The 72,089-nt window shown below is 32.7% G+C and overlaps 6 protein-coding genes, 3 long non-coding RNA genes and 1 other non-coding gene across 10 annotated transcripts; 7 read left to right on the top strand and 3 right to left on the bottom strand.

Moving 5' to 3' along the window:
• The first annotated feature begins 7,525 nt into the window (after positions 1 to 7,525).
• Positions 7,526 to 8,421, top strand: LOC25497786 (protein FAR1-RELATED SEQUENCE 11). The gene is made up of 3 exons (XM_024770806.1): positions 7,526 to 7,706; positions 7,769 to 7,852; positions 7,904 to 8,421. Exons 1-3 carry the CDS (start codon positions 7,526 to 7,528, stop codon positions 8,419 to 8,421), a joined length of 783 nt encoding a protein of 260 aa, XP_024626574.1.
• A 23,890-nt stretch (positions 8,422 to 32,311) lies between these two features.
• On the top strand, positions 32,312 to 33,250 carry LOC25497783 (uncharacterized). Its single transcript, XM_024770231.2, has one exon. The coding sequence runs from the start codon at positions 32,348 to 32,350 to the stop codon at positions 32,555 to 32,557; it is 210 nt and encodes a 69-aa protein (XP_024625999.1). The 5' UTR covers positions 32,312 to 32,347; the 3' UTR covers positions 32,558 to 33,250.
• A 3,919-nt stretch (positions 33,251 to 37,169) lies between these two features.
• Positions 37,170 to 37,784, top strand: LOC112416389 (uncharacterized). Its single transcript, XM_024770087.2, has one exon. It carries the CDS (start codon positions 37,307 to 37,309, stop codon positions 37,514 to 37,516), a length of 210 nt encoding a protein of 69 aa, XP_024625855.1. The 5' UTR covers positions 37,170 to 37,306; the 3' UTR covers positions 37,517 to 37,784.
• A 520-nt stretch (positions 37,785 to 38,304) lies between these two features.
• On the bottom strand, positions 38,305 to 39,794 carry LOC25497781 (uncharacterized). The gene is made up of 2 exons (XM_013592502.3): positions 39,286 to 39,794; positions 38,305 to 38,631 (listed from the first exon to the last, which is right to left on the bottom strand). The coding sequence occupies exons 1-2, from the start codon at positions 39,765 to 39,767 to the stop codon at positions 38,628 to 38,630; spliced, it is 486 nt and encodes a 161-aa protein (XP_013447956.2). The 5' UTR covers positions 39,768 to 39,794; the 3' UTR covers positions 38,305 to 38,627.
• Positions 39,795 to 43,299: 3,505 nt separating this feature from the next.
• On the top strand, positions 43,300 to 44,378 carry LOC25497780 (uncharacterized). Its single transcript, XR_005642884.1, has 3 exons — positions 43,300 to 43,430; positions 43,535 to 43,670; positions 43,955 to 44,378. It is a non-coding gene; the product is annotated as an uncharacterized lncRNA (long non-coding RNA).
• A 27-nt stretch (positions 44,379 to 44,405) lies between these two features.
• LOC120576812 (uncharacterized) lies at positions 44,406 to 45,834 on the top strand. The gene has a single exon (XM_039827315.1). The coding sequence runs from the start codon at positions 45,490 to 45,492 to the stop codon at positions 45,697 to 45,699; it is 210 nt and encodes a 69-aa protein (XP_039683249.1). The 5' UTR covers positions 44,406 to 45,489; the 3' UTR covers positions 45,700 to 45,834.
• Positions 45,835 to 46,495: 661 nt separating this feature from the next.
• On the bottom strand, positions 46,496 to 47,964 carry LOC120576811 (uncharacterized). Its single transcript, XM_039827314.1, has 2 exons — positions 47,460 to 47,964; positions 46,496 to 46,814 (listed from the first exon to the last, which is right to left on the bottom strand). The coding sequence occupies exons 1-2, from the start codon at positions 47,939 to 47,941 to the stop codon at positions 46,811 to 46,813; spliced, it is 486 nt and encodes a 161-aa protein (XP_039683248.1). The 5' UTR covers positions 47,942 to 47,964; the 3' UTR covers positions 46,496 to 46,810.
• Positions 47,965 to 51,486: 3,522 nt separating this feature from the next.
• On the top strand, positions 51,487 to 53,135 carry LOC25497779 (uncharacterized). The gene is made up of 2 exons (XR_005642883.1): positions 51,487 to 51,621; positions 51,726 to 53,135. It is a non-coding gene; the product is annotated as an uncharacterized lncRNA (long non-coding RNA).
• Positions 53,136 to 55,753: 2,618 nt separating this feature from the next.
• LOC112416368 (uncharacterized) lies at positions 55,754 to 56,808 on the top strand. The gene is made up of 2 exons (XR_005642882.1): positions 55,754 to 55,906; positions 56,009 to 56,808. It is a non-coding gene; the product is annotated as an uncharacterized lncRNA (long non-coding RNA).
• Positions 56,809 to 62,655: 5,847 nt separating this feature from the next.
• TRNAK-CUU (transfer RNA lysine (anticodon CUU)) lies at positions 62,656 to 62,728 on the bottom strand. Its single transcript has one exon. It is a non-coding gene; the product is annotated as a tRNA-Lys (tRNA).
• Positions 62,729 to 72,089: the final 9,361 nt, after the last annotated feature.

Raw genomic sequence — 72,089 nt, 5'->3', positions numbered from 1 at the left:
TATAGCATTTTTTTTAACAAAAAAAAAATATATATTAACCAACGAGGCGCTTCAATAACACAAGATTTGCTAAAGAAGATGTCTAAAGTTTACAATCGCAACCTGCTCAAAAAGAAAACAAAAGATAAGATTAACCAATGCTTAAACAAACAAGCGGGTAAGACCATCAACGTTGATGACCAAAAACAAAAGTGACATTAGCTGTTTTTTAACTACCGGAAGACGATATATAACATTGTTTCTAAAATATTATGATTTCTTTATAAAAATGAAATTTGATTTTCAGTACAAAATAATTTTATGTTAAATTTATTTAATATATTAAATTCAATCAACATGTTCTATAACTTTTGTTTAATTCAATTTATGTTCATCTAAAAAAAATATATCTTGAATTCAACCAAAATTTTCAGGGAGTTATTTTTTTTAACAAGGTAAAAAATGATATATATTAATTAACAATGAAACACCCCGTACAAGGTGTGCAAAAGGCGAATCAACCAAAAGTATTTACAAGAGAAAGAGCCAAAACAACATAAGCACTAACAAAAAACAAAAAGCTAGTGAACACCCATACACAACAGAGGTTGTTTCCACCAGTCATGATAACTGTGACTGAAAGGTGCTTGTTTTGACTTTAACCAAAAGAATGAATTTAGCTTAACTCTTTATAGGAGAGTAGAATGGCTAGAGATCGTATTGTTGAATACGCGGTTATTTCGTTCCTTCCAAATCACCCAAACAGAAGAAAACCAAATTACCCTTGAGTAAAGATGAGTAAATTTAGGCAAACCAACCATATGAATGAATATGCGGTTTTTTTATTTTATTTTTTTAATTTAATTTATGTTCATCTAAAAAAATTATATCGTGAATTCAATCCATATTTTTGGGGAGCGTTTTTTTTTAACAAGCAAAAATGATATATATTAATCAACAATGAAACACCCCGCACAAGGTGAATAAGCCAAAAGTATTTACAAGAGAAAGAGCCAAAACAACATAAGCACTAACAAAAAGCAAAAAGCTAGTGAACACTCATACACAACAGAGGTTGTTTCCACCAGTCATGATAACTGTAACTAAAAGCTGCCTGTTTTGACAATAACCATAAGAATGAATTTAGCTTAACTCTTTCTAGAAGAGTAGAAGGGCTAGAGACCGCATTGTTGAATACGCGGCTATTTCGTTCATTCCAGAGTACCCAAACAGAAGAAAACCAAATTACCCTTAAGTAAAGATGAGTAAATCTAGGCAAACCATCCATATGAATGAATACGCGATTCTATAACTTCTTTTTAATTCAATTTATGTTCATCTAAAAAAATTTATCATGAATTCAATCCATATTTTCGGGGAGTTTTTTTTTTTTTTTTTTTTTTAACAAGCTAAAATGATATATATTAATCAACAATGAAACACCCCGCACAAGGTGTGCAAAAGGTGAATCAGCCAAAAGTATTTACAAGAGAAAGAGCCAAAACAACAGAAGCACTAACAAAAAAACAAAAAGCTAGTGAACACCCATACACAACAAAGGTTGTTTCCATCAGTCGTGATAACTGTAACTGAAAGCTGTCTGTTTTGACTTTAACCATATGAATGAATTTAGTTTAACTCTTTCTAGGAGAGTAGAAGGGCTAGAGAACCCATTGTTGAATACGCGGTTATTTTGTTCCTTCCAAATCACCCAAATAGAAGAAAACCAAATTACCCTAAAGTAAAGATGAGTAAATCTAGGCAAACCAGCCATATGAATGAACTGCAAAAAATGATGTCTAATATCACCAAGCATACCTAATGAAATACCTATCCACTGTAACACAAGTGACCAGATAGAACTAAGAATGTCACAACTCGAAAACAGATGTTTCGTTGTATCCAAATTACCACAAGTTGTCGAACATGACGTGTCAGTTGCTTGAATGACCTACCGCCTTGCCAAATTGTCTTTAGTAGGCAATCTGTCACGAAGAAGACGCCACACGAATAAGGACACCTTTGAAGGAATAATCTTGTGCCAAACGTCATCGACATAATGTCTGTCAATAGCCGCCCCTGGAGTAGTAATAAAGTGGTATGCTCCACGGATCGAGTAACCATGTATAGGATCAAGTAACCACCGCCAAGTATTATGAACTGTGACCTGCAAAACAACATTATGTAACATGGTAGATTACTCCCCCACACACTCCTCCTCCCATGCCAGCAGACGGCGTCTCCCCTCCCAACCCCTCCCCCCAACTTCCCATCCTAACCTTCCCATCTCCTCCACCGAGCAATCTTTATTCACAACCAAGTCAAATAAGCAAGGAAAATTAAATCTCAAAGGACTATCCCCCACCCAATTGTCATGCCAGAATAAAGTATCCCGACCATCACCCACCACCTGCCTCACATTCTCATCAAACCAGTTTCCAACACCCTCACCAACCCCCTCACCAACCCTGCATAGTGTCCGCCACCAAACCGAACACTTACCCCTCCCCACCTCCTACAACCGCCCCCTATCTCACCATATCTAGCTTTCAAAACTCTATACCACAACCCCGCCTATCAGTCAACATCCTCCAACACAACTTGCCCAATAAAGAAATATTAAAAGCTCCCACCCTTCTTACCCCTAAACCACCATCCTTCATTGGCTAATCAATCCAGGCTATTTTCCTATTATTCTCACCCCCCCCCCCCATAGAAGAAATTATACTCGCAGGGGCTTTGAAAAAGGAAAGAAAGTAAATCGAAAGAGAGGAGATGACAACCTTCAGAAGAACTAAACGACCACCAAAGGAAAGGATCTTGTTATTCCACGACGACAGGCGAGTAACAATACGATCGATAATAGGTTTCCAAAAAGACAATTTAGTAAAGTCGCCACGAATAGAATGACCCAAATATACAAAAGGAATGACCCCCCGACGACAATTCATGACCGAAGCGGCCTCCAACAACCAAGAATCAGAGATGTTCACACCTGTCAGCATGCTCTTATGGAAATTCACCTTCAACCCCGACACCTCCTCAAACACAAGTAACACCGAACGCATAGTACGCACGTTTAACCAACTCTTTTCACCAATGATCAAGGTATCATCCGCAAACTGAAGATGGGTCAGCCAAACATCATTACCCGGCCCCACCCCATAACCCTTAAACAGTTGCTCCTCCACCACAGCAGACATTAACACATTAAACCCTTTGGCCGCCAACAAGAAAAGAAAATGTGAGAGAGGGTCACCCTGATGAAGGCCCCTCTCTATGGGGAATTCATTTGTTGGACACCCTTTAACTAAGACTGAAATCGTCGCCGTTCTAACACATTCAGATATCCACTTACGCCAAATTGTTTGAAAATTCATCTTGGTCATCACCGAATCAAGGTACTATAAATCAACTGAGTCGTACGCCTTTTCAAAATCAACCTTAAATAATAGTAACTCCTTATTCAAACGTCGTGCCTCATCTACTGCTTCATTAGCAATTAGAATACCATCCATAATTTGTTTACCTTTGACAAAAGAAGATTGTGAGTCAGAAACAACACTACTGACAACTTGGTGCAACCTATTAGCAAGAACCTTCGCAAGCACCTTATACATACAACCCACTAAAGAAATGGGCCGGAAATCATTAAGTCTTTGTGGGCTAGTCACCTTTGAAATTAAAGCAATAAATATAGAATTTACACCTTTTGTCTCGGGGAGCTTCTAAGATGCACTTATAAATTAAATTGTATTGATATATTTTCTTTCTAAATCAATCGATTATTTATGGATTTATTTTTAGGGAAGATCATTTTATAAGAAAATAATATTCTTTCCTTGTTCTTTTTTTGGGTGAATTAAAATAAAACAAAAGAAAAAGAATAGAATAGATACAGTGACACCCGTAGTGGGAGAATTTTCATATTTTGCCAACCAATCAACATTGAGATTAGCTTCTCAGTATATATGATGCAAGACTAAATCACGGGCATGGTCGATCAAACTATATTCATGAAACTCTAACTCATTTCTTAGAGTCAACAACTGAATAGCCTCTAGGTTATCTGATTCTATGATTGCTCTTGAATGCCCATGCTGATGCAGAAGAGTGATACCATGATAAATTGAAAAATGATCAGCAAAGAACACATCACCTTGCCCATCATTGGAGGAGACCCAACAAGCCAATTGCCTTTATCGTCCCGAATAAGAACACCAGTAACAATCCTTCCACGAGAGTTGTAACTTCCATCAACATTCAATTTCACAAGACCTGGTTATGGAGGTTCCTATCAGATAATGATCTATATCCTCATGCAAAGTATGAATGTATCTAAGCACATCATACTTCTTCCATTGGTTGTCACCTAGGATCCTATGATTTCTCCATCTCCACACCCACCACAAAGCAGACAAAAAGACTTGAGGAGGTTGAGATTGAAGACCTTCCTTGATCCAATCTTTCATTGTTTAAACGATATTCACTATTATGAGTAATGCAAATTTCGAATAAATAAATAAATTTTTTAAATGATATAAATAGTTTTTTTTACAAACAAAATTATTTAATTTTTAATTTAAAGACCAAATATATCGATTTTCATATCGAACGAACAAACGTACATAGAAATTCTTTATTTTCTCTACAAACATATTTTATGCTACCATAAAAAATGTGCCAAATAATTCAGCCACAATAAAATAAAATAAAATAAAAGATTGCATATAATTCAGCAGCCAACCAAATTCATTACAATTCTTAATACTAAAGCATATATATCACAAAAATTCTCAAACTAAATCAGGCTCTGATATCCCATGTCAAAGTAAATATGAATTTCATCCTTGTTGCAATTGGCACTGAGACACTTATCTATGATGTCTTGGTTTAACAACTCAACGAACTCCCCCTCATCAGGATCACACCACCATATACTCTCAATGCTGAAATATTTTTGGCATTTCTCAAGTGTTGTTTCAAGTATAGAGTTGTTAAGATAATCAATGTGAATATTCTCCCAAACACAAAACTCACCTTTGAAATACTCCAATATATTCATACCCATTCTAAACTAAAATAAGATTAATACCCGTTAGCAAAAAAAGAAAAAAATCAATATTCAAACTATATTTAATTGTAAACCCTAAATAAACAAAAGGAAAAAAAAAAACACTAAACATTCACACATTGATATCAAAGTAAAAGAAAATGAATGTCTAGCATGAATCTACTTTAGATGTGGTATTACTGCTGCAAACACACAAATACGTGAAGGTCTAAGTTCGAATATGGAATTATGTAGTTCTCACTACTTAAGGCATATGAGTCTAATCATTAAACTACTTAAAAAATATAGTGTAAACTAGTAAAACAACACTTTACACAACAAAAAGTAAATAAATTAACAAGAAGAAAAGGTTGTATAGTGTATTTACACTTTCTGAACGATAAAAGAAAGAAGTCTAACAAAATTACATTCTATTAAAACGAAAAAGAGCATTGTTTCAAATATTCTACGAAGGCAATAGCAAAACAAATAAAAGGATATAACAGTTATTATAAACTCAGTACATGAAAAGCAATTAGATAAAAAAATCAAAACAACATCTAATAAAAGCAGTTAGATTGTAAACTAGTGCGTACCAATTTTGTGAGCTTTTTATGTCTCCTTTTTTCTCAGTTTCTCCTCGTTGTCCTTCAATTGTTCTGAAACCTATCATTTATAATGACAACTTGGGTATAATTTGTAGAAAATAATCACTCAGATCATTACTTATTAGGATATATAAAAAAGATATAATATTTTTTAAAAAATATATCATATTAAAAGGTATAATTTGTAGAAAACAATCACTCAAATCATTGCTTAGAAGGGTAAATAAAAATGATATGATATTTTTAAAAATATACCCGATTAAAAGGTATAATTTGTAGAAAATAAATCACTCACAACATATTACTTATTAAGATAAATAAAAAAGATATGATATTTTTTTAAGATATACACTAATAAAAGGTATAAATTTGTAGAAAATAATCACTCAAATCATTACTTATAAGGATAAATAAAAATGATATGATTTTTTTTTTTTTAAATATACCCTAAGGGGCCGCTATTAGGATAAATAAATAACGATATGTTATTTTTCAAAAAGGGGCCGCTAACTTACACCTACCTAAAAACACTAAGGTGCAAGTTAGAAAGCTACACCCCAACTAAAATTATTAAGATGCAAGTTAATACCTACACCTACTTGATTATTTACACTCATTTTTTAAATATTATTAAGGTGCAAGTTAGCAACCTTCACTAATTTACACCCACTTTCATCATTCCAAATATTGTTTGCTTAAAAGTTTGTCTTTATTACATGTTTTGTACCTTAAGCATGTCATTGTCTTTTTTGTTTCTTTTTTTAAAGATTTTTTTAAGCTAGTTACAAAATTGCCCATTTAAAATTAATTAGAATATAAACAAAAGGGTGTTTTAGTAAATTATAAGTAGGTGCAGCTTGCTGACTTGCACCTTAGTGTTTTTAGGTGGGTGTAAGTTATAACAGCCCCTTTCAAAAAAATACATATAAAAAAGATATGTTTTTCTTCTTCTTATATCCATTATAAAAAATCAAATCAATCTATCATTTAATGAAAAAGATTCAAATCAGCATATAAAAAAAAAAAAACAAATATCCTTTTCCTATATATATTTTCGTTTTATATTTTAAATAAAAATTACTTATTCTGGATTATTTCTTAAGGAAAATTCTATTGTGAAGTTCAGAGATTGACTTCTCCGGTGAAGTAACCCTACAACTAATAGGAACCCACCATGTTTGTTAGTGATGCCATGTCATACTAGAAGATGCATGGTATGTACTGTGTTCCTTTAGGAAAATTTAATTGTACTTTATCCCTTAAACTAATTATAATTGCACTATTTTCTTTTTGTTTTGAACAGATCAATTTAAATCATAGGTTAGCAATTAAGTTAAAAAATTAAAATTAAGATCAAAAATAGACTTTCAACCTTCCCCTATTCTTTCAGAAAAACCTACCCATGTTCATCTTGTTCTTTCTCCTCTCCTACCATATAGTAGAAGGATTCCGCCTCCAATCTCCACCCTTTCCTAATCGTTGCCCTTCCGTCTTCTACAATTCACTCAGACTTTGCATTTCATCGCCGCCCTTGCATTCGTATTTCAAGTGTGAAGCGCTAATTGTATCTTGTATCTAGAGTTAGAGAAGAATCCGATTAAAACTCTGAGATAAGTTATACTACACCTATTTTTTTTTTCTACATGTAATATTATCGGGATTGATTAGGTCATGCGAAATCAATTATGGAAATAGTTTTTTGATTTGCTGATTAGGGTTAGGGAAATTAGTGATTTAGTAGATTCGCTGGTTCAATAGTGTATAGAACTTAGGATTGAGTAGTTTTGTTGGTTTATTAGTGTTCAGTGATTATGGTTTAGTTCTTCATTTGGTTTGATCAGTGATTAAGGTTTATTTCATTTTGGTTTTAAATTTTGTATAGCAGATGGAAAACAAGAACAATGATTTTACAGATTTTGGTCCAGCGGAATATGATTACGGTTCTACGGATGTGGATTTGAATGATGATAAAACCTATCCGGTGATTGTTGGTAGTCAAGGTAAATCTACTGAGAATGTTGAACATAATGTAGACGATGATAGTTATAATAATGATGGGAGTCATGGTAATTTTACTTAGAATTTTCAAGGGAATGTAGGTGCTAATAGTTTTATCATGAAAGTGGAGACAATGCAAGTGATGATGATGGTTGTTCTGGTGATTATAGTGAAGATGATAAAGGTGAAGATGATGAAAGTGAAGGTGACGAAGGTAAAGATGATAAAGGTGAATATGATTAAAGTGAAGGTCATGAAAGTGAAGGGGATAATAATTTAGATGAAGATGATGTTGTAGTTGTTGGTGAGGAAATGGTAAGGATAAATTCATTAACTGCTGATGGAATAAGGGCAATGGAATTTGCGGGTGTTGTTGAAGCTGACGATTTTTATTTTAAGTACGGTAAATGTAAAGGTTTTTATGTTAGGAAGAGTGATATTAGGTGCAATGTCAACGATGAGATTGTAATGAGGCAGTATGTATGCAACAAGCAGGGGTTAAGAGAGAAGAAGCATTTATCAAGGTCAGATAGGCAAAGAGATCACCGACGTCTCACTCGTACAAAGTGTCCATCTAGGCTCCGTGTTCACTACAGACCCAAAAAGGGTAGATATGTTGTGTCTATTTCTGAAGAGGGTCACAACCATGAACTTACTCCATCCAGTGTTGTGCATTTACACCCTGTTTATCGGAAAATATCCGAGACAGATAAAGCACAGATTGATGGTCTTCAGTCACACGAAATAAGAACTTGTCATATAATGGGATACATGGTGGCTTAGAAGGGTGGATATTCTGGTGTTGGGTTCACTAAGAAAGATTTGTATAATTATTTTGACAAAAAAAAAAAGCGTATTGTTATTAAGTATGGTGATGTCAGGTGCTTTAAACTATCTTAATGTTAAGTCCTCAACTGATCCACATTCCTTTTGTCAATATTCTGCCACTAATGATAGACGTTTGAAATGTCTATTTTGGGCATATGGCACAAGCATATCAAATTATTTATGTTTTGGCGATGCAGTTGCATTTGACACAACGTATAACAAGAACAAATACAACTATTCGTTGGTGATTTTGTCTGGTTGCAACCACCACTCACAAATAGTTATATTTGGTGCTGCATTGGTGATGGATGAAACAATAAAACTTATATGTGGGTGTTGACCAGGAGTTTGTGATGAGTTTTATTCAAAATCATATTCTTTATAGATTTGGAATTCCAGAGACTATCACTACGGATGAAGGTTTAATCTTTATTGGTCAAAAGATGGTTGGTTTTGCCAACCAAACAGGTTTCAAGCTGCTCACCTCGACACCATATTATGCAGAAGAAAATGGTCAACTTGAAGTTGCCAACAAAATTGTCATTACTTTGATCAAGAAACATGTACATGATAGACCAAAAAATTGGCATAAAAATTTAAACTGAATCCTTTGATTTTGTTGAACATCTCCAAAAGAGTCAACAAACTCTACACCATTTTGTTTGGCTTTTGGCATGGTGCAATTTTACCTGTGGAAATTTATGTACAATCAGACAGAGTACAAAGGCAAATGGAAATTCCAAAAGATCAATATTGGGATATGATGTCGGATGTGTTGGTCGATGTGGGCGAAGAAAGACTGATGGCATTGGAAGTGCTTTTGAGGAAAAAAGAACACGTCGCAAAAGCCTATATAAAAATCTTTTTAACATTGGAGATTCTGTTTGGAAAGTACATCTGCCTATGGACAAAATAGATAGAGTCTTAGGCAAATGGTCAACAAATTGGGAAGGACCATTTAAAGTTATACAAGTATTTTTAAATGGTGCGTATGAGATAGAAGAATTAGCTTCCAACAATAGAATATTCAGAATAAATGGCAAGTTTTTGAAAAAATATATGTCTATATTGCAGGAAGTTAAAATAACACAAGAGTAGTTTCGACAAGAAACAGAAAACTTGGCATTAAAATTAAATCAAAATTAACGACAAGAAGCAATTATTCTAATCATGGATATTGTCGAATATTGCACAGAAAGCATAGGAAAATAGAAATGGCACTTTGATTAAATCGAAAGCCAACTGATAGGCCAAACTACATCAATGTCGAAATATGGATAAAACCGTTAAGATTAATTCGACACCCTAGTTACAAAAAGCTATTTATTAACCTTAAATACAAAAATCTAAAATCTTTCGTCCTCTAAGAAACGGAAATGAATGAGGAACCATGCAATTTCCACATCAAGACGACAGAAAAGGCAGAGGTCTATTATCGAATATTCATCATCAATCCCCGGGAGTGGCGAAAAGATGTTGGGCCTCCTCCCATGACCTTTACAAGTCCCATTTGAGGTGCAAGTAAACCTATACTCCAAATCTGGGAGTAAAGGCCTCGTCCAGTAAAACCCCGAGAAGGAATGAGGACCCTCGGCATTCATGATGGCCCTTCCGCATTTAGCTAGTTGTTTTCGATTGAAAAGGTCCCTGAATACAGGAAGAACCTCATCCATCGAGAAACCATCTTTGGCCAGCACTTTCAACATGAGCTCGAAGTACTTAGCCCCATCAGACCCATGAGATGCCGCCTCCCTGAGGATAAGCTTTATCTCTTCCAAGTCGGGACGGTCTCCTTGAAGCATTTTGGCTGCCAACACCACACTGTATGCTTCATGCCCACTGCGAGAAAACTGCCGCATGAACTTTCGATTTCCCTCACAGGGCAAGTAGTCAGGAATGCACCATAAGAAGTCTCTTGGTAGAGCCCTAAGCACTGCTTTCTCGCAGGAAAGCTTCTGATGGTAGGTAGAAGTAACTCCAAACCTGAGGAGATCCTGAGTTCCAGAGGCTGCTACTTTCTTGACAATGATAAGCAAGACGTCTTCTGGAAGGCGTTCCATTGTTGCAGATGATAAACCTCCTATAACACCTTAGAAATATAAAGATAAAAAGAAATAAGAACAAAAGAGAAGGGAGACATGGATCAAAACCTTCTCAAACAAAAAAAAAATAACAAGAAAATAAAAGATTAAATATATTGAAATACATATCGAATTAACAAACGTACGTAGAAATTTTCTATTTTTTCTACAAACATATTTTATGTTGCCATATTTTATGTGCCAAATAATTCAGCCACGCTAAAAAAAAAGATTGCACAAAATTATGCATATTATTCAGCAGCCAATTAAATTTATTACAATTCTTAACACTAAAGCATATCACAAAAATTCTCAAGCTAAATTGGGCACTGATATCCCATGTTCAAAGTAAATATGAATTTCATGCTTGTTGCAACTTGCAATGAGACACTTATCTATGATCTCTTGGCATTTCCCAAGTGTAGTTTCATGTATAGACTTGTCAAGATAACCAATGTGAATATGGAATTAAAGCTGCAAAGAAACTGATATGTGAAGTTCTAAGTTCGAATATGGAATTCTTTGATTCTCAGTACTTTTTTTTTTTTGAGGGGATTCTCAGTACTTTATAAGGCGCATCAATCTAATCTTAAAACTAATTAACAAAGAATGGATTTTTTATTTTTTTTTTGGTTTTAAAGGGCTGAAAGAATGGATTTGTAAACCAGTAACATTACACTTATACAAAAGATAAATAAATAAACAAGATCTAAGTTCAAATCTCGGATTCTCTGGTTCTCACTAGTTAAGGCACATGAATCTAATCATTAAACTACTTAAAAAATAGATTGTAAACTAGTATGTACCATTACACTTTACACAAAAAATGTAAATAAATTAACAGGAACAAAAGGTTCTATAGTATATTACACTTTCTGATTGATAAATGAAAGAAGTCTAACAAAATTACATTTTATTAAAACGAAAAAAAACATTGTTTCAAATATTATAGGAAGGCAATAGCAAAACAAATAAAAGGATATAACAGTTATTATGAACTCAGTAAATGAAAAGCAATTAGATAAAAAAATCAAAACAACACCTCAATATATAATTTTTTGTAGAAAATTGCGTACCAATTTTGTGAGCTTTTTATGTCTCCTTTTTTCTCAGTTTCTCCTCGTCGTCCTTCAATTGTTCTGAAACCTATCATTTATAATGACAACTTGGGTATAATTTGTAGAAAATAATCACTCAGATCATTACTTATTAGGACAAATAAAAAATATATGATATTTTTTTAAAAATATACACTAATAAAAGGTATAAATTTGTAGAAAATAATTTCTCAAATCATTGCTTATAAGAATAAATAAAAAAGATGATATTTTTTAAAACTATACCCTTTTAAATGTATAAATTTGTAGAAAATAATCACTCACATCATTGCTTATAAGGAGAAATAAAAAAGATATGATATTTTTTAAAAATATACCCTATTAAAAGGTACAAATTTTTAGAAAATAATCACTCACGTCATTACTTATTAGGATAAATAGAAAAGATATGATATTTTTTTTTAATGTACGCTAATAATTTTAAAAATGAAAATTTTAAATATTTTCTTAACCCAGATATATATACCACGTTTATTTTTTGTTACAAAAGATTAATGATTTTAAGAACAAATATGAATACATACCAAATAATGAACACCACATGGGATGGATCTTTGAACTTTTAAATATTGGAAAAAGATTAGTAAACACTCAAAACATCTTTTTTTTTTTTAATTTTTTTTTTTTAATGTAGTGTAGAGACATGAAATTCTAAGGGTGAATAAACAAGAAATTTAAAAATTGAACTATGTTTACAGGGACCTCAAAACAACCATAAATATCTTAAGAGAGATAGAGGAAGAAAAAGAGAAAATAATCGTTTTGGTTCTTGGATGTGCAAGTTGTTGTTATAATGATCCATGACTCAGAAAAAAATACAAAAAATTCATGACTCTATGTTGAACTGACTTTTTTTTATTTTTTTATTTGCTGATTATCTTGTATAGCTTCTGACATTGAATCCCCTCAAGTTTAAGAGCTGCACCATGTTTGCACCACAACGTCTAAATTCAGCAACCCACGCTTTTTCATGTGCTCACCATGTTTTCATTGAAATCTTAAGCACTTTGCCACTAAACTAAAGGAACACATGTGATATATATATATTTCGGTTGACTATTTTTTTGTAAAGCCAAATAGGGAATATAATAAATAAAAAGGAAGATATACAAAGATTGGGGGCATAGGACCTGACATAGAAACAACCCAAACGGGGATACAACATGATAAATCAGTCCAGGAGGATCAACTCTAAATTATCCTAACATAAGTTCACTAAACACGAGCGCAACCCAACGAACCTATGTACGGGTGCGAAACTAGATTACAAAAAAAAGAATGAAAAGTGAAAATCCGCACAGGACATCTAGAGTATAGATATGACGAATGGATCGACCACCAACACGGTAACAAAATCCAAGTGTCAATAGCTCCCTGATCAATCAGCAAGCACAAAATGCTCTTTCGAGCATAACAACGCGTAAGAAATGTAATGACTCTAATATTCATATTCATATCATTGTATAAAAGCAACTTTAAAGTTGATCATGAGTTAACTATTTTCTGTCGAGCCGTTTCTTTGGACAAAAATACCTTTAGAATCTGATTCTTTTTTAAATTGAAATTGAAATTCATACCTAAACTATACAAAATTTAGAAACTAAATATGTTTACTTAAATATTTTTTTTGTTTACATAATATCGTTCGTTAGTTTGATCAGGCTTCATTTTTATTATTTGCAAAGTCACCCAAACATACATAGGTTCGTTTTGATTAACTTATGATCTGTCTAGTGAAGATCAGAGAGTTGCAGTGGTGAATTTCCGGGAAATGCAATTGCTATGGTAGTGGCTCACGGTGCTTCGGGGTGGAGGGGAGCAAGCTTTCCAACGCTCAAATTAGTGTATAAAAAATGTGGTTTATGTACGCGAAAGTTGTTTTAATGAAAGTGTACTTGAGCGTGATGTTGAGTCAAGCTTATATCAATGAGGAGAGCGTTAACCGTCTCTAGGTTTCCTATCGTGAATCCAAGAGGCCGTTAAAGATGTTATGAACAAGAAGGATAGATCTGAATGCGCTCATGTGTGGTGACGCGTACGAAGCTTTACATTCACCTTCACGGTGCTTCCTCGAGAAGGATGTGAATTTGTCTTTATTGGGCTTCTATGTATTGGGCTTTATATGCATGTGATTATGAGGACGCCTTGGATTTGAGTCGTGCACAATCAGTGCCTTCGTGATCTTAGATCACTTTGTGTCGCACATATTGGATTTGTGCAGCGATTCAAGGCGACAAATGTTGGGTGAGTGAGGGCGATTGGCATTTATTGTCATGTGATTCGAAAGGATTTGATATGATGTCCTTTTAATTTTTTACCCGCCACCCGCCATATGCGTGTCAAGTAGGTGCCTTGATGTTGATGATCACAAATGCCCAGTACTCAAGTGTTTTTGAATTTTGAGGGCGCTCCCAACCGCAGGATCACCTTGATTTAAATTTCCCAAAGCCTATAAAAGGGGAAATATTCCTCCCATTTACTCTTTTAGAATATTTTTCTTTTTCCTGTTACGCTCTGAAAACCTTTCCTCTTATTCTCTCAGTTCTTGAGATTTCTTTCCGTATTTTCTGATACCTTTTTCATATTTCACTGACGTTTCAAGGATTTTCGCAGAAACTTGCTGGTTACTTATAGCAATTCAACTTTCCTCTCTGTTTTGTTTGATTTCCTTTCTCATTTTGTGAAGAAATGGAGATAAATGCTATCCTTCAAAACCCAAAAAGCTTTAACGATTGTTGCTTCGGTTCCTTATTTGAGTGTGCAAGTGAGATGGTAAGAAACGTTGGACTGGGAAAGGGAAAAAACTTTTGTTTCATTGAACCCCAATGTGAGCCCTTATCTGGAGTTGGAGAACCTTTCCTCTCTCCACACTCGCTAAGATAAATGGGGTGTGGATATTGACCACTCATTTGTTGAGATCAAGATAGTAGACTGTAGACCTTTTAGAAGCCCTTAGGTATTCTCACTTTCTTTATGTGGATAAAGGTGAGGATGTTGGGGATTATAGCTGGGTGAGTGTAGATGTCCAAGGAGTGCGCTCCTCTTATGTTAACCGGTTGTGTAGTTTCCTCCCAAGACCGTTATAGTCTTCATTTTTTTCCCATCTCAAACTGTGCTCGAACGTACACTTTTATGACACCTAACATCTCAAACTGTGCTCCAAAAATGTAAACCCCCTGCATAGATGTAGTGTTTAATTGTTAGATTTTGTTGAGTAGCAGCGGAAAATATAGACTTCTAATAATAATATGAACTATGTACTCATTAAAGTTGAACACGAATGTAGCTAGAACAATAAATTTGTATGAAAAATGTCTAAGAAGAAAGGTGAACTTCTAATTAATAAATTCACTTTGTTACACTCTACTTGTTTTGTTGTGATATCTAAATTACAAAACTCCTTAACATTTTATATAACATACATGCTAAAAATTGAGTGAACAATACTTCAAACAATTATAAACCTCTCATGTACTCTCCATCCTATTATTACTCCTATCCTAGAGTAAACATTCATTTACATTATTCTTTGCACTTTCCATCTTTAAATTATTCCATATTTACTAAACACTAAATATTTCACTTATTCTCACAATTCTCCACCTCGTTCATAATTTGAAAAGAAACTTCAAATTTTGGACAAACAAATTGCGTCTTATTATGCCTCCACACGAATCAACATGTTAGAATATTGAGCAAGTCCAGACAATGTTGGAACTTCTCACCTGACACAATGATAATGTCTCATTAGTTAGTATTTTTACAGTCAATTTTAAGTAGTTTTCAGTTTAGTTGAATTAATTCAGAATGCTTTTATAGTCAAACTGAGCAAAAAAGATGATTTTAAAAATATCCAACTGTGTTAGTCATTCTTGTTCTAATTCTCTCTAACCTAACAAATTCTTGGAGTTTTTGGTCTCTATCTATTTTTATAGGCTGAGTTGAAGAAGTGAACCTATACAAGGGAATAAGCTACATAGATTAATTCAAGCAATCCAATGTTTGAAGAAGCATGAGACCTAGGCATAAAGGAGGTGTATTTCATTGCTTTCCAACATAAAAGTCCAACACGTTAATAACGTGAGACTTCTCTCTTGAAGTGCATTGTTATTGGTTGATGTATTACTTTTTTATCATTGGACCATCACATAATTATTGCCAAATATCCAACGCACCACAAACAATTCCATGAGTTGACGTGTATATCCCCACACACGTTGGATTGGCAGAAGGGTCGCGGATTAACATTAACATGCTATATAAGATGAAACAAAAGAAGAATAAAAGGGGTTACGAAGTGGAAACCGAGAGGAGAACGAAAAATACAAGGGTTACGGCTGCACCATTGGGAGACCAATTGGAGGGTGATTCAACTGGCTTTGATCATCAATCAACGGTGATTTTATGTGTAATTCTCAATTCTCTTTTAACTTTTGACAAACATCATGAGTAGCTAGATTCTCAATTGTTAGGGATGAGATTATCTAGATGACAACTTTTGTCATATTACTTTATTTTGATTATTGATGAAGTTTATTGAATCATTTTTCTTATCTCTTTTCTTAATGTTTTTATTGCTTGGCCGCCTTTAAATTGATTTACGGTTTATATTGTGATACGGAAGTTGAATTTATAAACGCTTTGAGATAAGAAATTCTTGCCTTTGTAATCTAGGAATAGATGCAAACCCTTGAAACCAATTACGAATTCTTGTTCAATCATGCTTAATTCTAATCTTAAGTTCACTAAGGAATTAGGGGTTATTTTAGGATTAATGATTTTGTCACTAAGGAATTAGGGCAAGAATAAATTAGAGAATTCGGTAATGATTTGATAAGTGGATTCAATTGTCATATTCAAGTTGATAGCTTAAGATAGTCATCTAGTGAAACTCATCCCTGACAACTTTATTATTATAAAGTTCAAACCAATTTACTTTACTTAATTTTCATTATTGCAATCAAACAAATTGAGTACCTTTTTGTTCAATTAAGTTATAAATATCATTCGACAGTATAACGCGATCCTCGAGTTCGACACTCGGTCTTACCGTTTTAATTTTACTACTTGCACGATTTCGTACACTTGCGAAAATCGCTATCACACAACCTTGGTAATATGTCAGCTGGGTTCTCATCAGTATGTACCTTTGTAAGAGAAATACGACCTACCTCTATGAAATCCCGTACAAAATGATACCTTACATCGATATGCTTGGTCTGAGCATGATGAACCTGATTCTTAGCCAAGTGAATCACACTTTGACTATCACACATCAGACTCACACGTTCTTGTGTAGCACCCAAATCACCTAGAAGACCTCTCTCAGCCACAATGTTTCCTTTACTCCTTCTGCTACGGCCATATATTCGGCCTCCGTAGTAGATAGTGCCACTGTAGACTATAACATTGATCGCCAACTTACTGGAGCACCGTGTATTTTGAACACATAACCAGTAGTACACCGTCGTCTATCTAGATTACCAGCATAATCCGAATCAACAAAGCCACTTAATTGACATGATCTCCACCAAAACACAAACCAGTGTTAATGGTACCTTTTAAGTACCTCAAAATCCATTTCACTGCTTCCAAGTGTGCCTTTCCTAGATTTGCCATGAATCTACTAACAACACTTACCACTTGTGAAATGTGTGGACGTGTACACACCATAGCATACATTAAACTACCAACTGCACTAGCATAAGGTACATTTTTCATGTTTTCCTTATCTTCTGCTGTAGTGGGAGACTAATTACCAAAAAGTCTAAAATGTGGAGCTAATGGAGTAACCACCGACTTAGAACCTTTCATTCCAAACCTTTCGAAAACCCGCTCTAAATAGCCTTTTTGACTCAAGAATAGTTTCTGGTTTGTCCTCTCTCTACTAATCTCCATACCCAGTATTTTCTTAGCAGCGCCCAAATTCTTCGTCTCAAACTCTTTACCAAGTTTAGACTTCAACTTATCTATCTCCACCTTGCCTTTTGAAGCAATAAGCATGTCATCGACATACAATAATAGATAGATATAATCACCTCCATGAAGCTTCTGCATATAGACACAACTGTCATAACTACTTCTAGAGATACCTTGTTTTATCATTAAAGAATCAAATCGCTTGTACCACTGTCTAGGAGATTGTTTAAACCCATAAAGTGATTTTCTCAAGAGACATACCTGACTCTCTTTACCCTCAACCTTGTAGCCCTCAGGTTGATACATATATATTTCCTCGTCTAAGTCTCCATGCTAGAAGGCTGTCTTCACATCTAGTTGTTCCAGCTAAAGATCATCATAAGCTACTAAACTTAATAGCACCCGGATAGAAGTATGTTTCACTACCGGAGAAAATATCTCATTGTAATCAACTCCTTCCTTTTGTGCAAACCCTTTAGCCACTAGTCTAGCCTTATATCTTGTACCACACGACTTAGTATGATCTTCTTTTCTTTTATACACCCATTTACAACCAATAGAAGACTTTCCTACAGGTAATGGGACTACCTCCCATGTCTTGTTCTTGTGAAGAGATTGCATCTCTTCCTCCATTGTAACCAACCAACTCTCTTTATGCTTGTCTTTGACATCTTGTTTGAAGGTGACCGGCTCATCATCTTCAACCGAGAGTGCATATTCCACCAAGTTTACCTGCCCATAATGCCTTAGAGGTTTGTCTGACCCCAACTTTTGAACTGTTTTATAATTTCTCTTTGGCCTATTGGTATCCAAAGATTCCTGCAGCTGTTGTTGCAATACATGTGTATTTTCCTGTTGAACCTCATTATCAAGTTCATGCTCATCATCATCTTGAGTGACACTAGGATGTTCCACCTAAACATGACTAAAATCTGGTTCGTCTTTAGATTCTATGTTAACTATTTGATTTAATACTTTAACATCACCATAGTTAGGCACCATAGGTTTCTCATCAAAGGTAACATCCCTGCTAATCAAAAATTTAGAATCTTCTTGACACCAAAGACGATAGCCTTTGACCCCTTTTGCATATCCTACTAAGATAGCTTTCTTGGCTCTATTATCAAGTTTGTTATCCTTGATGTGATAATATGACGTGCATCTAAAAATTTTGAGTTTGTCATAGTCCGCATATTCACCTGACCACACCTTGTAGGGTGTGTCTCCACCTAAACTAGAATGCGGGGATCTGTTTACTACATAACCAGCTGTAGCAACCGACTCTACCCACCATTCTCGACCTAACCCAGAATTAGGGCGCATACACCTTGCTTTCTCAAGAAGTGTACAGATCAGTCTTTCCGCGACTCCATTCTGTTGTGGTGTGCCTCTTACCGTCCAGTGTCTAACAATGCCTTCCTGGTCACAAAACCTCTTGAAAGCTCCATCTGTATATTCTGTACCATTATCTGATCGTAGAGTTTTCAGCTTTCTACCCGTTCTGTTCTCAACCATTGCTTTCCAACACTTGAAAATATCAAATACCTCATTCTTATGCTTAAGAAAATAAATCCAAGCCTACCTCGAATAATCATCAACATAGGTAACAAAGTACCTGGAACGACCCTTAAAATAAAGGCCATTAGAGAAACAAGCTGAATAATGGCACATGCGCCTTGGGCATATGTCAGAAAAGGGTCTATCATTACTTGGTGAGAAAGGTTTTCTGAAGAACATGAAAAAGCCATGCATGGAATTTTGTGAACATTGTGTGTATGGAAAAGCACATCGCTTGAAGTTTTCTACAAGCAAACGCAAAAGCAGAGGATTGTTAGACTACGTGCATATTGATGTTTGGGGTCCGGCTTCTATTACTTCTAAGGGTGGTTCCAGGTACTTTGTTACGTATGTTGATGATTATTCGAGGTATGCTTCGATTTATTTTCTTAAGCATAAGAATGAGGTATTTGATATTTTCAAGTGTTGGAAAGCAATGGTTGAGAACAGAACGGGTAGAAAGCTGAAAACTCTGCAATCAGATAATAGTTTAGAGTATACATATGGAGCTTTCAAGAGGTTTTGTGACCAGGAAGGCATTGTTAGACACTGGACGGTAAGGGGCACACCACAACAGAATGGAGTCGCGGAAAGATTGAACCATACACTTCTTGAGAAAGCAAGGTGTATGCGCTCTAATTCTGGGTTAGGTCGAGAATGGTGGGCAGAGTAGGTTGCTACAACTGGTTATGTAGTAAAAAGATCCCCACATTCTAGTTTAGGTGGAGACACACCCTACAAGGTGTGGTCAGGTGAATATGCGGACTATGACAAACTCAAGTTGAACACGAATGTAGTTAGAACAATAAATTTGTATGAAAAATGTCTAAGAAGAAAGATGAACTTCTAATTAATAAATTCACTATGTTACACTCTACTTGTTTTGTTGTGATATCTAAATTACAAAACTTCTCAACATTTTATAGTAACGTCCATGCTAAAAATTGAGTGAACCATACTTCAAACAATTATAAACCTCTCATGTACTCTCCATCCTATTATTACTCTTATCCTAGAGTAAACATTCCTTTACATTATTCTTTGCACTTTCCATCTTTAGATTATTCCATATTTAATAAACACTAAATATTTCACTTATTCTCACAGATTTCATTATTTATTAACTAATTTCTTATCCTTAGATTATATTTTTGTAGAGTGAATCAACCTTCTTATTTTGTATGTTTGGTGGTATTTAAAAGGTGATTTTTAAATTCTATTTAATTTTTCAATTCCCTTTTTCATCCAATCATTTTATCACAAATTCACTTTTAACCAAAAACAAGTTCACAGTTAATTTAATTAAAATCAGTTTTTTCCATTGTCAAACATTTGAATTCAATTAGCGATCATCTACAAAACCTGGGGTAAGATAGAAAACAGTGGTGACCATATAATAGAAAATTACTCAGATAAATATTTTCTAAAACAACATTTGTAGGTTGAATTTTGACCAAAGTATGAATTATCTATGTTCCTATATGTTGTGGATAATCAGCTTGTTTCCCTCGTCAAAATAAATAACGAAATCGGTTTACCAATTACAATTGAAGTGTTCAAGGATTTCATTACTTATATTACATTACAATATTTTAAGAAAAAACATATCAATCAATATAATATACAAGCTTAGTAGCTTAGGCTAACCCATAATGACACATATACCTAATTCACCTTTTTGTATCTCTTTTAATGGTATATGTGATTTATGAAAATATTTAATATAAATTAGAATATGATATACCAGGTTTTATAAACCAGAATTCAATATAAATCCAAAGGTTTATTGAACCAGTATTGAAATTAAACCAGTTACCATCTTTGTTGCTAAACCAGTATTTTTTACAAATTGTAAATTTTTTCGCAAACTAGAATTGGAAATAAATCAGAATTGGATAACTAGAATTATAAACCAGTACAATTAAATTAAAATAAAATTGTAAACTAGTAATTACATAATAAACCAACCACAATAATTCAGCATCATTAACTAGACTGCTATGAAGCAAAAATATTGACACAAACATCGGATATGATATAGACACCAACACGCCGACACCAATAATAATATATAAAAAAAATAAAAAATAAAAAATTCAGTGTAATTATATGTGTCGGTGTCGCGTCAATATCCACACCGATACGTGTCCGACATTTTTTTTGAAGAAACTAAAATGGATTAAAATACTGAAAGCCTGAAGATTTCAGCACAAGGAGTACCAAAACCCCAGCTAAAAGAGTCAATTACAAGAGTGCCAAAAGGCCAAAACATGAACAAAATAGAAGGCTACCCTGTTACATAAATATTCCTAAGCAAGGTAAAGGGTTCAACCACCATGAATAAGACACGCATAATCCAAAAAGTATCGGTGCTTCATAGACTGACCACCATGTTATCAGGGAGATGGAGGTGCAACAATTTTTGGCACTGATATTTGGTGTGTAAAATAAACATGAACTTCATGATTGTGGTGAATAGCACTGATACACATATCTTTGATGTCTTCATCATTCAACAACTCAATAAACTTTCCATTGTCAAGATCAAACCACCATATGCTCTCAATGTTGTGATATCTTATGCATCTTTTGACCAAATATTCAAGTATAAGCTTTGTAAGATAACCGGTTTGAAAATTCTCCCAAATACATAAATCACCTCCTAAATACTCCATCATACCATTATCATATCTTTTCAAATGACCACCATGGTACAAAATCAGAGTTATTTTCGAATGCATTGTTCTAAAACACAACATAAACATCCATTAATAATGAAGAAAAAAAACTCCAATATTCAAATTGTCTTAAACACTAAATAAACAAGAGGGAAAAAAAACCCTAAACGATCACACACATTCAGAAAATACGAAAAGAAAAGAAATCTACATGCATGTTCAAAAAAAGGAGAAAGATGAAGAATGTTGAGATTTTTAATTTGTTTAGGTAATTTAAAGTTTCTTTTTAAATGAATTACATGGATTGTAGTAGTAAAAACAAAATAAAAGGATTGTAACTAGTAATATTAGACTTTACACATTACATCCGGAAGAAAAAAAAAAACTTTAACACAAAATAAAAGATTGTCATCACCAGAAAAAAAAATTCATATATATTGCACTTAACATATTATAAAGCAATGTTTCAAATATTCTACATTAGCAACAATAATAAAAGGATATAAAGTACTTGATATGATCTCAGTGCATGAAAAACAGGCACAACACTTCAATATATATTTTTTTAGAAAAAACTGTGTACCAAATTTTGTGAACCTGTGAACTGTATGTCTTCTCTTCAATAGTATTATGACATTAGCATCAGAAGGCTTTTATTTATAGTAATAACTTAAGTCTAAAAGTTTAGAAAATAAATACCCACATTATTATTGATCAGGATAAAAAAAAAAAAGATATCTATAAAAAAAAATTCAATCTATCATTTAATGAAAAAGATTCAAATCAGCGTAGAAAAAAAATATATATATCCCCTTCCTTTATTTATTTTCGTTTGATATTTTAAATAAAAGTTACTTATTCTGAATTATTTCTTAAACTAAAAGAATGTACCCCGCATACTTCTTTTTTAATTTTAATTTAATAAATAAATATGAATTAATGCAAAATTAATGAACACATATAGATATCGGCAGATGACTCATTCAACCCGGTCACCCAAACTGTAACACCCCGTTTTCTCAACATAAAAATTTCATAAAAATAATCAGAGTATTCACATAAACGGAATGTCACATTCTTTTCTGAAAATCATAAACTGAATAAATAACTATTTATCCTTTAAAATTCAATAACAAAATCTTTAATACTTCGCAGCGGAATTTATTCAATAACTAAGGGTGTGTTTGTTTCAAGTTTACCAAATTTATTTCTAGGAATAACATTCCTTGTAATATAAAGATGGGAATTTTATTCCAAGGAATGTAGAAAAAAATATGTTTGGTTAGCTTTATAATATTCATAGGAACCATAAAAATAGGGATTGTAATAGGTAAACTATTTATGAATTTAATCTCATCTCCATGGGAACTTTATTCCCACCCTTTTCCTTGGGAAATTTTTTCTATTCCCAGGAACATTTTATACCCGGGAATAAAATTTAGTAAACTTGTAACAAACATAGGCATATACATTCCTATCATTTTATTCCCGGGAATCAAAAATTATAACTTTAAACAAACACACCCTAAACAGTCTTTGGCACGAAGGCCTCTTCATAAATGTCTCATAAAAATCCAATCTAAAAACATAGTCATAAATCTTCAAAAACAATACGTAAGAAATACAAAAGCAATAACAAAAGATCTCATCCCGTTACGTATCAGAGCACCTAAGACACACGAGAGAAAAAGCTCACACGACATCAACTATTCTTGGTTACCTGCAAGTTACTCATACGAAGAGCAACATTTCCAAGAAGAAGGGGTGAGATTTCACAAAACAATAATATCAAGCATATAATTCAATAATTATATTTAACAACACAAATAACTTCATCTATTAGTAATAATAATTCTTCATGTAATAATTCTTAATAGTTCAACCAACTTCTAATCATCATTTCATAATAACATAACAACACAACTTAATCATCACTTAATAATAATAATCATATACAACATGACATAATCATCACTTAATGATAATAATCATATAAACAAACAACATATTCATCTTAATCATAATCATATAAACAAACAACATATTCATCATCTTATATTGATATAACAACAACATAAACAACAATGATTAATAAATATTAATATTTTACTTAGTTCTTTATTAACAACTCATTGACAAATGACAACTCAACGACAACGACAACGCAACTTCTACAACTTATCAACTCGACAACTTGACAATCTTGACAACTCGACAACTTGACAACTTGACTATGCAACTTAATCTTCTAATCATGCATGTGGTACCAATCCAGGGCATCAAGCCCCCAACGTATTTAAGCGTAAATAGGCTCCCAGGGCATCAAGCCCTCAACTTATTTGAGCATAAAAAGGCTCCCATGGCATCAAGCCCTCAACTTAATTGAGCAAAGGCTCCAGGGCATCAAGCCCCCAACAATGAAATGCTAATGCATGGACTCGACCTCTTAACATCTTAAATTGACAACTTTTTATATAATCCAATAATTTGGAACTTCATCATCTTAATCAACCTAGACCGACTCATGCAACTTAGTTAAATAACAATAGCAACACAACAGTATACAAAAACAACATGACATAATAATATCAAATGCAAGTCAACAACTTCTCAATTATTCACATATAATTCAAGTAATGCCTATACAATTATATCAGAATATAACAACATCAAATAATAATCAACATCTTAAAACATCATATATACATATAACATTTCATCAATCATGGACAATATCGTATTCACAACATATACATACATATACTAATTCATCAATCATAAACAACATCATACTCATAAACATATACATTCATATACTAATTCATCAATCATATTCAATTATTCACTCTGACCTACGTGCAGTAATTTGACTATAACTCAAGTTCTATAAATCGTTTTGACGTCAGACCAACGGCATCAGAAAGCTAACATCCATACCTACAACTTTCGTGCTTACACCTAAGACCCATTCTGTACCAATCAATACCAGTTTTCATTTCAAATTCGGACAAAGTTGTGCTGAAATTCATAAAAATTCACTGTGACCTACGTGCAGTAATTTGACCATAACTCAAGTTCTATAAATCGTTTTGACGTCAGAACAACGTCATTAGAAAGCTAACATCCATACCTACAAATTTCGTGTTTACATCTAAGACCAATTTGATACCAATCAATACCAATTTTCCTTTCAAATTCGGACAAAGTTGTGCTAAAATTCATAAAAATTCACTGTGATTTACGTGCAGTAATTTGACCATAACTCAAGTTCTATAAATCGTTTTGATGTCAAACCAACGGCATTAGAAAGCTAACATTCATACCTACAACTTTCATGTTTACACCTAAGACCAATTCTGGACTTATCAATACCAGATTTCATTTCAAATTTGGGGCAGAGATGAAAAGAAAAATCAGAAAAAGCAACCTATATTTTTCAACTTCACTTTCATTCAAAATCATCACAATCATCACTCTTAACCCTAATTCTCAAATTCTCAAAAACTAAACCTACAACATGTTAAATACAATTCTCAGAATCATAGACTCAAGATTATTGAATGTTAGTCTCACCCTTACCTTATAACTCAAAATCGCCGCTTTCTAGGTCTTTCTCCCTTCTCTTGGCCTTTTCTCCCTTTTCTCCAAAATTGATAGTAAACTAGGTTTCTCCTATTTATAACCCTTTATTCTATTTTATCTTATTTCTCTTTCTCCCCAAAACTCTCTCAAATTTCATAACAACCCTTAAACTCAATATTATTTTATTTTCAAATCTTATTCTATTAAATAATATAATAAGCTATCTAATAAATCATATAATCATATAATATATTCTAAACTCTTCTTAATAAATTCTAGACTCAATTAAACAATTAAATAAAACAAATAATTCAAAGAGGGCGTTACACAAACCATCCACGGTAGTTTGGTTTGGGTTACGAGTTTTTAATAAATGAATATACTGAAAAAGTATATTTGTAAAACTAGTTTGGATGAACCTCTATTACCTGCTTAAGACTTTGTGTTAGAATAAATGAATATCACCCTAACTTTTTTATATTAGCTTTATTTGATAAAGTTTCCGAGCAATGTTGTTAAAGTTGTTTTTTAATATTTTTGTATATGTATAATAAGTTCTTCATTATTCAAGAAATATAAAGTGAAATTAACCTCAAACATCGTTCCACTAATATTTTCATAACAATTATTTTATTTTTGTTGGGTTTTATATGAGGTGTGTGATAACATCTTGCATTGTGGGACTAATAGGAACCCAAATTATAGAAAGGAAGAGGTGTATTATTTGAATAACCATTTATGTGATAATTTTTGAAACAACGATAAATTTATAAATAAAAGTAGGTATTGACACGAAAATCAAAACAATAAAGAGAAAAAGTAAAAACATAATGTAAATAAGACGGATAAAGTTGTCACAAATTACTTATATAAATATCATTTCTCAAGAAGAAATTTTATTGCTTATCAATTGGCGCAACACATATAGGTATTTACATATTCATCATGACGTCTAAGTCATAACAATTTATTTCTTTTAAATGATAAATGTTAGGGTTATTATAGAAAAAAGACAAATAATTTAATAAAAAATACCAAATCTTATTAATTTTTTTGTAATAAGTAAAATAATCTAAAAAGAACAACTATAAAAGAACAAATAAAGTATTTTTTTAAAACATAAAAAGATAAAAAAATTAAGTGTGTTGGACATTAAATATGGATATTTTTCTCCCGATCAAAATTTAAGACCCTACAACCTAGAGGTACTCGGGTCTTCGACGTAATATTTATCCCGATCAAAATTTAAGATCCTTGCAACCTAATGGTGCCAGGTCTCGAACCGAGTACCTCTAGGTTGTAGGGCAAAAAAATGGATATTATGCCTTAAGACCCGTAAAACGGCCCTGCTTATGTTCCATGGCATCAACAATACAACATGCCGACATGATCGACTTTGCCAAAGACGACAAATGTAGTATCATGTGAACTTTATACCTAGAAAGTTTAAACTGGCGACGGCGCCATTCTTGCCAAAAGGTTGGTGCCGACGGCACTGGTAGGTGATCGGTTCAAGTCAAAGCCATAAAGAATGAATGCTAAAACCTCAAATTATTCCTCTTGTTTAAATAATTTGGTACCATTACAACTAATTGTGAAAATGATTAGGTTGAACTTATATATATATATATATATATATATATATATATATAATGTTACGAAAACGATGAAACTATTGCATGTTTGGTATCCGACTGAATTTGAATCAGTATAATATTGTAGTTTATTATAATTTTGTCAAACTCACTTCGAAAGGAAAAATTGATTTTAATTAAAAAAACTTTAAACACGTGAAAATCAATTTAATATATTTAGAATCTAGTTGTCCTCCTTTGAATGTAAAACCAAAAATATACTTACCAAAATAAATAAAATTAGTGACTATAGGGATCAGTATGATATTTGCATTGGGTGAAAGTTGAAGATCACAATGTTAGAGTATTGTTTGAACAGGCCGTAATTAGATAAATACATTTCAACCACTAAAAAGAGTTTGGAAAATGTGTTAGACCATTTATATCAATTTGGCACCTTTAGCGGCTTCTCTGACAGCAAACACTCAACTCTTAATCTTATTTGACTATCTTGTGTGTGGGTGATCTGGCTTGAAAGAAATGCTTGCATATTTCACCAAAAAGAAGCTTCTTTTAATCAATTGTTAGATAAAGTTAAGCTCCAATCATACTGGTGGCTGAAAGCGAACCGACCTAGTTTTGTTTTCTCCTACCATTCATGGTAGTTGAACCATTTGTCTTACTTAGGAATATTTATGTAACAGAGTAGCCTTCTTTTTTGTTCTTGTTTTGGCCTTTTGGCACTCTTGTAATTGACTATTTTAGTTGAGGTTTTGACACTCCTTGTGCTGAAATCTCCAGACTTTCAGTATTTTAATCCATTTTAGTTTCTTAAAAAAAAAAACCACTAAAAAGTGTTTTCAGTGGCTTTCAGATTTTTGATGGATATACAGCTCATATGGGGTTCACGTATTGTTTGAATCAATGCTGTCTTCTAAAAAAATGAAAATATTACAAGTTCAAATTTCAATAGAGATACTCATACACTATACATTTTTTTTTAACTAGTTTAAATATGCTTAGGAAAAATATGATGGTTCTGAATTTTGTTTTCTCGTCTAGAAATTAATTTATATTTTGAAATTAATACTTCATTGTAAACCTAATTTTAGTACTGATGTCTATATCATGAGCCTATGACTAGTAATAATGAAATAATAACGTACTAGTCTAATGTATTAAAACACAAACATTCATATAAGGGAACAGGTATAGGGGTTTGTGTTCGAGATGACGCGGGAACCTTTGTGCTGGCTAAGGTGCAGCAGTTTGACCATATTTACCCAGTCACAATAGGTGAAGCATTGGGCCTTTAACTTGCTATCCAATGGATGAAAGATTTGTGTTTTGATAACATCGACTTTGAGCTTGATTCCAAAATCACGAGAGATGCGTTCCATTTCCGCAAGACGGATGTTTGAGATTTTGGTAGTATTATTGATGCGTGTCAAGATTTGTTCTCCACTTCTTTTACAAACTCTAGGATTGAGTTTATCTGACGACAAGCGAATACGGCAGCTCATGCCTTAGCACGAGAAGCCACTAGGTATATCAAATATCAATTGTGGTTGAATTTAGCAAATAGATTACTCTCAACAAAAAGATACATTAAATACAACTACAAATGCCAAAGAAAAAACAAAAACGGTTTTTGGTGGTCCAAACATGTACCCTCTGCACTAGCCTGCAGACTCAAGCCTTGCATTTTTGTCATCTTCTTCAGCTAGTAATGACCTTAAACCTAATTTATGACTATAAATACCGAAAACTATACAGAGCAAAATGAAAAAGCTCACTATCACCATTCTCTCCCAAACAAGGAGGAGCCTTGCATTTTATTTTTATTGCGTTTTCATTATATGTGTGTATTCCATTGTGTTTTCAATCAAGTTTAATGATTCATATTATATGTAATTAAATTTGATTTTATAAAAAAAATTGATACTTATAGAGTTCTCTTAAACTATAGGGAATATTAAATTTAAATTTTAAAAAAGGGTAAATTTACATGTCCCGTAAGCAAAACTTTGGTAGCTATAAGAACATTTGATATATCCTAAAGGAAAATTTTTGACATGTTAGAGTGTAGGTTTAAGCATATGATTCTCCACTTTTTCATATTTAAGTTTTGCGATTCTTACTATTAGACTAATTTAAAAAAAGAAGGAAATTTGTGTAGAAAAAATAAAGTAATATTTTCTTAAGTAATGATATATAAATAAGTATGGATATATCCTTTCAAAAAAAAAAAAGTATGGATATATCTAAAATGAATTCACCTTTTTTCATAGGATCCATCAATCGAAGATGATCATACTCGAGGTGTATCAGACATTAAATGTGGTACTCCTAGTTGACATTGGAAATTTGGTTTTTTATATTGTGGAAGTCTAATAAATTCTATTAGACTCAACCCTTCTCTTGGTGCTACACTGCTACTATTGGTTTTCTATGTTGTGGAAGTCGAATAAATTCCATTCGACTCAACCCTTTTCTTGGTGCTACTAAAAAGTATAAAATTGTAAATCAAATAGGTTAAATCAACGTAAAATTTGTAGAAAAAGCTGCACCATGTTTCAAGGAAGCCACATCAAAAATTATACTAGTGTATTTAATGTTTTTGTTGTTCTTTTTAAAATTCTTCCTAAGACCATGGATTCAAACTATTTTATCTTCATCAATCATAATGGGTGTTTCTCTTTGGACTCTAATATCTCCAAAGCTTCCTAAATACACATCTGATATATATCTATCAGATGTATGTTTTTTTTGTCAAATATACATCCGGTAGATAACTACCGGATATGTATTTAGGGGGGGCCTTAGAGATATTGAGGGCCTAAAAAGAAACATTCATCATTAATATGCTCATCAATACATGATAGTACAATAACTATTTTTTTATATGAATGTCTTCTGGGTAAAAAGAATGTTCTAATGAATGAGGTATTGTATCTCTTTCGCGGTTCATTTACAGATGTAAATAATGCTTCCGTCCCTAAATATGAGATCATTTACAAAAAATTCTTTGTCTAAAAATATAAGACCATCTACACATTTCTAGATGTATTAATTACTCGTTTCTCAACTATATTGGATGTGTATTTAGGAGATTTTAGAGATATTGGAGAGGTCTAAAGAGAAACGCCCATTAATGATCGATAAAGCAAAATAGCTTGGTGAGTTTGAAACCATTTGTTACGTGTCAGAAGAAAAATCATTGGACTTGGGCTAATGCAGAATCTTTGGGTGAAAAGGTGTATGGTGGTGTAAAATAAATGTTTGAGGATGTGTAGATACAAATAAATTAAGCTAATTGATTGAAATTTTAAAATTTCAGGGTGTGCAGTTGCACACCCTCACTATGAGGTGGTGGCTCCGTCCTTAGTAAGTATTATAGCTTTGATTTAAAAGACATCTACGTGATGGTAGACAATTCTAATATATGTTTTAACTATTGTTGTCTTGATCGTAACGACATAAATGTTAAAATTAATTTTGTTGTTGAAGTATAGAGGTATTATACTCGTCTATTATGTTGGGTATGGTATCGACATTTTTTTCGTAGCAATCACCAACACCATCGATTATACCGGCATAATAGAAATAGATGTACATCTTGATGCTTTAACTATTTTTAACAATTATGTGGTTATGACAAATTATGACAACTTTAACAAAGTATATCAAATTGTTCTAAGTTATAAAGTAAGTTAATGTCTCTGTATGAATTGTTATTTTCTACTAGGCAATTAACTAAGCTTATAATTAAAAACCGTAAATTGGAAGATTTTGCAAGATTGTTTGATTACAACGTAAAAGGGTAGGAACAAAGATTTGACGGTGATAGGAATTTTTCGAATCTCATCTATGTCTTTGTTGTATTATCATATGTTCCTAGATCAAACACTATCTAAGGTTTATATTCAAGATGTCTAATAAACAGGGCCGGCCCTGGGGAGGTGCAAACAGCTCTACAGAGCTGGGCCTCCCCAATTTTGGGGCCCAAAATATTTTTTTTTTTAATATATAACGCATTGAAATTTTAATATATAGGCATAGCATAGAATTTTTACAAACTAAATGTTGTGGCCTAGCGGTTAACTGTGGTAGTGTAGTGCTTTTTGTCTGCGGTTCAACTCCCATATATGGCAAATGTCATTTTTTTTAATTGTATTATTCTTTTATCTCTTTTGGGCATAATTTTAATGGATTTGAGGTCTATATTTCATCAATACTTTCTCTTCTCCTTCCAATTCAATTCACTTCTTTTGCAAAGCTGTAACAACAAACATTATAATTATTCTAAAAATAAAGAAAACATTATGTTCTTTTTTTCTTTTAAAAAAATTGTATATTTTAGGGGCCTATTAATAATAAGAGAGCCAGGCCTCCAATTTCACAGGGACGGCCCTGCTAATAAAGTAAGGCTTACTCCGTGTTCGGTTATAGGCCCATATGATGTTGTATTGTTTTGCAACGGTTAGTACATACTTTTACTCGCATGGGCGTTGGAGAACCTTAAACATAGTTCTACAAGAAAAATTCTCAATCTCTCGATGAACGACTCGAGTAATATCTCTTTCCATGCCCGGGACGCGTGGCACCATGCGTGGGGTCCAAGACCATAAAATAGAAAAATGGTGTTCTTTTACCTGTGTATTTGTGCTCTCAAAGGGTCTAAATGCACATGACATAGGGCTGTAACTTTCAAACTTATCGTTTTATCCAATGCCTCTGCCGAATTTGATGTTAACCAAACCATTCTATTTGTCTTATCTTCTAATTTTGAATTAATTTCCGTTCTCCTTGAATTTTATGTTGTCCTTTATGTCATCCATAGGAAATGGATCCGGATCTACCGTAGTTGAAAAAACAGGTACTTACACACATTAGACGATCTCGACCATTGATTTGAGATTTGTCAGCTTACATTACACTTACAAAAAAATCATCATTAAATCATCTTCACCATCGACTCTATATCGGACCGCCATGACTAATAAGTGTAGTTACTACATCTAATCCAAATACATGATAAGCACTATGGTTTCAAGCAAATATTACTTATAAAACACAGGTACTCCTCGGATTAGGCGTGTTCGGGTGTCGGCCACACATCGTATCTGACAACAACACGACATTGACGTATAATTACACTTAATTATGCGATTTTGTCAAATTATCAGCGATGTTGGCGTATAGTATCCGCGCCGTATCCGGTGTTTGTGTCTGTAACCGTGTCTCATAGAATATTACTCAATAATTCGTTTATAAATTGATCTACAACTCCAAACAATGTGTTACATTTTTCTTTACCATTTTTATCTCTCACTGCTAGTTAACATAGAACGCTCCAATAGGAGAAATAAATGGCAGATTGGGCTCCAATTGTTATAGGCTTGATCTTGTTTGTGTTATTTTCACCTGGATTACTATTTCAGCTACCAGGCAAAGGCAGGGTGGTGGAATTTGTCAATTTCCAAACAAGTGCTATTTCCATTTTTGTTCATTCCCTTCTCTTCTTTGGATTTATGGTTATCTTTATTGTTGCCATTGATGTTCATATCTACAGTGGTTAAGTGATCGTTCACCCATGGTTTTGATTTGTGGTCTCTACAACGATATAAAAGATTTTGAGGTATCTGCAACAATATAATAACCTCAAATTCGACTATATCTATCACATTTTTCTGCAATATAAAAGTTCGCAGCGTAACTGCAACACCACCTTTCTTTGCATATTTAGGTATATTCAATTAAATTTATACACCTTTCAGTTATACACGCTTTTAGTTTATTAAAAAAAAAAAAAGTTATACACGCTTTTAGTGTTGTAGAAATGAGCATTTTTGTGATCGCATAAAAAGTTGTTCTTCCTAATGCCCTGCTTCTTTGTTATCAATATGGTGAGCTTGTTATTTTGTATTCAACAATTTTAGTGTGAAAACTTTGATGAGTTTTCTGCTAGTGATTTCTTAAAAACCACAAAAGAAATTGTACTTAAACAGCAGAAACTTAAGTTAAAGGATCAAAGTATACCTACAACCGTTGCTCTTGTTTGAAGATGTTGAGACTCTTCTAAACCTTCCACAATCTCACTTTGATGATGTAAGATTTCTGAATAAAAATGTTAGACTTAGGGAACCAAAGCTGATGAATTACAAGCCTTTATATAATTTCTGTCGTCAAGAAGTTAGCGTACATGCAAAAATAATGTAACCGCTCCACAATCTGAAGGAAGTTAGTGGGCAATTACTACAAAGAAGGAAAGAACAAAACACCACTTTGTGCTTAATGGGTAATTATCATAATGGACGATAATTACCACTTATTTAAATAATAATGGGAAATGCTTCAAAATAAAAATAATGGGAAAAAATCTAACATTCTCCTATTTGGTCGACATATTCTTTCACTCACAATAATAAGAAACAAAACACACTCATCAAAAAAAAAAAAAAAAAACAAAACACATGAATCATAACAATAAGTCCTCTGTATAATCGAGTATTATCTTCTATGTATCACAATGTATTATGTCTCTAACCAAATCATATAACTTAATGAATAAACTCTTATCATTTATGTTTATTCTGGTTCCAAATTTAAACGGTATTTTTTAAAATCAAATGTGTACACTTTAGAGATTAAAATATGAGAAAATACCATACATATAGTTTCATAAAACTAAAATCGTTCTTACAATGAAAATCAGGCATAGGAACCAAATTTCATCCTTTTTACATGATCCTTAAATTTGACGGTGGCATGCCTAGTCAACGGATCATCATTCATCAATTAAGTGTTAGTATGCTCAATAGCAATTGCTTGATCTTTAACGCGCTTCCTTATGGCTAAGTACTTAATGTCGATATACTTGATTCGACTTTTACTTTATTATTCTTAGCCATAGAGCCGCAACTTACTTGTCACAATACATACTTAATTAATGGTCTACAAATTGAATCCACAATTTCACACCCAAAATGAAACTATTCATCCATATACCATGTGATGTAGCCTCAAAACAAATAAAACTTAGCTTCCATTGTGGAAGTGGCAATCAAGGTTTGCTTTGTGCTTTTCCAAAAAACAACCCCGCTGACTAACATGAAAATGTAACCGGATGTTGAGGAAGAACATGAAAGTATGCAACACATAACCAGGAATATTCGCCAAAGAATATTGAGTTAGGGTGATACGGCCTAGAAAATAAAGAGAGTTAGCTTTCCAATCAATTGATTTTTTTCTCATCTTGTTAATAACAAAGCAATATGAAGGTTTACAATTTTTTTGAATTGTACCCTTGGCGCCGACCTAACCATCACCATCGGCGCCGATCTAACACTACCACCAACATACAGAGATAGAAAGAAAATCATACTATGGAGAGAGCGAGAAAAGTCAATGCAGAACGACAAAGGATGGAAAAGCAGCAAGTACGTCCGGTTTGAAGAAGGCAGCGACGGTTCGAAATTTTTAACAAAAAACTTGATATTATAGTTCCAATTACTCCTCTGATTAGATCATTGGCTAAAGCGAAATTTTGTAATGTATTAGGGCATCCTATTAGTAAGCCGGTCTGGCCGATTCATCCGATTTTGATATTATTGACCGATTTTTGCGAATATGCAGAAATCTTTCTCATTATTACAAAGGAACCTAAGAAAAAAAAATTGTATCGAATAAAATATATACTTCGGCTTTCTTGTATTAAAACTTTGGCTTGTAAACACAAAAGTACTGTACGCGCTTTTCTGAAAAGATCAGGTTCACAAGAATTATTGGAAGAATTCTTTACATAGGAAGAAGAGATTCTTTCTTTGATTTTTCCAAGAGATTCTTCTACTTTGCACAAGTTAAATAGAAATCGGATTTGGTATTTGGATATTCTTTTCAGCAACGATCTGGTCAATGATGAATGATTGGTTATGTTATGATACTTAAATATTCTAGATATCAAATTTCTATTATATATATATATATATATATATATATAAGATTATGAAATGTTCATGTAGTTAAGAGTTGAGTTTCAAGATTCCTCATTTTTTATTCTTTTATTTGATTAAAGAATGAAATTTCTACTCCATCCGACTAGTTTCGGGTTCGAGTCCTGGACAACCCATTTAAAATTATTAAATAAAGTAAATATTGCGAAATATATATCCCTAAGACATATCATAGCGAAGTAATATCTATAGAATTATAGAAACCATTCATTTTTTTTTTTTGGATGAATGGTGAAATGGTTAATAAGGAATCTAGGGGTATTTCTAGATATATTACTCAAAAGAATCGACACAATACACCTAGTCGATTGAAATTGAGAAAATTTTGTCCCTTTTGTTGCAAACATACGATTCAAGTCGAGATAAAGAAATAGAGAAAATGGATTGCTTGTGTGTCTCTAGACAAAAAACAACAAAGAAGTTACGTTAATGAACAAAAACATCATTGTTTTTCTATAGCCATGTTTTAAGAATCTAATAGTAACGGTTTATGCATCTAACAAACTATTAAAAGATTCCATAATTTTTTACACCATCATCATTGGATGTATCTCTTAACATTTTTTCAATTATAACCTACAAAATGGAAAAATTTAAAGCGTACTTTTTTTTTGAATTCCCACTCACCCTTTATAACCACAGCTTATGCCACATTCATTTTCACTCAAGTCGTGGATGTTTCCACCATGCCTTCTACCGATATCAATTTCACAACAAATAATTTTCTACACTTTTGTTGAAAATTGTATGATTATAATTTTAATTAAGGGCTATTGTCCTATCCTTATGTGTATAAATTTCGGTGGTATTATTTTGGTTTTGGATCATCATTATCACTTTCTTCAATCAACTCTTGGATGATACTCTTCAATTTTTGTAACATTATATATTGAAAAAGCACGTTATTTTCTTAAAAAGATTGACGCTTTTTTTTTTTTTTAAGAGAGAGCACATTATTTTTTTTAACAAGATTGATGTTTTTCTTTTATATTTGTTTTCAGGTTCTATACATAACAATTAGAGAGAACATTTTAGAGCTTTGTTACAGCAAAGTCACGTAAATAAGTTTAAGCAATTGGTTTGATCACTAACAATATGGTGTAGTTAAAATATTAGAAACAATATTATATTTCAAGGTGGGGTGGATAATGTGGGAAAATTGGTAGAACAAATTAAAAATATTGATTGGCTATGGTTCTTGGACAAGCTGCAAGTGTTTTGATCAAACCCGTGCAAAGCACGGGTTATATACCTAGTATGACGTCATTGATTTGATCTGCACTAGATCGAAGCTGATCTAACATGTCTCCGGATCTGCAACGTTGACGACTCCAAAGTCATTGATTTGATCTGCACTGGATCAAAGCTGATCTGACAATCTGAATCAACAAATACCTGAACGAAACAAGAAAGACAAACGTCGCACAAAGACGACGAACAAAACAACGTCGCACTAAGACGGCGAAATCACAAAAGAAAAAACGAAATAGATGTAAAAATCACTTATTTTAATAAAAGGGAAATAGAAATACTAGTTAGAGGGGTGATTTTAATAAAAGTTTAATAAATTACATGACTCCCCTAGTTGATAGCCGTCCATGTATAATTTTATATGAGAGATCTCAATAGTGTCATGCCATGACAAAGGGCTGTAACTTTCAAGTTATCGTTTTATCCAATGCCTCTGCCGAATTTGATGTGAACCAAACCCTTCTATTTGTCTTATCTTCCATTTTGAACTAAATTCCGTTCTCCTTGAATTTTATGTTGTCCTTTATGCCATTCATTTGAAATGGATCCAGATCCACTGTAGTTAAAAAAGCAGGTACTTACACACATTAAATAATCTCAACCATTAATTTGAGATCGGGCGGTTTACTTTTCACTGACACCAAATCATCGTTAAATCATATTCACCATCGACTCTAGGTCGGACGGCCAGGACCAATAAGTGTAGTTACAACTTCTAATCCAAATACATATGATAAGCACTATGATTTCAAGCAAATATTACCGATGAAATACAAACACTCCTCAAATTATACATGTCTTGTGTCAGACATGTGTCGTGTCCGACACCGACACGACACTGACACATAAGTTTACTGAAATATGTGATTTTCTCAAATCATTAGTAATGTTGACGTGTCAATGTCCGCGTCGTGTCCGATATCCGTGTCTGTATCTATGCTTTATTGAATACTACTCAATAATTCGTTTATAAATTGATCTACATCTCCAAACAATGTGTTACATTTTTCTTTATAATTTTTATCTCTCACTAGTTATCATAGAAAGCTTCAAAGGGAGAAATAAATGGCAGATTGGGCTCCAATTGTTATAGGCTTGATCTTGTTTGTGTTATTTTCACCTGGATTACTATTTCAGCTACCTGGCAAAGGCAGGGTGGTGGAATTTGTCAATTTCCAAACAAGTGCCATTTCCATTTTTGTTCATTCCCTTCTCTTCTTTGGCTTTATGGTTATCTTTCTTGTTGCCATTAATGTTCATATCAATAGTGGTTAAGTGATCATCCACCTATGGTTTTGATTTGAGGTCTCTAAGACGATATATAAAAGATTTTGAGGTCTCTGGAACAATATAATAACCTCAATTTCGACTATATCAATCACGTTTTTCTGCAATATAAAAGTTCGCAGCGTAACTACAAATGCTATTCAAAACCATGCATCCACCTACATACACTACCTGTCTTAGGAAATTTAGTTATATTCAAATTTATACATCTTTCAGTTATACACACTTTTAATGTTATAGAAGTGAGCATTTTTGTGATCAGTATGGTGAGCTTGTTATTTTGTATTCAACAATTTTAGTGTGAAGACATTGATGAGTTTTCTTGTTATTATTTTAATTAAATAATGCATGTCTTTTGATTTATTGTGTCTAAATCCCCTCTGCACAAACCTAAAATAGTAATTCTTATGTATTTCATAATGAAAGCAATTAATCTAATGTTTAATAGATGTCGGTATTGTTGATACAATCTTCTATGATGAACATTAGTACTCATTAACAAATTAATATTTCCTCATTAATACATTACAGCCAATTAGTATATTTATCTTAAGAAAATAAATAGTCTCTACTGTTGCACGGAAAAGATAACTGGTAAAATGCCGAAATTGTTAGGTTGGATGCCATGATCGGAGTTCGAACCCTGATACTTCCACTTATATGTGTGAGTTTTATAATGACTTTGACATTTCGTCTATCTACCAAAAAAAATACCGGATTCATAAAAAAAAAAGTTACAATTGACGTGTTCAATGATACCATTACTAGGATTAGAGACAAAATTTCAATGGAAGAAGATATATAAATAATCATACTAGCTCTTGCAAATGTAAACATCATTATTAATTCTCAATAACAAGATTATGTTCTTTAATACTATGAAACATGCATCTCAGTACCTATTTTTTTTAAGAAGCTAAATTAATCCACTCAAACTAACATCGAGGAGAATCGAACTTAAGACATTGGAGAGAAAGACACTCTTGTTTCAAGTCAATACCACCAGACTAACCCATGTCAATACCTCAGTACCTAAGTAACCTTAGTTTCTCTGACAATTCCTTCCCTCCTAGCTTTCTAGCAGTATATTGGCCTTATCTCATCTGTAGGAATTTAAAGTGAGTAGCAGACATACAAGCCATACTATAAAATAAGAAAGAAAATTGTTTCAACAAGAAGAACTCAAAAACTACGAGTGAATTTCCTTAAAAAAAAAATAAAAAAAAAACTAGGAGTGAATATGCCCTTCCTTGAAAGTTAACACTTCAATCAAAATACTTCCTCCTCCAACATCATGTGGCATGTTAAATGAAGATGCGACTATCATATCACGTCTCAAGGGATGACATCGAATGTCAAATATTTCTTTTTTGGTAATAGCCTAGAATTTACTTTTTCTTTTCCAAATTTAAAGAGAAAGTAATTCCTAGGCTTTTACCCCTCAAAATTATAACAAACAATTCCTCCTTCGATTGTGGTAGTGACGAAGAGCACACATTTGCCGCTATATCTACATTTAACGTGTCACATATGAATGAACCATTTTAATTGACATGTTACAATGTTCAAGAAAGAGATTGTTTAAGTTGTAAAAATCATAAACAAATTTAACCGATAATTACAAATTCACATACGAAAATACATATTCATTCAACAAACAAAATTAAAAGAGAAAAAACAAAATGAAAGTTGCAAATATGGAAAACTAAGAATCATTAATCATTTAGGAACTATGAAACAAGAAAGGAGAGGCTTACCTTGAACATGCTTGCGCAAGTGCAACCCCAAAGGAACCAACAATGAAACGACCTAACAAGGACAAGTTAGAGACAAAAGCAGCAACATAGAAAACCAGCACTAAAAGAGTAATCCAAGGCAACAAAAGCAACCCAATTAAGAAAGTGACCGATCCAAAAAGCATTAAAGCTACGCATATGCCGAAAAAAAGAGATGCAAATGCTGCCGGTGAGTCCTTCGGGGATGTTGATAACGTTGTCGTCCACCATGGCTGTCTCTTAGAAGACGAAGAAGAAGAAGAAGAAGCTATAGAAGTTGAAGAATATGGATGTTGAGTACTGTAGCGTGGGGAGGGTAAAGGGAACTTGAGAGTGTGGATTATCATGGAACAAAGCTCGTATAGAACCTTAGATTGTTGGTCATCTTCGTTTTGGTGTATCATGATTCGATCCTTTGAAATGAAACTTGAGAAATGAAATTTGAAAGGAATGAAAATGGTCATAATCTTGGGAAGCCTATATTAACTATTCGGAACTTATTTAACTAACACTTGAATGTCAACCAAGAGATATACATTATTCGGTCACTGTTATAAGTAAAAAAAATCAATATTTTATATTCATTTATTAAATTATGAATATAGTTTATTATAAAGATTGTATACATAATTTATTTTTTTTGAACAAGAGATTATATACATAATTAATTAAATGAATCTAAAATATAAATTTTTGTTTATAATAATAATCGGATGCAGCTATACTTACTACTCCATTTGGTCGTTAATTTTAAGCATTCAATGAGGAATAATTATCTTTGAATATAAACCTCCATGAAATTATTAGATTTATTTAATTTTTTTAACTCAATCTTAATAATATTAATATTTTTTTTTTAAATATGAAAGTGTATCATGGATACATCTATCTATCTATCTATACACAAATGGTTTTATATAAATTGTATATATTAATTATAATACTAATTTTTTCAATACATGTTAAATATGCAATAGCCGTTTATAATTAAGGATGAATAGAATTTTTATAAAAAAAAAAAAAAATTCATCTAATAATTGATTAAATAACATTTTTCTCTATTAGTATTATATAGTTTTTTTTAACCCCTTTACTCCACGGGAATGAGTATTAGTAATCTAGAATTTATATCCCCGTAAGCTTAGCTCAGTTGGTAGGGATATTGAATATTATATGCAGCGGTCGGAGTTCGAACCCCGGATACTCCACTTCTCTCTAGCCACTAGATTACTTGACCAAAAAAAAAAAAAAAGTAATCTAGAATTCATCCAAAATGTATGTAAAGTCTAACCAATAATTGTTTCTTCCAAAATCGAACATGGTATTTTCTAAACAAATTTTTATTTGATATAGCTCATTAATCATTTGAGATAAATCACTAGGTTTATCTTTATATTCATCTGTTCATTATTATAAACAAAATATTACGAAAATGATATGCTTGGTCTATAATTCAGACCAAATATATTAATTATTTAATAATTATGAAAAGATATTTTTTTACTTATAATAAGAAAAAGAAAAAGGGGAGTATTGTTTTGATAAAATGGTCAATAGTTAAAGTGGGAGAGAATGGGTAAGGGTATGGGTGTTGGAATGGGATACGTCAGTGCATGGATAGAGTCACAAAGTGGGTTCTTTTGTTCAAAGATCAAGACTAAAGGATAAGCTGCTAACGTTTGCAAAATTACAAATAGCTTTTGGATATGTGTTTGTGAATTGTGATCGGAAAGAAGGGCAATCATGGGTAGGTAGATTTTGGGTAAGATTTGGCAAAAAAATCTGATTCGTAACCCTATTAAGGTTTGTTTGGTTTGATTTAGTAAGGAATCATCCATAATTTGCATCTTATAATGGTGAAGTACAAGCATAGTTTTAATAGGTGAAACAAAGTATAAATTTTATTAGCCCCAAATTAATAGGTGAAGGACAAAGTACAAGCAGTACTTTATCCATCAAAACAATATCAAAACACCACAAAGGCTCGTAGCTCGAAAGATTATCTAAAAATACATTAGGGATAAAGAGATTCACTCGTAAAATATACATTGAGACCTCGACTTTCTAGCTGAATGCCATTGTCAAGACAAACTTTTAATTGGCGCCACTAACTCAAGTATCGAATACGTTTTTGAAGAGAAAATTTGATTGTTCCTAGTCTTCCATATCGACCACAAGACCGTGTGTTAATTGACATTACACAATGTGAGAAATATAATGCAAATTGACATAAATTGAGAAATCATTTTGAAATGACAACACAATTTAACCAAAGATATATCACTTTCGCTCCCGTTTTTGACACTTTTGATCTTGACAAGCAAATTAAGGCAAACATATACCATTTACATAAACATCATCATCTCATAAAGATACAGACACACATCAAGGAAATAATGGCATATCTTTACCATGGAGAACTACTATAAACATGCTTGGCAACTAAAAATAGACGAATGAAAACAACTCCGGATTTGAACAGGAAAAAATCCAAACCCACACTCGCGGAACCATGGACGAAAGAACGAATCCAACACCCACAAAAATTGTCAATGATCACTACATAGAGGTGGATAGCTTCAATTGATGACAACCCTATTACAATGCTCACATCCCCATTTCGCCAAAGCGTACTACTCCCACAACTACAAATACGAAGGTCCTAGTTTACCATTGCGTTGCCCCCAAAATTCCGCAAAGCAACTCTAGCAGCCATATGAATGGAAAACAAAGAAACAATTGCATCATAAGTGCCCAAGGAGATTCAAACAACACAAACATCCGAAAAAAATCCATTTATAATGAAAAGAAAATGAACACTTTGGGCATTTATAGGCACCGACGAACATCAATGGTAACAACACTTGATCGGCCGGACCTTGTAGATTTTGAATGCATGTTAAATCTCTTGTTTTTCTGCAACTTGGACTTTTTCAATTATATAATCTGAAAATGATAAAGCTCGCTTCGGATTTAAAACCCGAACGGTGTAAAATTAAAGTTTGGAGAGCGCATGAGAGGGAAAGTTTAACAAGATATTGAAGTCGTTGCGATATAGAATCCCGTACACTTTTGACACGCTTTCACATACTTTGCATGTTTACGACATTTTTGGGGAAAAAATATACATTATCAAATCTGACTACATACATTATGTGACTTCTTTTGAAGCTGAGTTAACAACTAAACTGAGTTAACAACTACTATTACCACTATTGAAATTTGTTTTGATAAACATTGTGGTGGTAGCTTTTAAGAATATTCATTCTATTCCATAGGGATTAAAAAACATGCGCGGAAATGCTTTTTAATTGTGTTCTTAAATGTAAGTTGTGTGTCTTACACAGAAGGTGATTTTCCTCATAATTTAGCCACATTTGATTTTCATCAAGAAATTACACTTGGTTTACTCTTGCACAATATTCACCATTAGCAACCATGAAAGGTTATAAAATAGCGGATATTTAGTCAATAAAGAATAATTTTTTACGATTGCTAACCTTTTATATGACCTCCTTTCTAAGTGATGAAGGGACAAACAAGATACACTAATTTAGTTAAAAGATTTTTTTAATGATTCTAAGGGTGCATTTGATTTGCTAAAAAATGAAGGACAGGACAGAACAACTCCAGTTGTCCGGTGTTTGATTTGTAAAACTATTTCAGGTACAGGATAAACTAGAGGCAAGGGACAGGACAAAAATTGATATTTTGTCGCTCACCAAACCACATCACAACTTTTTTTCCCACGTACAGGTTGTCTAAAATACCAAAATAACATTTCGTCCCCCAAAAATCGTATAAAACTAAAAATTATTCAATTCCATAAAAATTTGTCATGTGGTGTTCTCCCTTGTATTGTGTTGTTCTTTCTTGTACTGTTCTGTACAGTATTTGCTGTTTTGCAAACCAAACACACCCTAAATTTAGGAAGGGCTTTTCAGAACTCCATAAGTGCTAAAAAATATTTAATTTTTATAAGAAAAACACGATGTTTATAAACTAAAAAAGATAAAGTCATTTTTTATTTGATACGTTTATAGGAAAAAATATGGCTGATATTATCAAGTTTGTTTATGTTATAATTATCGTACTCTTTATATTTTTCAGTGGAAAGAACATTGACGGTAAAACCATTTTTTTTTTATCATTTTCAAATTATCTTCTTTACTTCGCACATAATATTTTATCTCATTTTAGTAACATACTTTTATTCACATTTTCATCACAGCAAAGAATATATGCATTGATGATGTTCATTGTCAAAAATATAAGTGCTCGCCTGGTTTATATCCAACGTGTATAAATGGCTGGTGTGAATGCAAGTGATTAAATTATAACATAGTTTCTATGAATACCAAACATAAGTGCGTACACAAACATCCTCTTAAATGTTTCATAGTCTTCCTTTCTTTAGATTTGTTTGATGATTTTTCTATAGATTTTCGTTTATGTTCTTTTATGTTTGGTTTTGGATCATCATTATCACTTTCTTCAATCAACTCTTGGATTATACTCTTCAATTTTTGTAACATTATATATTGAAAAAGCACGTTATTTTCTTAAAAAGATTGACGCTTTTTTTTTTTTAAGAGAGAGCACATTATTTTTTTTAACAAGATTGATGTTTTTCTTTTATATTTGTTTTCAGGTTCTATACATAACAATTAGAGAGAACATTTTAGAGCTTTGTTACAGCAAAGTCACGTAAATAAGTTTAAGCAATTGGTTTGATCACTAACAATATGGTGTAGTTAAAATATTAGAAACAATATTATATTTCAAGGTGGGGTGGATAATGTGGGAAAATTGGTAGAACAAATTAAAAATATTGATTGGCTATGGTTCTTGGACAAGCTGCAAGTGTTTTGATCAAACCCGTGCTTTGCACGGGTTATATACCTAGTATGACGTCATTGATTTGATCTGCACTAGATCGAAGCTGATCTAACATGTCTCCGGATCTGCAACGTTGACGACTCCAAAGTCATTGATTTGATCTGCACTGGATCAAAGCTGATCTGACAATCTGAATCAACAAATACCTGAACGAAACAAGAAAGACAAACGTCGCACAAAGACGACGAACAAAACAACGTCGCACTAAGACGGCGAAATCACAAAAGAAAAAACGAAATAGATGTAAAAATCACTTATTTTAATAAAAGGGAAATAGAAATACTAGTTAGAGGGGTGATTTTGGGTCAAAAATTGACCCTAAATCACCTCTCTTTGATAGATGAAGGAGAAAAAACTAGGATTCTCATGACGGCTCGAAAAGAGAGAAGGAGAAGAGAGAGGCGGAAAAAAAAAGGTACAATCATCGAATCATATAACATGTATATTGGATGAAGTATTTAATATAGATTTTTTTCAAAATAAAAAGTTTAATAAATTACATGCCATGGATTTTTTTCAAAATAAAAAAGTTTAATAAATTACATGACTCCCCTAGTTGATAGCCGTCCATGTATAATTTTATATGAGAGATCTCAATAGTGTCATGCCATGACAAAGGGCTGTAACTTTCAAGTTATCGTTTTATCCAATGCCTCTGCCGAATTTGATGTGAACCAAACCCTTCTATTTGTCTTATCTTCCATTTTGAACTAAATTCCGTTCTCCTTGAATTTTATGTTGTCCTTTATGCCATTCATTTGAAATGGATCCAGATCCACTGTAGTTAAAAAAGCAGGTACTTACACACATTAAATAATCTCGACCATTAATTTGAGATTGGTCGGTTTACTTTTCACTGACACCAAATCATCGTTAAATCATATTCACCATCGACTCTAGATCGGACGGCCAGGACCAATAAGTGTAGTTACAACTTCTAATCCAAATACATATGATAAGCACTATGATTTCAAGCAAATATTATCGATGAAATACAAACACTCCTCAAATTATACATGTCTTGTGTCAGACACGTGTCGTGTCCGACACCGACACGACACTGACACATAAGTTTACTGAAATATGTGATTTTTTCAAATTATTAGTAATGTTGACGTGTCAATATCCGCGTCGTGTCTGATATCCGTGTCTGTATCTATGCTTTATTGAATACTACTCAATAATTCGTTTATAAATTGATCTACATCTCCAAACAATGTGTTACATTTTTCTTTATAATTTTTATCTCTCACTAGTTATCATAGAAAGCTTCAAAGGGAGAAATAAATGGCAGATTGGGCTCCAATTGTTATAGGCTTGATCTTGTTTGTGTTATTTTCACCTGGATTACTATTTCAGCTACCTGGCAAAGGCAGGGTGGTGGAATTTGTAAATTTCCAAACAAGTGCCATTTCCATTTTTGTTCATTCCCTTCTCTTCTTTGGCTTTATGGTTATCTTTCTTGTTGCCATTAATGTTCATATCAATAGTGGTTAAGTGATCATCCACCTATGGTTTTGATTTGAGGTCTCTAAGACGATATATAAAAGATTTTGAGGTCTCTGGAACAATATAATAACCTCAATTTCGACTATATCAATCACGTTTTTCTGCAATATAAAAGTTCGCAGCGTAACTACAAATGCTATTCAAAACCATGCATCCACCTACATACACTACCTGTCTTAGGAAATTTAGTTATATTCAAATTTATACATCTTTCAGTTATACACACTTTTAATGTTATAGAAGTGAGCATTTTTGTGATCAGTATGGTGAGCTTGTTATTTTGTATTCAACAATTTTAGTGTGAAGACATTGATGAGTTTTCTTGTTATTATTTTAATTAAATAATGCATGTCTTTTGATTTATTGTGTCTAAATCCCCTCTGCACAAACTTAAAATAGTAATTCTTATGTATTTCATAATGAAAGCAATTAATCTAATGTTTAATAGATGTCGGTATTGTTGATACAATCTTCTATGATGAACATTAGTACTCATTAACAAATTAATATTTCCTCATTAATACATTACAGCCAATTAGTATATTTATCTTAAGAAAATAAATAGTCTCTACTGTTGCACGGAAAAGATAACTGGTAAAATGCCGAAATTGTTAGGTTGGATGCCATGATCGGAGTTCGAACCCTGATACTTCCACTTATATGTGTGAGTTTTATAATGACTTTGACATTTCGTCTATCTACCAAAAAAAATACCGGATTCATAAAAAAAAAAGTTACAATTGACGTGTTCAATGATACCATTACTAGGATTAGAGACAAAATTTCAATGGAAGAAGATATATAAATAATCATACTAGCTCTTGCAAATGTAAACATCATTATTAATTCTCAATAACAAGATTATGTTCTTTAATACTATGAAACATGCATCTCAGTACCTATTTTTTTTAAGAAGCTAAATTAATCCACTCAAACTAACATCGAGGAGAATCGAACTTAAGACATTGGAGAGAAAGACACTCTTGTTTCAAGTCAATACCACCAGACTAACTCATGTCAATACCTCAGTAGCTAAGTAACCTTAGTTTCTCTGACAATTCCTTCCCTCCTAGCTTTCTAGCAGTATATTGGCCTTATCTCATCTGTAGGAATTTAAAGTGAGTAGCAGACATACAAGCCATACTATAAAATAAGAAAGAAAATTGTTTCAACAAGAAGAACTCAAAAACTACGAGTGAATTTCCTTAAAAAAAAAAAACTAGGAGTGAATATGCCCTTCCTTGAAAGTTAACACTTCAATCAAAATACTTCCTCCTCCAACATCATGTGGCATGTTAAATGAAGATGCGACTATCATATCACGTCTCAAGGGATGACATCGAATGTCAAATATTTCTTTTTTGGTAATAGCCTAGAATTTACTTTTTCTTTTCCAAATTTAAAGAGAAAGTAATTCCTAGGCTTTTACCCCTCAAAATTATAACAAACAATTCCTCCTTCGATTGTGGTAGTGACGAAGAGCACACATTTGCCGCTATATCTACATTTAACGTGTCACATATGAATGAACCATTTTAATTGACATGTTACAATGTTCAAGAAAGAGATTGTTTAAGTTGTAAAAATCGTAAACAAATTTAACCGATAATTACAAATTCACATACGAAAATACATATTCATTCAACAAACAAAATTAAAAGAGAAAAAACAAAATGAAAGTTGCAAATATGGAAAACTAAGAATCATTAATCATTTAGGAACTATGAAACAAGAAAGGAGAGGCTTACCTTGAACATGCTTGCGCAAGTGCAACCCCAAAGGAACCAACAATGAAACGACCTAACAAGGACAAGTTAGAGACAAAAGCAGCAACATAGAAAACCAGCACTAAAAGAGTAATCCAAGGCAACAAAAGCAACCCAATTAAGAAAGTGACCGATCCAAAAAGCATTAAAGCTACGCATATGCCGAAAAAAAGAGATGCAAATGCTGCCGGTGAGTCCTTCGGGGATGTTGATAACGTTGTCGTCCACCATGGCTGTCTCTTAGATGACGAAGAAGAAGAAGAAGAAGCTATAGAAGTTGAAGAATATGGATGTTGAGTACTGTAGCGTGGGGAGGGTAAAGGGAACTTGAGAGTGTGGATTATCATGGAACAAAGCTCGTATAGAACCTTAGATTGTTGGTCATCTTCGTTTTGGTGTATCATGATTCGATCCTTTGAAATGAAACTTGAGAAATGAAATTTGAAAGGAATGAAAATGGTCATAATCTTGGGAAGCCTATATTAACTATTCGGAACTTATTTAACTAAGACTTGAATGTCAACCAAGAGATATACATTATTCGGTCACTGTTATAAGTAAAAAAAATCAATATTTTATATTCATTTATTAAATTATGAATATAGTTTATTATAAAGATTGTATACATAATTTATTTTTTTTGAACAAGAGATTATATACATAATTAATTAAATGAATCTAAAATATAAATTTTTGTTTATAATAATAATCGGATGCAGCTATACTTACTACTCCATTTGGTCGTTAATTTTAAGCATTCAATGAGGAATAATTATCTTTGAATATAAACCTCCATGAAATAATTAGATTTATTTAATTTTTTTAACTCAATCTTAATAATATTAATATTTTTTTTTAAATATGAAAGTGTATCATGGATACATCTATCTATCTATCTATACACAAATGGTTTTATATAAATTGTATATATTAATTATAATACTAATTTTTTCAATACATGTTAAATATGCAATAGCCGTTTATAATTAAGGATGAATAGAATTTTTATAAAAAAAAAAAAAATCATCTAATAATTGATTAAATAACATTTTTCTCTATTAGTATTATATAGTTTTTTTTAACCCCTTTACTCCACGGGAATGAGTATTAGTAATCTAGAATTTATATCCCCGTGAGCTTAGCTCAGTTGGTAGGGATATTGAATATTATATGCAGCGGTCGGGGTTCGAACCCCGGATACTCCACTTCTCTCTAGCCACTAGATTACTTGACCAAAAAAAAAAAAAAAGTAATCTAGAATTCATCCAAAATGTATGTAAAGTCTAACCAATAATTGTTTCTTCCAAAATCGAACATGGTATTTTCTAAACAAATTTTTATTTGATATAGCTCATTAATCATTTGAGATAAATCACTAGGTTTATCTTTATATTCATCTGTTCATTATTATAAACAAAATATTACGAAAATGATATGCTTGGTCTATAATTCAGACCAAATACATTAATTATTTAATAATTATGAAAAGATATTTTTTTACTTATAATAAGAAAAAGAAAAAGGGGAGTATTGTTTTGATAAAATGGTCAATAGTTAAAGTGGGAGAGAATGGGTAAGGGTATGGGTGTTGGAATGGGATACGTCAGTGCATGGATAGAGTCACAAAGTGGGTTCTTTTGTTCAAAGATCAAGACTAAAGGATAAGCTGCTAACGTTTGCAAAATTACAAATAGCTTTTGGATATGTGTGTTGTGAATTGTGATCGGAAAGAAGATCATGGGTAGGTAGATTTTGGGTAAGATTTGGCAAAAAAATCTGATTCGTAACCCTATTAAGGTTTGTTTGGTTTGATTTAGTAAGGAATCATCCATAATTTGCATCTTATAATGGTGAAGTACAAGCATAGTTTTAATAGGTGAAACAAAGTATAAATTTTATTAGCCCCAAATTAATAGGTGAAGGACAAAGTACAAGCCGTACTCTATCCATCAAAACAATATCAAAACACCACATAGGCTCGTAGCTCGTAAGATTATCTAAAAATACATTAGGGATAAAGAGATTCACTCGTAAAATATACATAGAGACCTCGTATTTCTAGCTGAATGCCATTGTCAAGACAAACTTTTAATTGGCTCCACTAACTCAAGTACCGAATACGTTTTTGAAGAGAAAATTTGATCGTTCCTAGTCTTCCATATCGACCACAAGACCGTGTGTCAATTGACATTACACAATGTGAAAAGTATAATGCAAATTGACATAAATTGAGAAATCATTTTGAAATGACAACACAATTTAAACAAAGATGTATCACTTTCGCTCCCGTTTTTTACACTTTTGATCTTGACAAGCAGATTAAGGCAAACATATCCCATTTACATAAACATCATCTCATAAAGATATAAACACACATCAAAGAAATCGTCATATCTTTACCATGGAGGAGTACTATAAACATGCTTGGCAACTAAAAATAGACGAATGAAAACAACTCCGGATTTGAACAGAAAAAAAATCCAAACCCACACTCGTGGAACCATGGACGAAAGGACGAATCCAACACCCACAAAAATTGTCAAAGGATCACTACATAGATGTGGATGGCTTCAATTGATGACAACCCTATTACAATGCTCAGATCTTCATTTAGCTAAAGCATACTACTCCCACAATTACAAATATGAAGGTCCTAGTTTACCATCGCGTTGCCTCCAAAATTCTGCAATGCAACTCTACCGGCCATATGAAAGGCAAACAGAGAAACAATGGCATCATAAGCGCCCAAGGAGATTCAAACAACACAAACATCCCAAAAAAGTCCATTTAGAATGAAAAGGAACATGAACGCTTTGGGCATTTATAGGCACCGACGAACATCAATGGTAACAACACTTGATCGGCCAGACCTTGTAGATTTTGAATGTATGTTAAATCTCTTGTTTTTTGCAATCTGGACTTTTTCCGATTATATAATCTGAAAATGATAAAGCTCACTTCGGATTTAAAACCTGAACGGTGTAAAATTAAAGTTTGGAGAGCGCGTGAGAGGGAAAGCTTAACAAGATATTGAAGTCATTGCGATGTAGAACCCCGTACACTTTTGACACGCTTTCACATACTTTGCATGTTTACAACATTTTAGGGGGAAAAATATACATTATGAAATCTGACTACATTAAAATTATACATTATATGACTTCTTTTGAAGCTGAGTTAACAACTACTATTACCACTATTCCCTCAAAAAAAAAACTACTATTACCACTATTGAAATTTGTTTTGATAAAAATTGTGGTGGTAGCTTTTAAGAATGTTCATTCTATTCCATAGGGATTAAAAAACATGCGCGGAAATGCTTTTTAATTGTGTTCTTAAATGTAAGTTGTGTGTCTTACACAGAAGGTGATTTTCCTCATAATTTAGCCACATTTGATTTTCATCAAGAAATTACACTTGGTTTACTCTTGCACAATATTCACCATTAGCAACCATGAAAGGTTATAAAATAGCGGATATTTAGTCAATAAAGAATAATTTTTTACGATTGCTAACCTTTTATATGACCTCCTTTCTAAGTGATGAAGGGACAAACAAGATACACTAATTTAGTTAAAAGATTTTTTTTAATGATTCTAAGGGTGCATTTGATTTGCTAAAAAATGAAGGACAGGACAGAACAACTCCAGTTATCCGGTGTTTGATTTGTAAAACTATTTCAGGTACAGGATAAACTAGAGGCAAGGGACAGGACAAAAATTGATATTTTGTCGCTCACCAAACCACATCACAACTTTTTTTCCCACGTACAGGTTGTCTAAAATACCAAAATAACATTTCGTCCCCCAAAAATCGTATAAAACTAAAAATTATTCAATTCCATAAAAATTTGTCATGTGGTGTTCTCCCTTGTATTGTGTTGTTCTTTCTTGTACTGTTCTGTACAGTATTTGCTGTTTTGCAAACCAAACACACCCTAAATTTAGGAAGGGCTTTTCAGAACTCCATAAGTGCTAAAAAATATTTAATTTTTATAAGAAAAACACGATGTTTATAAACTAAAAAAGATAAAGTCATTTTTTATTTGATACGTTTATAGGAGAAAATATGGCTGATATTATCAAGTTTGTTTATGTTATAATTATCGTACTCTTTATATTTTTCAGTGGAAAGAACATTGACGGTAAAACCATTTTTTTTTTATCATTTTCAAATTATCTTCTTTACTTCGCACATAATATTTTATCTCATTTTAGTAACATACTTTTATTCACATTTTCATCACAGCAAAGAATATATGCATTGATGATGTTCATTGTCAAAAATATAAGTGCTCGCCTGGTTTATATCCAACGTGTATAAATGGCTGGTGTGAATGCAAGTGATTAAATTATAACATAGTTTCCATGAATACCAAACATAAGTGCGTACACAAACATCCTCTTAAATGTTTCATTAGGTGTTATCTAGTTATAGTGTTGGCAACCTATAATTATCTTTTTCTTTCTCTAATTTCATGAACCATGTTGTTATGTATTTGTACTTAAATATAATGGCAATGAAATGAAATAAGTCCGTAAATGATATTATATTCATAGGATTCTTGTTTCTTTGAGTTGAGAGAAATCGCATGTCCTATAATTTTGGCATATCATATTTTCTTTCTAACCCTACCTCGTATCTGAATATAGATGTTGTAGCCATTTTATGATCCGAATTAGTTTTATTTTGATCTCTATTATACATTGATTAGTGTCTCAACGAATTTCGATTCTCTATTTTTTCTCCATCATACCATAGCTATAGAAAAACTTGGTACTGTCTCAGTATGGTATACTAGAGAATTTCTTTTTCTAGTTTCTTTACTTCTTCAAATACCCTTTTATGGGTAATTGCATGTCATCTTACGTTATTCTTGACATGTTTTTGAGTCATTTTCAGTAAGTTTAACATCCAAAATAGAGGGGTATTAGAGCAATTGTTTATGACTTCGGGAGATTTGTAATGTTTTCTATATTTGAGTCTCTAATCATATTCTTCCCGAAATATAGCAATTTTTGGGTATTTCTAGGTGTTTTAACGAAGAAATCATGCAAACCGGCAAAGCAAGACATTTGAAGATTTGTGAAGATTTTGGGAAGATCAAAGAATGAAGATTCAAGAGGCCTCAAAAGACATTACATAGGGAGAAATTTTGTTCCTAGGTTCAAAGACATCTTATGAAAGCAAACACCCAAAAGACGAAAAAACATGCGTTTCAGCATCCAGAGTGCACTCACATGCGTCTGACACACATTTCTGGGTGCCTAACGCATGCTCATGCGCCTGGTGCATGGGTCTAGGTGCCTGGCACCTGAAACTCCTCTCACATGCTCCTAGTACCTAGCGCCTATGTCTTGCGGGCAAAAACTAAATTTTGTTACTTGTGGAAAAATGTTGGTTTTTGGGCCAAACTTCAGGTGGAAACTTTCCTTATAAATACCATACCTCTCAATCATAATTTCTCATTCAAAACCAAGAAGTTTGCTTAAAGGGAGGAGTTTCTCTCCTCACTCCATGCTTCTCTAGGGTATGTTTTATTTTTTTTGTAATTTGTCTTTAGTTACCATGTGTGACTAAATATTTTTAGACTAGGGTTCTAAGATGAGCCTCTATTATGGTTGCTGGATAATTTATTTAATTTAAAGTCTTTGTTCAGGTATTTTCTTTACACTAATTAATTTTACTGTCGTGCGTAAGATTTGTCTTGTCAGAATCATAACCCTGATACATAGGCACTTAGGGAGGTGACATACCTAATATTGATGTATATATATCTGTCTTAAACAGGAACTAACTAATAAGTAACTAGGGAAAAAAGCTATATAGCATAACCCTGTGATAAAAGTACTTCGGGAGGTGACATTACCAAACATCGGTGCAAAACAACTCCAATCAGGAAGTAACTAGGGAAACATGTGACTTCACAACTTAAATCAACTCGATAACTTCGTTGTCCTCGAAGCTTAGTAAGGTAGATGCTGATAGGGCTGCCCATTTGTAGAAATACCGAGAGGGAGAGTGTGCTATTTACTTCTAAAATTCATAGATGAGGGAACCTTTTTGAGCATTGGGTCCACAACATTGGGAATTTAGGAACTTTAATTAAAGTCTATGTTTCAACTCTGAGATAGTAAGACCCACACGTACCAACCAGAGGGATCAACTGTTGCAACTCGACGGCTTGAGAGGAATGAACCTATATCTTTGAGAGAATAAGGCCCCACACATACCTACCCGTGTGATTAGCATGTACAACTCGACAGCTAATAGGTAGTAAAACCCCAATAACTCATCACTTAGATAAATAACGATAAATATCATGATTAAGACTTGATTGTTGCGTAATTCCAACAATTAAATAGAGGGAATTCGAAGAATCCTAACCGCCGCTAACATTTTGATATCAAATCTCTAAATCGTTATCTTTTATTTATTTTAATTGTTCCCAAATAAGTAACACATATTGTTTGGTTGAAACTACAATCCATGTGGATACGATACTCTACTTATTACTTTATTACGTGGTAAATGATTTGGTATACTTGCCTAAATCCGACCATCAAGTTTTATTGCGTTTAGGTTTGGTTTAGAATCGTCTAGTTTTGTATATTGTGTTAAGAATTATTTATAATTGATTGTATTAAGATTTGGCAATTGAATCTCTCAATTCAATAGTAAATCTTATTGTATTATTCATTACTTTAATTTTTGTTATCGTTACCAAGCACGAATCCAATTAGTCAAATTCGTTTTCAAACACACTTTTGCTAAACTCTTAAAAATTTTAAAACGCTATTTACCCCCTCCCTCTAGCGTGTATTCTAGCTTGCCATATAGACCAACGGTTATAACTTACCTTAGGTAAAAGGTGGTTATATTTGAAAAATTATAGTTAGATTGGAGTTAGGTTTCTACTACTTTTTTTATTTATTTAGCATTTCAACTCTTACCAAGCACTTTTGCCTTAATCAATTCCAAATGGGTATAAAGGAATCGTAAATTTTTGTGCCGGGACCAATTTTTGCTGTCTTTTTCCTTTTTTTTTCTTCCTTTTTTTTTGAGAGACTTATTTTTGACGTTTATCTGATTGTAGGTAAAAAAAAAAAAGACCTAAAATTAACCCTCCTCGATAAACGAAGGAGAAAGAAAGTTTGGAGAGAAGTTGGAGTTTTTTCTCTAGAAAACTAGGGTCATTAAATAGGTAGAATAGTTCAAGGGGTTCCACATGTACAACTGATAAGCATGTAAAAATAAGTGTAAATTCAAAAAAGGGTTAATAGGTCTTTACCCCCTAATAGGCCAAACAAAAACGAAAATTTCTTTAAAAATAAAATAAAATTATTTGGCCTATAGGGGGTAAATCAAAACAATTTTTTTTACATGGTGTAAATCAAAAAAAATATTTTACAGGGGAAAAACTGAAAATAACCTATATTACAGGGGGTAAAGACCTATTAACCCTTAAAAAAATGAACAATCGGATGAAATCATTCCTCAAGAAGCAAAAGGTAGACCATGAAAGTAGAGTATATAACATATATTCAAAGGGAACTTCTATGGTACACTCACAATTTTGAGTGTACCGGTACTCTTGTTTCACAAAATATATAAATTAAAGATCACTTTAATGAAATAAAAAGGTATTTGTCAATATTTATATTTTAGAAAACATCATTTCATAAGAAAAATCATCATTTCATTGTTTATAAGGATCATATTACAAAATTTACATTTTGTCATAAAAAATAATCAATATTCATTGTTATGAGTAATAAAAATTCTTAAAAATTAAGTTTTATTTCGTCGAAGCTTTTGGTATATAAAATTTAATTATCTTAGTTGTCAATGATAGAAAATAATTATTTTTCTTCAAAAAAACAACTCATTTATTATTAATTTTACGACTTGGAGTACCGATACACCCAAATTTATTAGATGTACCATAAAATTTGCCATATTCAAATAGTATACATCACTTAAATTTAAATAATTTCTCGTCAACAAAATTTAAAAATAAAACGCTTCTTTAAAATATAGGAAAATTACCCATTGCATTGACTTGTGGAGTAACTTGTCCTTTAATACATGCCTTTTCATCAATCAAAACATACACCATTAGCAATCAAAATATACAGCATTAGCAATCCTTTCTAAGTGATGAAAGGACAAACAAAATACACTAATTTAGTCCAAAAAATAAATTTAATGATTCTAAGTTTAAGAAGGGCTGTTCAGAACTCCATAAGCGCTAAAAAATATTAATTTTTTGTAAGAAAAACACTATGTTTATAAATTTTTTGTAGTATAAAAGAAAAAGTCATTTTTTATTTGATACGTTTATAGGGGAAATATGGCTGATATTATCAAATTTATTTATGTTATAATTATCGTACTCTTTGTATTTTTCAGTGGAAAGAACACTGACGGTAAACCATTTTTTATATCATTTTTCAAATTATCTTCTTTACTTCGCACATAATATTTTATCTCATTTTAGTAACATACTTTTATTCACATTTTCATCACAGCAAAGAATATATGCATTGATGATGTTCATTGTCAAAAATATAAGTGCTCGCCTGGTTTATATCCAACGTGTATAAATGGCTGGTGTGAATGCAAGTGATTAAATTATAACATAGTTTCCATGAATACCAAACATAAGTGCGTACACAAACATCCTCTTAAATGTTTCATAGTCTTCCTTTCTTTAGATTTGTTTGATGATTTTTCTATAGATTTTCGTTTATGTTCTTTTATGTTTGTTTTTCATTTTTTCTCTTTCATAATATATATTTTGTTTGCGGCTTAGGATAGTTGGATTTTTTGTTGGTAAATAGTTTAATGAATAAAATTTTACCTTTAAAATAAATATATAGGAAATCCGAGGTTCAAACCTTACCTTTACATATATAACGTATATAATATCTCTATCGGCTGAGTTATTCCTATAGAGAAGGATAATCGGATTCCTTGATGCTTATATACTTAGGGATAAAATAAGAATGGATCTTGATGTTCACATCATCAAAGCAACGTCATGTGGATGTTAACAGCATCAAAGCACCCTCAGCTCCACTATACCACGTTGCAATAATAACACGCAGAAAGTAAAGAAAGAGCTTTTCTTGCATATGCAGCCAAAAAAAGTCGCATGGGTGAATGGGATAATAGGGAAGGAATAAATGGATTCCGCAAATATTTCTTTTATAATTATCATTACAATTTTCGAAACTCCTTCACTTGTATGTGTGAGTTTATAATGGTTTTGTCATTTCGTCTATCTACCCAAAAAAAATTTATCATTACAATATATTTTTTTGACAAATACCTTTCCGGATCTTTTAAGTTTCATGTTTATTTCAGATAGATCCTTTAAGTTTCTAAAGTTTCAGATAGGTTATTTAAGTTTGGAGTTTGTTTCGGATAGGTCCTTTAAGTTTATAAGGTTTCAGATAGATCCTTTAAGTTTGAAGTTTATTTCGGATAAGTCCTTTAAGTTTCTAAGGTTTCAGATAGGTCCTTTAAGTTTCGAGTTTGTTTCAGATAGGTCATTTCTATCAACCTCCGTTAAGCTAGAGTTGATTTGATAGAAAGGACCTATCTGAAATAACTCAAAACTTAAAGGACCTATCTGAAACCTTAAAAACTAAAGGACATATCCGAAACAAACTCCAAACTTAAAGGACCTATCTAAAACCTTAAAAACTTAAAGGACCTATCTGAAACAAACGTTAAACTTAAATGACCCAGGGAGTTATTTGGCCTATTTTTTTCTTCAAGAGAACTGCTGATGAGTGCTTTAAGATCACTCTTTTAAGGATTTAAAATCGTACTCAAGGTTAGTATTTTGCTCTCAAGATCATTAAATAGTATTCAATAGTATTCTTTAAGATCATTTCCCTGAAGAATGCTTATAGAGCATCCACAATGGTTGGTGCTTCATCTATTTAGCACCGGAAGTGATAAGCATCCTCATTGTGGAGATAAAATGTTTGGTGCTTATAGAGAAGGGTGATTATATAAGCACCCTCTCTCTCTTTAATTTTTGTGGGTCATATGTAATAAATTGTACACAAACCAATAAACTTTTTTGAGATACAATGACATTGAGTTATTAATAGGATCTATTTAATAACTTTTTTCTGAGGTGTTGGGTTGAAGAGATTTGATGCTTATTAAGTAATATCATTGAAAATAAAAAAAATAGATGATGTGAACATACATGGCCTATTTAAGCACCTAAAATGGAGTGCTCTGTTGCAGATGGTCTAAGCAAAATATACAGAGGTAAATGATCTTAAATAGTCAATTAATGATGGCTATATGCTGCTGTCAATTGATAATTTTCGTGAGAAAAAATTGAATACTCTTTCGGTTTCTATTTATAAGCATTCTTTAGGGAAAAAAATCAATAAATATAAGTGTTTTTTGTGTAACCAAAATATCCTCCACACGTAGCTATATAGATTAATCTCTCAAGTCGAGTAGAACTGTAATAGATGACAAAATTCTCTCTTAAGAGATTTAATAATGTTGCATAATTATGTTTAAATGGAAGAGATTACTTACCATCTTTATAAGTCTTCTTTTAAATAACTAAACACTACTAAATTTTAGATGAATGTTAAGAACATTCTCTTTTCAACACTTTCTTATTGAATAAAACTCACAAGAGTTTCACCACTTTACGTCATTTCCAATGTGGGAGATTCGGATCAATTTCATTCAATAAAAGAGCGATGTTAGAGTGAATGTTGAAAAGAATATTTTTAACTCTATGCAGATTTGCAAGGTGGGTGATTTTTTTTATGAAATATATATTAAATCTGTAATTATAATATTTAAATTCCTACCTAGTAAAAAATTTCCATTTTAATCTTCACATGTACGATAATAATAACTAATATAATTTATTTTTTTTAATAGTTTGCATCCGCTGACCTAGGCTCCTTGATACGTCATTGTAAATGGATACCGAATTTTGTAAGAAAAATGGTCTTAAGTTTACTAGCATCAAGTATCTCGTTAGAAATAAATGGTTTTATCCCCGTGAGCTTAATTTAATTGGTAGGGATTTTGCATTTTATATGCTGGAATCAGGGTTTGAACTCCGGACATTCCACTTCTCCACAATTAAATTGTATGAGCTCTAACTACTAGGCTACTCGACCAAAAAATAAAAAATAAAAATAAACTGTCTTAACTTTTTCTGATCAAATTAGACCCCATCCGTAATTACTAATTTCTTCAAAGGTAGTGAAGTAAGCCTGGTCCATGATTGAAATATTCTTGGCATAGAGTCGATGTCTACTTGCAGATATTTGAGAGAAAGTGAAAATGCTGTTTTGCGCCAATGGATTGTGGAGCTCCCTTTACCTTACAGAAAAGAAAATAATGTACAAGAGTAAATAATATACAAGAGTGGAGTTCAAGTACGCTCCATTTAGGTAATGCTTCATTTAGTCCATTTAAGCTTTGGATCGAAGACACATGACAAAATTAAATATAAAGGTTGAGATTTATTTAATTAAAATACAGAACATGTATTTTATTCAAAAACAAAATTAGTTTCTTCTTCTCCTTCTCACACTCCCATCTTCTTCAGCAACCCTCACTCTTCCTCTATCTTCTACAACCTCCACCCCACCGCCACGGCGCCACATCGCCGTTGTTTCCACCATCGTTGATGTTTCCTCTATCCCCATCATCGCCCCTCTTCCTCCCATCATCATCTCGCCACCGCCATCATAAACTATTCCATTGAAATCTACAAAATCAAAAACAACCAAACACAAATAAGAATTAGATTAGATCTGAAATGATGAACTTCACAAAGATGAAAACTTTAGTGATGGCGGCGATAAACGGTTGTGGGTGGTGGTGGTGGAGGTTTACGGGGATGAGAGGATATAGAGAGAAAATACGTAACATGAGAAGACAAAAAGGTAGTGCTTTGCTTTACCTTTTCCATCCAAAGTTTAAATGGACTAAATTGAGCATTACCTAAATGGAGCATACCTGAACTCTAGTGAGTGAACACCAAAACGTTAGTCACCAACACAAATACTAACAACCTCCTAAATCAGCTCCTAAATATAATCAATCGCCAATTAAGCACCTGCACCATTATGATAATTACATACTATGACATCGCCAGAAATACAACAAGGATTCCTCAACTCACACATAACAGCTAACGGACTTACGAAGAACATGAAAAAACAACTAACGGGCTTACGAAGAACATGAAAGAACACACATTCTTCAACTGCCGCCAGTCGAACATGGATATTGAGATACAACGAGGACGATTCGACGACACTTACAAAAACATGACTCGACGGCACGTGTCTTTCACACTAATACAACACCAAAACTTAATCCTTGATACATACCGTTAAATTAACGAACTGTTTTAAGCTTCACATCACCATATCTCCCATACATGCCCTCGAATTTATGCACCATTGATTAATGTTATAATCTATCTAAGGTCTTTGATTTAAACTGCATCCAATCCAATTCCAAGAGAATATCTTCACATCCTCCATCATTTTTTCATTGCTTACTCTTTTATTATGGAAACAGTTATCGTTCCCTGCTTTCCAAATACCGGCAAATCAAATCACACTTATGCACGTTGAGATTGCTTTTTCGTTGCTTAGCAAGCCTCCGAACTACTCAAGATGAAGATGTCCTTCCATTTGTAAAGCAAATGATACTCCAAGCCCTTGGCATATATCGGACCAAACACCTGAAAACACAAGACACTCGAAAAACAAATGAGTTGTCAATTCTTCACACCCACACATTGTAACGAGGTTTGATCTAAGACACCCCTTCCACATAGATTATCCCTTGTTGCTAATCTGCTATGATTTTTTTTCCAAACTAGACAATAAACTTTAAACGGGACCAATTTATGCCAAACTTTCAACCATATAGATTCCGAAGAGCTTGACATTTTAGAAATCAATCCCACCATATAAACCTCTTTAACTAAATACAAATTACGAGGCTGGACACTTCCTAAGTCTATGTTACAAATGTTTTTCCACGAAACAGAACTACCTCTACTTCCTATGCTAATAGGCTCCCTGCTTAAACCATATCTATTTACTAATTTTTATACACCAACTATACAAATTAATTACAATTTTGAAAGAAAAAAAAAATATGAATTTCATATGACCCAAACTCAATTGCCTTATATTTCATATTGTATTTTAAAGAGACCTGTATTAGATGAGTGATGATCTCAACAAATGTTGATATAAGTGAAGCTAGTTCTCATCTCACAAATCGGTTTTTTGAGATTGTTTTAAGCAAAACCACAAAATCTATGATGGTGTCAGATCTTCTTTTAAAGATTTATTGAACCACATTCTATCAGATTTCTGCTATTAGATCAACCATCGTTTATATCTACACACTAAACACAATATTATTGGGGATGAATTGGTTGTTAATGAGTGGGGGCAGCCAATTTATATCCACACACCCACAATTAATTAATTTTTTTACGAACTATTTTAATTAATGTCAACATATATTTCTTATTTTTATCTTTGAATTCATATGTTATCAACTATTTTACTATATGAATAATAAATAGTTCTTTATTCTCTTTTTTTTTCACAAACTAAACATTTTTTTTGTGATGGCTGAGTTTGAATCGTGGACCTTGCATATATTATGCATTATCTACTATATCAACTGAATTAAGCTTACGAGGACACAAATTAAACATTCTAGATGTTAGCGCACTGCGCGAGCTTAATGTTTTAAAAAATCTATCATGTTTAATTAGATTATTCACCGGTACAACGTAGTTTGATAAAAAAAACAAAGCAATCATTTTAGACTTAATCAAACCATAATTTATACCGAAAATTATAACCAAATTAACACTATACAATGATAAATTCGCAAGCATATATTAATATGAACGATGCTATATAGTGTGAAAGAAAACACAGCGAAAGCATCTTAAATTAAACTAACTAATCACAGTTTGCTGTTTGGCGGAGTACAAGGAGGTGTTTGTGAAAAAAACGGAAGTCAAAAAATAAACCTCCAATTAAAACTAACCAGCTATTGTCGCTATGCGTTCGCTATACATCTCGTCGCGAGAAACAACATTTATCTATTAATATATATCTCAAACAAGTTTTTATTTTCTTTTTTTTTTTTATAGGAAAAAATGTTAGTAACAAATATTAAACTCTGAACCTGGTGCATAAAATTAGTGTGGTGTCAAATCTCAAACCATTGGATTACTCTTCCGAGACTTATATCCTAAAGAAGCTATTAGTATCAATGGATGACAACATTTGCAAACTTGTTATTTTAATTAAACAAAATACTACATAGCAGAATTGTCTCTACACAAAGTGTCAAAGTGACACAAATTACTTGCTATAATTTATTGAACATTAGTAGCTATAATCAAACTATAGCTAAACTACCACATGATTCATCAATTCTCTTGAACTTGCTTTTGTTCAGCTTTCAAACGTTGTTGAACCATAGATATATAAATTGCAGCTTTCAAGTCAACACTTTCATCCGTAGGAAAATTATTTTCATTCCAATAATCTGTTACCACAATAGAAACTTTTGGGCTTGGTTTTGCATAGTCCTTTTGAACTACAACAACATGAGATGCAGGTGAAGGAGAAGAATGATTTGGTTTAACATTTGTTGTTGTATATTCTAAAGTTGATGAAGGTTTTGTTGTTCTAAATAATGGTGCAATCTTTCCTTTCAAGATTCCTCTACTTCTAATCTTTCTATTTGCCTCCATTTTTACTAAGAAATTATGAAGACGCAAATGGACTTAAAGGAGTACACGGGGGTAATTTGTGTAGCTTAGAGAGTAGAGGGAGTGTGGGTATATATATTGCTCTATGGTTCCTATTGTGTTGAATTGAATTATGGATTAGTGGGGCCTAACTCATATACAATGCAGTGGACCTGGATTCTCAGCAATTAGAAAATGAGTATACGGCTCTTCTCCCATCTGTTTTTGCTCATTCCCGTCAAAATAATCGAGCGTGAACTCACGTAGATGTATCCTTATATAAGTTACAGTCGAAAATAACAATATAAATTTTCAATTGTATAATTGCATGAATGATTGCATCATTTTGAAAGAAAAAGTATTAATTTTCGCCCACCGTGGGGCTCGAACCCACGACCACAAGGTTAAGAGCCTTGCGCTCTACCAACTGAGCTAGACGGGCTTTTGTTGTTTTCAAAATAGTTAACATATAAATTTATTATACTGCACCACACTTTATATTTAAACGTGTCTAACAGATGTTGGAGTCTCACACCGACATAGACACTTGTGAGTACATAAAGTCTTTTATATATTTTTTAATTATTAACGATATATATATGTTTCTGTTGGGTCACGAGGGACGTTCGGAGGACAGTCCACACCGAGGCTAGAACAACCGCACTAGCAAGAGAGACACCACACTCTTACCCAAAACCTTAAGACAATGAGTTTATGGATCCTCTACGTATAAGATGTTCAACCTTTACTGTTTTATCCGATGTGGACATATAACTCACACTTATACACAATAACAGTTTCGGTGTTGTAGTGTTGTGTTAATGTAACTGCTTCATATGTTAATGTAGCTGCAGTGATAATAAATAACATGTGTTTATTTTCTCAATAATATGGTATCGAGTTAAACAAAAGTAACATTTATTTTTGCAATACCCCAAATATTTGTATTAAAAAGACATCTTTCAAAGTTAACTTTAGAAATAAAAATATACTCCTATGGATGAGGATGGGCTAATGGTCCCTCATCTAAATATCTGGTGGCATATCTCTTTGAACATGTATTGGTGTCCTGGTTTATTCCTTTTGATTGTTAATTTAGTTTTGTTGTTTCCTAAACTATGATGTTGGTAACTTTTTGTTTTAGAATCAATAAAATAATTTGATTACTTATACTTTATCTAGAAAAATCTGACCTACCAATCTTGGGAAGGGATCAGATTCAATCCAACCAAATTTCAAATGTGGTTAGGCTGAATATATTTAGTGCTTCACTTAATATCTATTTGTTATGTTTTAATCATGCATCATTTGATACATATGTTAGATATAATGAAAATTAACGAGATATATAGTTTGCTTGATTTAGGAGTTTTGTCGAAAGGGATTCATGGGATCCACATATACTTGATAGTTTAGACTTTATAGCAGAAGAATTTATGCTTCATCCACTGAACTCAACCTTTTCCATAATATACTCCTTCCTACGATAACTGTTTCATTTAATCATTTCACGTGTATTAAGAATTGAGAAAAATATGATAAATGAAAGAAAAAGAATGGTGATTAACTAAAGGGTTAATTAAGTTTTTGGTCCCTATAAATATCTGCAGTTTTGTTTTTAGTCTCTATAAAAATAAATTACGCTTTTTAGTCCCTACAAAATTTTCCTTAAGTGTTTTTAGTCCCTGTTAAATTAAAATTTGTTTAATTATGTTTAAAATTTTAAATTTTTTAATGATTTTTTACATACTTGTTTAAAACATTATAAAAGGTTCCGTCATAATAAATTAGCTCAAAATTTTATTTTTAGGTCCAAATTTTCGTTAGTTTTATCTTGAATTTTTGGCGTTTTAAAAAAATTATATTTAATTCATTACATGTTAAAAAATTCTAATTTTTTATAAAAGAGATTATTATAATGTTCTTAACATGTATGTTAAAAATCATTTAAAAATATAAAAGTTTAAGTATAATTAAATAAATTTCAAACTTAAATGCTTAATTGTGCTTAAACTTTGCTTAATTTGCTTAATTGTGCTTAAACTTTTAAATTTGTAACATATTTTTTACATACTTACTTAGAATATTATACAAAGTTCCTCCGCGAAAAAGTAACCTAAAATTTTATTATTAGGTCCAAATTTTCATTAATATAATCTTGAAAATTTGGCTTTTAGAAAAATTCATATTTAATTCATTACATGTTAAAAAACTAAAAAAAATTATAAAAGAGTGTCTTATGATGTTATGAACATGTATGTAAAAAATATTTCAAAAATTTAGAAGTTTAAGCATAATTAAACAAATTTTAATTTAACAGGGACTAAAAACACTAACAGAAAATTTTGTAGGGACTAAAAAGTGTGATTTATTTTTATAGGGACTAAAAATAAAACTGCAGATATTTATAGGGACCAAAAACTTAATTAACCCTTAACTAAATTATCCTTGTTATCTATTAGTATATTTCTATTATAATAAATACAAAGTAACCAAACAATTGAAGTCAATTAGTAAATGAGTTTCACCAAAGACGAACCGTTCAGGAGAACTTAAATCGATTCTTAGGCGTAACAATTCTTAACCAGACAATTTATAACAAAGAGAAATGAAATACAAAGTGAAGCATAATACTTAGAAGTTGATAGATATTGTATTAATTAGAATGTGGAATTAGAGGAAAACAATTAAAATTACATTAAAACAAAAAATGTTACTCTTTTTAGAGCAAATACTTTTATTTATTTATTTATTTATAAATGTTACAATCATTAAGGGGATGCATATATTTTTGGTGAAAAAGCCTTTTACTACTATATATGGATGTACCATCACCTCAATAAGATACGAGAAACCTAAGTGTTTGTTAGTTTTAAATGTACTTAGGAAAATTGACTGTTTAAGTACTCTGTCCTTTCTGAACACGACTAATGAGTAATGGCCAGATCTAAGGCCAGCAAAAGAATAAAGGGAAAAACCATATCTTCATAAAGACTATAGAAAGCAAGATTGTATGGATTATGGATAAGAATGGTTTAAAAAATGTTTCAATTTTATATGATTCGTACAAATTATGCTTTTCATAAATTAAATATGAAGTTTCACAAAAAATGAGGTTATGTTCTCCTTTGTTCAGTTCTGTTTCGGACCTCGGGTTTTAAAAACGGTCCAACAACGACCTATTAACTCATGACCAGCAAACGGGCACAACGCCTCCCAAAGGCGCTCACACTAAGTAATTTGGGCTCATCACATCACAGAACAAAGTCTCATGATGACGACCTCGTCTACAATCTTATGATCCAACAATCTTCATTGGCCTAAGACGTACCTCTGCCGTGCAAGGTCCACGATCACATGCTCTCAAAACTACACTTTTGCATGCTTTTTCCTCTCTCAAGCAAACACTGACTTTGACGTCGGAGCGTGGGACTATTTTGAAGGTATCATCGTCCACCGTCGTCACTGAAAACTTCATTTGAGCATCATCTCCACCGGAATGGTTCATCACAGCATGGGAATCTTAATTGAATCATCCATAAGCTATGTTCTCGCAAATATCATTGGCGCTAGAAGGTGGGGATGTTAGCAATTCCAACTGTTTTTCTCAAATAATCCTTCACTGTAACCGTTTCATATCCACCAGTAACAACTTCATATTCGAAGTTACGATGACCGCTTTTCGATCTACTTATGCTAGAAACGTTAACGCAGACACCGTTGCCACTTCGATGATGCTTTGCTCCGCAAGTCAAAATCTTCAGAATCGTTCTGATCCAGTTCTCAGACCGATGATCAATGGTGAAGCTCCTTTTCATCCTTCTGTCGTGAACCTTCAAGAATGTTCACAATCGTTTGAGGCGGAACCGCTACCAGCCCTTCCTGCTATCAATGCTCCCTTGTAAGATTCATCATTTGAAGCATCCATCAATTGCAAGTTTCTCTCAAATAAATCTATTGACTTTACGACTCCTACCAGCAAAAGAAGATGACAAAACAATCTGACATCTGGATCACAGTTTTGCCAACAATGTTTCTTCTTCGGAAGACGACGAGCTCCTAGTTGGAGCCATGCATCCGAGATTAGATGAAGGGGAAAAGAGACCCGCTCCTATTTCGACCCCATTCTTCAACGGTGAGGCTATAATGGAGCAAACAAAAAAGACCCGCTCCTAAGTCGACCCCATTCCTCAACGGTTAGGCTATAATGAAGCGGAAAAAAAAAAAAAAGACCTTCTCCTAAGTCGATCTTGTTCTTAAACATCAAAAATATAAGGGAGCAGTCAAAGAATAAAACCTTCAAAGTCGACCCCGTTCTTAAATGAATAGGCTATAATGGAGTGGTCAAAGAACTAAACCTCGTAAGTCTACCACATTCTTAAGCGATTTGGCTATAATGGAGTGGCCAAAGAATCAAACATTCCATGTCGACCATATTCAAAAATGGCTAGGCTATAATAGGGATGTAATACAAACAATTGACTTGTCATCAGGGCTAGCCACCCCAGTGCAATGGAGTCGTGCTGGTAAATATCTACATTGTCTTAGATCCAAACCAAGGGGCAGGGGAAGCTAAACCTTGTTCGGTCATGCTTCATAATGATGTCCAATGGACGGCTAGCGTCAACAAAATAGTATGACTATTGAAAAATTAAATATGAATTGTGGTTAAACATACACGTAGGATATAAACGACCAAGGTTCAAGAAAAACACTTTGCTTAAAGTCATCAACATTCATTAACTTCAAAATAAGGAAAATAGTTGCAAAGACCATAGAGGGAAGTTAAAATAAAAACTAAACTACTCGTTAGGAAGATCATCAATTTGGATAGGTTTTCCACCATGAATAATATGACCAGGACTGACACAAGTCTTCACAGGATTAACTTGAAACGAGGATGGAAATATTAACTCGTAAAATTTTGAAATAAGGATGGAAATATTACCTTGAACCAACGTGTCTTCAGAGGATTTACAAACATAAGTTTTAGAATCCAAGACATCCCGGTTATAAAGATTCTTAGGAAGAGATGACCGATATTTGGCTTCATTCAATACCAACATGATCATTACCAACTACCCCTCTCGTGATTCGACTTGGGAATAACATTGTCTTATAATTGATTGCAAAATCAACAGCCTCTGAGACAAGTCTCTAGGAGCGTCGAAATCTAAAACGTCATTCTCAAGAGAAGCCACTTGCTCTGGAAGTTATCAATTACAAGTCTTCAACACTTCGGATGCATTATATGCAGAGATAAGTGATTGGAGCATCCCAACTTTTTCTTCAACCAAGGGAGTCGTGTCAATCTTTGCTATAACTATAGATGACCTCAAAGCTTGACGAGTCTCTCTTAAACTCTCCAACTGCTCTCGTAAGAGCTTTCTTTAAACATAACCCTAGGATCACCAACATAATTCATCTAAATATTAGAAGAAACAGTCTACAAATGAATCAAGGAAGAAGATAAAACTCTCGATGCTTCTCGATCGAAAGATTAGGCATAACTTGTTGATATTCTTCCGTTGTAGGACTATCCAAATCCTCATAAAGCTCAGTGGTGTTAGGATCAAGCGTGGGAATGAAAGTAAGTGAAAATGAAACGTCCGGCATAAGAATGTCACTCATGGAAGGACAACCTTAACACAATCATTTTGAACCACAAGACATGGATGACTAGTTTGAGGTTCCACGCCAACATACTAAATGGAAAGACTTCTAGAAGACCTTTTTACTGACACTCTCTCGTCAACAACAATAGGCTTCGTCCTAATCAAAGTTCGACACAGGGTCTTCCCTATGGAAGCTCATCGGACGCAGAACCTTCTCAAGCTATTTATATTATCTGGAAAGAAGGAGTAAAAAAATAAAATAAATAAATAAAGGAAGGACTCACTAAATATAGACTTCCAGTCTCTTTTGGTTTTTCATAAGGCTAATATATCCTTGTAACACTTTACCAAGGAGGACTAACGCACTGCGGAGGATCCTTAGTATTGGGGACCATCTTGAGCTCTGAGTTTACACAAAATTTTGAAGAACACTCCTTACCCTCAACTCCTCAACATTCAGCTCACTATCATTAAAAACGAAGCTCCTACTCACAAAATCGGTGTGCTCTTTCACCCTAATTTTGGGAAATAAATCTTCATAAAAAAATCCCTGACTGCTGACAAGAGTATACAAACCCTTCCCAGAGTGGCCATACTGTAAATCATAACTACCAGTGTTTCCAATGTTTCATCACCGAGTTCAGGATGGTTAGGGAGGTTGCAAACACTCTTGTGGGCAGGAAATACCTATCTAAAGAAAACTCATGGGCCCCCCAAAAAGCTCGAAGATGTTTCCACTAACTATAGCTTATCAAACAGGCATAACGCCTCCCAAAGGCGCTCACACTAAGCGATTTGGGCTCATGACAACACGGAACAAAGTCACATGACGACCTCACCTACAATATTATGATCCAAAAATTGATCTCCATTAGCCTTAGTTGTCTATATAAGTGTGGCACCTCTACCATACCAGGTACACAACCACATAATCTCAAAAGTATACTTTTGCATACTTTTCCTTCTCTCAAACAAACCCCGACTTGGCTGTCGTAGCATGTGTTGGTTTTGCACATATTGTCGTCCACCGCCTTAACCTTCACTAAAAACCTCATTAAACCATCATTTCCACCATACCAGTCCACCACAACATCGGTATGGTAACCAAAATATCTAGAAGCTTTGTTCTAGGACAGATCAAGTTCTATCGAAGAGTGAGGATCATAGGAAAATATCTTGGTTACGTTGGAATATTGTATGTTTGCGTAAGGAGTATGGAGGGTTGGCGGTGAGGAAGTTAAGGGAATTTAATATTGATTTGCTAGGTAAATGGTGTTGGAGGTTTGAAGTTAAGTTTATTTTTTACACATAGTCTGAAATTGTGACTGTCTTTTCTTCAGCTGATTTGGTTACTGTGTGCTTGGATTGTGTAGAATGAACGTAACAACAGTTTATTTAAGCAGAAAGAAAATGTTATGTTTCAATTATTGAAAAATGTTAAGTCTTATTCTTTATAGTGGCTTCAAGCCAAGAAAGTCCATTTTGTTTTTGGTATTCGTATGTGGTGGACGAGCCCGCTTTTATGTTTGGGCATCGACTAATTTGTATCTGTATTCAGGTATTGACATTGTAAATTCTTAGTGGTTTCTTTGGTACACCTTGTACTGAGAAGATTGCTTGTCAGTGTTAATATATATCATTTTTGCTTGTTCAAAAAAATATTAATAATGGACTTGTTTGTCATAGATTTAAAAAAACTAGATTTTTCTTTGTATTTCTGAAAATAATACTTTTTTTAAAAATTTATTCAAAATTAATAGAAGTTATTATAAACTAATTGGTTATAAATTAAAAAAGAGATCTTCACATTAAGTATTCATCGTTAGAAATTTTAACGGTCATTAACTTAAAAGTTATGTGAGTAAGAGAGGCATCTATATTTGCTTTAGGTGGATGTGGTATAGCTTTTTCAGCTCTGCCATTCTTGTTTCTATGTTCACTTGCTTAACAGAATTGTATTGCTTTACTCGATCATGCACTAAAGAAGAGACAAGAGTCTTAAAGTTATTGAAGATTCAGGGATAAGTTATTCCAACTTTTTATTGTCTAGTCGTGCATCGCACCGATGTAAGTTGATTTTGGTTGATTCTTTCGCTACTACAAGACGGAAACAAAATAATAACAGGGAAAAATTGCTAATGTTATTAGATATTAAGTAGCGGTGGAAACTTCGCACCAATATTATTACAAAAACGAAAGAAACGGGTATAACATAAATATGAAGATATTGGTGTAATAAAGATGAAAGCTAAAATTTGTGGCTGCACCTATTTTGCTTAAGTTACAACAATATTTGCTTATAGTACCGGCTGATATTTGAACAAATGAAATTTACCCCTTACAGACGCGCTAGCGTTCAACTGCTATACCATGTCGTCTTGTCTCCCTTCGTTTCCAGACCCTCATTTTGACATCGTACATCATCTCTGAAATTCTAGCACGCTAGTCACTTAATGTTTTATATGATTTTTCAATATCATCCACAAACAGAATGATGAGGTTAATGTTTAAACATCAAGCTAGCAGTAAACAAACACAACAAGGAATAATAAAGGACAGAAAAGCAAATGGCACAGTTGGTTTGCTAATCCAGTTTGGTGACAAACACACCTACTCTGGGGACTACCAAGTCAGTAAGGAAATCCACTAGTGTAGTCCTTATTCTAAGTTCTCAGCAAATTCCAAGTTTACAACTTAAGACCTAGGACATACCCGTATTGACTTCAACCTAGGAACTCCTAGATCTGAGATCCCATCTCACTTTCACTCAATCAATCACAACCCATGTCATTAAACAAATACAAGAATAGAGACACATTCCAATAAACAGAACCTTCTCTTTGCTTAAAAGCTTCAGAGAGATTCACAAATAACAAGTACTCAAAAACCCTAATAATGACTCTTTTGTCAATCGATGGTTTTGATCCATTACAACTCGACTACAAGTCCTTCTCAGTGCATTAAGATGATACAAAGAGAGGCTCACAAATAAAGACCAAGTCGAAACCCTAAAAGACTCAATTCAATACTATTGAATCGGTGAATAAAACTAGGGTCCGAGTCTTTCTTTTATAGTCATTTAGCAGCATGGGCTTTTTCATCATAGGCTAAAAAAATCAACAGACCAAATCATATATTAAGTCTCTACAATATTCTAGAAGCAAATATATTATTTCCTTAAATGTCGCAACAACATTCTTAAAAATTAAGCTAAGTATAAATCGTCTTTCCTTGCTTCTAGGAACACGCTTCTTGGGCAGCAATCCACGTGAATCCAAATCTTCAAAGAATATTCAGTGATCTCACGCAAAAATAAAACATCCAAGAAATCGATACAAGACACGAAATCAGGGCACACTGAAGCGTGCCAACATGTTGGAACATCGTATCCTTCATCTTGCTTTTTAGCGAAAATGAGACCAACATAGAAATATCCAACAATCTCCCTTAATTCATATAATCTTTGTTGTGAAACTTTCATCGCTCTTCGTCTTATATTTGTTTCAGGTGCAATATCGCCATATTTTTTATTTTTTTATTAACTCTTTTTTTTTTTTTTCTCTGTTGCATGGATTCATTATAGCCATAATGATTTGTTTTTGTTTCTTTTTTTGTTTTATCATCTCCTTCTTTGTCGCATATCATGTTGTTAAACATTTGTTTGTTCGTCCTGGTGAGCTTATCTCAATTGATATGGACAATACATAAAATATGCAAGGTTCGAAGTTCAAATCCCGGCCACCACAAAAAAAACATTTGTTTGTTCAATTTCCTTTATTATTTTGCTTATATTTGGTATACATTTCATATAGGATTAATTAATATGTAGGTCCTTAAACTATTGGAGAATTTTTAAATAGGTTTTAAACTAAAAATATTATAATTAAGTCCATGAACTAGCTTATATATAATTTTCTAATTAATTTATGCTTGTAAACGATTGTTACAATATAGATTTTAGAACTCTCATGTCGAGTTTAATATGGGGTAAGTAAATGGGGTCGTTCACGAGTTAGCTCATACAATCCCATTAATTCCTAGCTTCCATATTACAGATGATGCTCCTTTATATTTTTAGCACATTTTAACTAATGAAATACAATGAATTTCTTCTTTCAAATATTATATATATATTTGTTGAAGTTAAGATATAGGTGGAATAATTTTATGCTTAAAACTAGAACCGTG

This window comes from Medicago truncatula, chromosome 7 (assembly GCF_003473485.1).
Source record: "Medicago truncatula cultivar Jemalong A17 chromosome 7, MtrunA17r5.0-ANR, whole genome shotgun sequence".
Classification (NCBI taxonomy): Eukaryota; Viridiplantae; Streptophyta; class Magnoliopsida; order Fabales; family Fabaceae; genus Medicago; species Medicago truncatula.
Note: the sequence above shows the minus strand (reverse complement) of the source record. Positions and strands in the feature narration are given on the sequence as shown.

Excerpts from the sequence above, each read along its gene's own strand:
- LOC25497781 (XM_013592502.3), bottom strand. The coding sequence starts at position 39,767 with ATGACCATTTTCATTCCTTTCAAATTTCATTTCTCAAGTTTCATTTCA.
- LOC120576812 (XM_039827315.1), top strand. The coding sequence starts at position 45,490 with ATGGCAGATTGGGCTCCAATTGTTATAGGCTTGATCTTGTTTGTGTTA.
- LOC120576811 (XM_039827314.1), bottom strand. The coding sequence starts at position 47,941 with ATGACCATTTTCATTCCTTTCAAATTTCATTTCTCAAGTTTCATTTCA.
- LOC112416389 (XM_024770087.2), top strand. The coding sequence starts at position 37,307 with ATGGCAGATTGGGCTCCAATTGTTATAGGCTTGATCTTGTTTGTGTTA.
- LOC25497786 (XM_024770806.1), top strand. The coding sequence starts at position 7,526 with ATGGAAAACAAGAACAATGATTTTACAGATTTTGGTCCAGCGGAATAT. Across the intron at positions 7,707-7,768 it reads TAATAATGATGGGAGTCATG|ACAATGCAAGTGATGATGAT; the intron begins GTAATTTTACTT and ends ATGAAAGTGGAG. Across the intron at positions 7,853-7,903 it reads TGAAAGTGAAGGTGACGAAG|GGGATAATAATTTAGATGAA; the intron begins GTAAAGATGATA and ends ATGAAAGTGAAG.
- LOC25497783 (XM_024770231.2), top strand. The coding sequence starts at position 32,348 with ATGGCAGATTGGGCTCCAATTGTTATAGGCTTGATCTTGTTTGTGTTA.